Consider the following 72,089-nt stretch of genomic DNA (forward strand, 5'->3'; position numbering starts at 1 on the left):
CGTAAAAGCTTACACATAACTAGCACGTATCAAGCATATAAGTAAACAGTGGGTTACTGGGCCGGCCTAAGAAATTAAACAGTCAACAGCAACACATAATCCAGTCAACAGTAGCCCAAGTTAAACACAGAATGGCCCAATAACCAAAATGGACAGCCCACTCGCAACCAGCTGGTCTCGAGTCGCAACCAGGTGGTCTCGGCTTGTCATGCTGTGGTTGCGAGTCGCAACCGTGGTCTCGAGTCATCACGTTTTGGTTGCGAGTCGCAATCGGCGTGGTCTCGAGTCGCAATCTCGAGGTTTCGACTTGTCATGCTATGGTTGCGAGTCGCAACTGCGTGGTTTCGAGTCGGAATGCTGTCGTTGCGAGTCGTAATCTGTCACTTTCATGTACACGTGATGATGCAGATGCATCAGTCCATTTTGTACCAAGAATTCAGGCCCATTTTAGGAAACTACCAATAAGGTTTCACTAACACTTTGCCAAAGCTGAATACTAGTAAAGATAGATCAAACTTTGCCATTTTTACATCTTCAAGTCATATTCAAACAAGTTCATCCTATCTTCATATTTTTCTAGGGTTTTCACCATAACAAATCACACATTTATGAACCAAAATTTACATATTTACAACAAGATCATGATGCAAAATAAGAAATCATGCATTATATATCCGAAATCTCATATTTAACAACATCATTTTTGCAAGAACAATGAAGCATTCACTTTATAATCTTGAACATAGTTTTGGTTGGTATGAACATTCCTACACTACCATTTCTAAACATGTAACCACATAGTGTCAAACTTTTACAAATCAACCTAAAAGTCATACCAAAAACTACTAACCAAACATTTCTAGTTCATTTATCCCACATAAATCTTATACACAAAAGATAACACAAAAGATAGCACTAACCGGTTATGAAAGGAGGGGCCGAAAACAAAGAAAAGAGAACCGAGAAGATGGAATGTCCGAGTGATAGTCTTGACCGAGTTTCTTGTCCGGGATCTTTGCTTGAACCGAAAATAGGAAGAGATTGGGGTGTGTTGTTGAGGGTTTCTAGTTGAGAGAGTTTGAGGAGTGTTTGTGTGTGTAAAAATGGAAGAAGTGGGGAAAGGTGGGATATATACAAGGGGATGTTTCGGGTTGGGCTTGGGGTTTCGGCCCAAGCCGGTTTCGGCTCAACGGCCCACTCGAGACCGAGTGGCCCACTCGCAACCGCCCGGTTGCGAGTCAGGGTCTCGGGTCGTGGTTCCGGCTCTCATACATATATAAATATATAATACATACATACATCACATATCATGCAAAGATCACGTTTCCATTTAATGTTTCCATTTAATAATATTTATATGCACACAAAATATTACAAGGTGATCGTTCGGAAAAACCTCGAGTGTCACAATAATTGGATGAGTGAGAATCAGAGTTAAAATTTCCACCAGCTCTTATGTCAATAAAGTGATCATAACTCTGATCCTTACTACTGCCAGACTCTTCCTGACCCAAAAGAGCTGTGTTACCAAATGAATAGTCATCTGCAACTTTCCCAGACTCTTGTAACTTCTTTTTCTGGTTCAACTCCCTTTCATAGGTCAGGAGTCTACCATGAAGCTGGGTTAGGGTCAGATCTTTGAACCCAACAGAATTCCTGGTTACAAAAGCAATTGTGTCCCATTTATCAGGAAGTGACCTAAGAAACCTGCTATTTTGGGCTGCATTAGTAAATTCAACCTTAACAAGTTTTAGTTCACTCATGAGACAGCTAAAACGCTCAAACTGTTGTGTTAATGATTCACCCTTAATGTGACAAAATGTTTCATACTGTTGGTTTAAAATTTCCCTGTTATTTTCAAGTACTTCTTCAGTCCCCCCAAACTGTTCCTTAAGTGCATCCCATAACTCTTTGGCACTGTTACAGTGTAACAGCCCAGCATAGATCTGTAACATCCTAGTTATTATTTTAAAGATCTTGGTATTATTTACGAAAATAAACATGTAGTTAATGTTAAGTATCCTTAGAAAATACGAGTTAATTAAAACTTTCACTATTTCCAAGTACACCGCCTAATGTGACCAAAATTCGTCGTTTAAAAATATCGATTTACAATGTGCGGAAGCGTGAATCTTTATAGTGTTCGGTTCTTCGATGATGCTTGATCGTCTTCCGGCATCCAAATGTACCTACATTTCATAAACATGAAATGCTTTAGTCATACAGGACTTAAAACGCGTCTAAACGAGTTCGAGAAATAATTGATAACAAAAACAAAGTTTTCAACCTGACCTCCACCGTAAATTACGGTGGCACCGTAATTTACGGTGGCCACTGGTACTACAGGCCCCTACCGTAAACCAGGAGGGATCCACCGTAGCATTTTTCAACTCCACCGTAAATTACTGTGGACACCGTAATTTACGGTGGCCCCTGCATCAGCAGGTCTGCAGCTTAGTTCAGCTATGCCAGTTTTTACGGAAACGGCCATAACTTCTTCGTTATTGATCCGTTTTACCCGATTCCTTTTCCTACGCGTCCGTAATTTAGTCCTCCATCTTATGAGGTTAAAATCCGACATTCGACTTAAAAATTTTAAGACTTCTAAGTCTTCGGCTTATTTTCCCCTTTTTGCCAATTTTGACCCATTTGGGATTTCACCATCAAACATGTTTATTTGGCCCTTATATCACATATACTTCTTCAACTTAATGTTGCCTATCATATTAGATTTTAATCGCCGGTTTAATTACTCAAATTAAACCCATTTTTACTCGGATTCTTATTTTGACCCGTTACGGGTATTTAAGCATTTTCAAGCCTAAAAACGCTTTCGAATGCTTCTATATTTATTCTAAGTATTTAACAAATCATAGAACTCGTTTCCAAACAACTTTTAAAGGTTGTTTGCTCGAATTAGCCAACAAGGGCGTTTTGGTCGATTATGTTCTTTTTACTACGAAAGACTCTCTTTCCCATTTATTCGACCAAAATAGCATTTTAAACTACGACATGAATATGCATACCTGGCCCGGATCAACAAGTAGACCCGATTTATAAATACCTTGCTTTTTAAATCACTAAATAAGAGCGATACGAGTATCCATTGGATTTCTATTCCTGTAAGCATATAACTCGACAAAAGATCATTAGTCGATATTGTCAAAAGGTGATGTCTACACCTTTTGACCCGTTTGGCCGGATTGACCGCTTGTCTTTTCGAGATGATATTTATTATCATCTCAAGTACATGACCCGCTCCGTTTAACACGGTACGGTCATTTTTACTTATAAACCTTTTATTACCACTTTCGTCATAATGTGATCGAGTTATCAATTTACTTCCTTTTTAACCATTATTATGGTTTCTTTCATCTTTGATTATCTAGTTCCGTACGCCTACACGACGGAACATCGTATTTTAATTGTTTAGTTATTCCATTCGTTATTTATATGCTAAGAGAATATTACACAATCTAAGACTAGTGTAAGCTATACTTACCTTGCACCCGAGTTATGCTTTTTCCTTCATTCTTGATTCGTTTGACCCGCTTCCTTCCCCAAGCCTTTCACCTAGCTCGTTGAGCGTCAAACTATTTTCAACATTTACAAGGTGGTTAGATTAGTCATTGACAATCACGACTATTCCACCTTACTTATTTTCTTTGTCGAAACTATTATTCGACTTCATCACTAGTTAGTTTGACTTTCTAAAGTCAACTACCTTTAATCATATAATATGCACGATCAAGGCAAATCAACATTATGATTGGAACCCGTTTTATCCCATGTCTCATGTAATTAGTCAAACTTGCCAATTACACGTTTTAATTGAATTTCAACACTTTACTTCTCATTTAGGCATTTCATCAAACACCTAATAGGCATACTTCTACACATTTGCTAACTAGTTCACAACTAGTTATTTTTACCAAGATTAACATCAAAATTCAAACTTTCATGTCTAGTGTTCATGAACTACACTTAGTACTAGTATCATAACATCAATATTCATCAATTTAACACTCTAATTCAAGTGTTCATCTTCTTGTCATAAAACCCACTTAGCACACATATGGGTAATCATCAAATTTCTATTTTTCAACACTAGTTTATCAAATTATTAACTAGGGTTGTTCCTAAACATGGATTTCATCACAATAACACTCGTAGATTCAACATTCATTCCAGAATTTTGATTATGATTGTTCATCATAATTTCAAAGTATCACTAAATCATAAGATTCAACATACCTTGTGATCCCCACGACTTGGTGATCATTAATATGTGTTCATGCATCCGATTTGGACCAGATTTGACCTTCAATTTGATGGATTTGTTGAAGTTAGGGTTTGAGCTCCCTAAAGCTCTCCCTGGTCGATCCTCACACACGCACACATACTCTTGTGTGTGTGTTTGTGTTTTATTTTTAAGTTTATATATCATTTTCAAGTTACCCGGTTTTGGTCCCTCGTGTTTGGTTAGTTATTAATTAGGTTACAACCTAAATTACCTTCAATGATATTCCCACTTATTAACTAGGTTTTACATTTCTAGTTAACTTAGCGGGTTCGGGAATATTTATGACTAAGTTTATTTTAGGTCCCGTTAACTCGGGCCTTTTATCCATTTTGTTTCCTTAAAAGCTTTTATTCACCTTTTAGTTAATATTAGGATTATTTATTTAAGTCCTAATATTCACCGGGTTAAATTTTACCATTAACGGTATTTTACCAAGTCATTAATATTAATGTGGTTTGATTACCAAACCCGTTTTTGGGGTGTTACAAGTCTACCCCCCTTAAAGAGGTTTCGTCCCCGAAACCTTTTCTTATATAATTTATCGAGTTTAACTCCATGCATTTGCTCTCGATAATCAATTAAGCATTTCTCATACTTTAACCACTTGTTAGTATTACCAGAAAGGTATGGTAATATTCTTTTGGTTATTAATCATCTACGTATCTTGCATGACATAGTGCGACTTGAAACAACGTAATCTCGTTATTTCTAATAGTTTAGTTAAATTAGCGATTCCCATCGCTTTCATATATTCTCGAATTCTTTATGAATCCGTTACTTTGGCCTATTTAAAGTTCTTTAGTGAAATCATTCACTTTTAACAACAATTTCTTTTGTTTTCAAATTTATTTATTCGGTTTAGTTATACCGATCCCACCGTTTTCGAGCAAACCAAATTTCTTGACTTGAATTGTTGACCTTAACTGGTCTCACCTACTAGACTTATTTGTCCAGTTCCTTTTTACCGCTTGCTTGGTCATATTGTGATTCTACTTCACATTACATTCCTTGACCGTGATTGTGTTACATCATGTTTAATTTATATCAACCTTTCATTTTTGAGAATATCACCTTTCGAATATATCATCTTGCGCCTATCAGTGTCAAGACTTGTATCTTTCATGCTTACTATTTAAATTCCTATCAGAATTTATGTTTGCAAGAACATTATTTCTTACTAAAACCGAAGTCTTAGTTTTAGGATCTTTTCTTTATCTTGTGTCAATCATCCATACCGGGATATCGACAATCCGTAATTTAATCCTTTACAGTCTTAGTTCTTATGCGGGGATTCTTAACTGATTTCCTTGCTTTATTCCATCAAACCCGTAGGTTTATCACTTAGCCTTATGGGCTATTTTATTTTATTTATTTATTTATTTATTTTGATTAGACATTCACCTCTTTAAGGCGAAGTCCTTATAACTTCTTTCCAATCATGACCCGTGGGTCGTTTTGGCCCCGTAGACCTTTTGCTCTAATTAATACCTCGTAGGTTATGATGATCCCGTAGATCATCTTTTATTCGAGTCTTCCTTCAAATGTGTATACATTTATATGCGCATACGGCGTTAAGGCACCATGTTTTTGCTTAACATCATTTATTATTGTTTTGATATTATCTTTGACCTTGACCGTAGTCGAAGGCTACATTCGTTTCTTTTCGGGCACATTTTCCGACTTTATGATTTCTCACGTCATTTATGCATCGGTTTATCTTATACTCACCATTATCCAGTTTACATACATTCGTGTTTGATTATGTCCCATTGCCGGGCTCATTATTCTCTTGCATTTAACACTACCTTTATCTGGCTAGTGCTCATTTGTGCCATTCGGCGTTATATTGTATTCAACATGTTTGACCTATTAATGTGAAATCCATCACTTATAAACAATCAACTTTATTCTTTAGTCGACCCATTCGACTTCGAATAGTTGAACATATTTACTCACAATTTCTTTATACGAGATTTTATAGTCATAACTCGTAATCCACGTTACTTTGATCTTTCAACCCGCGTTCACGTCTCTTGGTTTACGCATGTGTTAAATTCTTACCCATCCACCGGGTGTTTTACCGAAATTGTTATTATTGCAACCCTCCCAGTATGCATTAAGACCTCGCTTCGGTTTTTATATTCTGACTTTATCTTTAAGTTCGACGTTTTACAAAAATGACCCGTTAAGGAACATATTTGCATTTTCCGGGTTCGAGTGTAAGTACACCCCCTCCCAATGCATATCTAACTCATCTTACATGTTTACATTCTCCGGGTTCGAGTGTAAGTATCACTCCCTCCCAATATTTGTCTAAATCGTTTTACATGCTTGATGTTTTCTGGGTTCGAGTGTAAGTACACTCCCTCCCAATACTTGCCTAAATCATTTTACATGCTTGATGTTTTCTGGGTTCGAGTGTAAGTACACTCCTTCCCAATACTTGTCTAAATCATTTTACACGCTTGATGTTTTCTGGGTTCGAGTGTAAGTACACTCCCTCCCAATACTTGTCTAAATCATTTTACATGCTTGATGTTTTCTGGGTTCGAGTGTAAGTACACTCCTTCCCAATACTTGTCTAAATCATTTTACACGCTTGATGTTTTCTGGGTTCGAGTGTAAGTACACTCCCTCCCAATACTTGTCTAAATCATTTTACATGCTTGTTTGTCCCTTCACCCGGGCTCATTATCCTAATGTAATACGCTCCCATCACTTGGTTGTGCGTTTACATTATTATCAAATATTTTGCTTATCTGATTCATTTGGGTACTTTTTAATTAGTCCCATTCACCCTGCCCTTACTACATCGGATGTAAACGTGTCCGCCATAAGAAGTTCATGGTATCATATGCCGCTACTTACTTGGCCAGAGTAAGCGATTAACACATGACACGCATGGCCTTTTTATAGTTTTCACATCACGCCCTATGTAAGTAATACCTCTATCTGTTTTTCTTGGAAACAATATCCCGGATAGGTTTTCTATTCAGGTCTTTCCAAGTTTTCAATCTACATATGCAACTTTCAATCTCTACATATCTGTTGCATATTACTATTTATGCAATGATTTAAAACGTGCACCTGATAATGCTTGCCCTAACGGGCTTCTCTTGCCATTAGCCTTGTTCGCGGTCGTTACACGATTTAGTCCTTGATGGGCATGTTCCTCTTGTCATGCCTCGGACAGTTCCTCTATCACATCTTGCATTTGTTTAACCTTTGCCATCTTTAAATGTAAGTGTCCTTCAATCAAAACATTCACAAAGTTAGTAATGTCAACTTTACTAAATGCCCGTATCATAGTACAAGGCTTTTGTACTATATGTGTCAACGCACGAAATGTTGTTAACCATATCTATCATTTAATTTGGGGTAACGTGTATTTCACGATAACTCTATGTGTTGTTTACAACACTTTAATACGCTAAACGATTAACATACATACACTTACCGGATTTGCGATCAAGCCTCGAACCGAACACACCTTACTCTTTAACCATGAGCTCTGATTACCAACTTGTAACATCCTAGTTATTATTTTAAAGATCTTCGTATTATTTACGAAAATAAACATGTAGTTAACGTTAAGTATCCTTAGAAAATACGAGTTAATTAAAACTTTCACAATTTCCAAGTACACCGCCTAATGTGACCAAAATTCGTCGTTTAAAAATATCGATTTACAATGTGCGGAAGCGTGAATCTTTATAGTGTTCGGTTCTTCGATGATGCTTGATCGTCTTCCGGCATCCAAATGTACCTACATTTCATAAACATGAAATGCTTTAGTCATACAGGACTTAAAACGCGTCTAAACGAGTTCGAGAAATAATTGATAACAAAAACAAAGTTTTCAACCTGACCTCCACCGTAAATTACGGTGGCACCGTAATTTACGGTGGCCACTGGTACTACAGGCCCCTACCGTAAACCAGGAGGGATCCACCGTAGCATTTTTCAACTCCACCGTAAATTACTGTGGACACCGTAATTTACGGTGGCCCCTGCATCAGCAGGTCTGCAGCTTAGTTCAGCTATGCCAGTTTTTACGGAAACGGCCATAACTTCTTCGTTATTGATCCGTTTTACCCGATTCCTTTTCCTACGCGTCCGTAATTTAGTCCTCCATCTTATGAGGTTAAAATCCGACATTCGACTTAAAAATTTTAAGACTTCTAAGTCTTCGGCTTATTTTCCCCTTTTTGCCAATTTTGACCCATTTGGGATTTCACCATCAAACATGTTTATTTGGCCCTTATATCACATATACTTCTTCAACTTAATGTTGCCTATCATATTAGATTTTAATCGCCGGTTTAATTACTCAAATTAAACCCATTTTTACTCGGATTCTTATTTTGACCCGTTACGGGTATTTAAGCATTTTCAAGCCTAAAAACGCTTTCGAATGCTTCTATATTTATTCTAAGTATTTAACAAATCATAGAACTCGTTTCCAAACAACTTTTAAAGGTTGTTTGCTCGAATTAGCCAACAAGGGCGTTTTGGTCGATTATGTTCTTTTTACTACGAAAGACTCTCTTTCCCATTTATTCGACCAAAATAGCATTTTAAACTACGACATGAATATGCATACCTGGCCCGGATCAACAAGTAGACCCGATTTATAAATACCTTGCTTTTTAAATCACTAAATAAGAGCGATACGAGTATCCATTGGATTTCTATTCCTGTAAGCATATAACTCGACAAAAGATCATTAGTCGATATTGTCAAAAGGTGATGTCTACACCTTTTGACCCGTTTGGCCGGATTGACCGCTTGTCTTTTCGAGATGATATTTATTATCATCTCAAGTACATGACCCGCTCCGTTTAACACGGTACGGTCATTTTTACTTATAAACCTTTTATTACCACTTTCGTCATAATGTGATCGAGTTATCAATTTACTTCCTTTTTAACCATTATTATGGTTTCTTTCATCTTTGATTATCTAGTTCCGTACGCCTACACGACGGAACATCGTATTTTAATTGTTTAGTTATTCCATTCGTTATTTATATGCTAAGAGAATATTACACAATCTAAGACTAGTGTAAGCTATACTTACCTTGCACCCGAGTTATGCTTTTTCCTTCATTCTTGATTCGTTTGACCCGCTTCCTTCCCCAAGCCTTTCACCTAGCTCGTTGAGCGTCAAACTATTTTCAACATTTACAAGGTGGTTAGATTAGTCATTGACAATCACGACTATTCCACCTTACTTATTTTCTTTGTCGAAACTATTATTCGACTTCATCACTAGTTAGTTTGACTTTCTAAAGTCAACTACCTTTAATCATATAATATGCACGATCAAGGCAAATCAACATTATGATTGGAACCCGTTTTATCCCATGTCTCATGTAATTAGTCAAACTTGCCAATTACACGTTTTAATTGAATTTCAACACTTTACTTCTCATTTAGGCATTTCATCAAACACCTAATAGGCATACTTCTACACATTTGCTAACTAGTTCACAACTAGTTATTTTTACCAAGATTAACATCAAAATTCAAACTTTCATGTCTAGTGTTCATGAACTACACTTAGTACTAGTATCATAACATCAATATTCATCAATTTAACACTCTAATTCAAGTGTTCATCTTCTTGTCATAAAACCCACTTAGCACACATATGGGTAATCATCAAATTTCTATTTTTCAACACTAGTTTATCAAATTATTAACTAGGGTTGTTCCTAAACATGGATTTCATCACAATAACACTCGTAGATTCAACATTCATTCCAGAATTTTGATTATGATTGTTCATCATAATTTCAAAGTATCACTAAATCATAAGATTCAACATACCTTGTGATCCCCACGACTTGGTGATCATTAATATGTGTTCATGCATCCGATTTGGACCAGATTTGACCTTCAATTTGATGGATTTGTTGAAGTTAGGGTTTGAGCTCCCTAAAGCTCTCCCTGGTCGATCCTCACACACGCACACATACTCTTGTGTGTGTGTTTGTGTTTTATTTTTAAGTTTATATATCATTTTCAAGTTACCCGGTTTTGGTCCCTCGTGTTTGGTTAGTTATTAATTAGGTTACAACCTAAATTACCTTCAATGATATTCCCACTTATTAACTAGGTTTTACATTTCTAGTTAACTTAGCGGGTTCGGGAATATTTATGACTAAGTTTATTTTAGGTCCCGTTAACTCGGGCCTTTTATCCATTTTGTTTCCTTAAAAGCTTTTATTCACCTTTTAGTTAATATTAGGATTATTTATTTAAGTCCTAATATTCACCGGGTTAAATTTTACCACTAACGGTATTTTACCAAGTCATTAATATTAATGTGGTTTGATTACCAAACCCGTTTTTGGGGTGTTACAAGTCTACCCCCCTTAAAGAGGTTTCGTCCCCGAAACCTTTTCTTATATAATTTATCGAGTTTAACTCCATGCATTTGCTCTCGATAATCAATTAAGCATTTCTCATACTTTAACCACTTGTTAGTATTACCAGAAAGGTATGGTAATATTCTTTTGGTTATTAATCATCTACGTATCTTGCATGACATAGTGCGACTTGAAACAACGTAATCTCGTTATTTCTAATAGTTTAGTTAAATTAGCGATTCCCATCGCTTTCATATATTCTCGAATTCTTTATGAATCCGTTACTTTGGCCTATTTAAAGTTCTTTAGTGAAATCATTCACTTTTAACAACAATTTCTTTTGTTTTCAAATTTATTTATTCGGTTTAGTTATACCGATCCCACCGTTTTCGAGCAAACCAAATTTCTTGACTTGAATTGTTGACCTTAACTGGTCTCACCTACTAGACTTATTTGTCCAGTTCCTTTTTACCGCTTGCTTGGTCATATTGTGATTCTACTTCACATTACATTCCTTGACCGTGATTGTGTTACATCATGTTTAATTTATATCAACCTTTCATTTTTGAGAATATCACCTTTCGAATATATCATCTTGCGCCTATCAGTGTCAAGACTTGTATCTTTCATGCTTACTATTTAAATTCCTATCAGAATTTATGTTTGCAAGAACATTATTTCTTACTAAAACCGAAGTCTTAGTTTTAGGATCTTTTCTTTATCTTGTGTCAATCATCCATACCGGGATATCGACAATCCGTAATTTAATCCTTTACAGTCTTAGTTCTTATGCGGGGATTCTTAACTGATTTCCTTGCTTTATTCCATCAAACCCGTAGGTTTATCACTTAGCCTTATGGGCTATTTTATTTTATTTATTTATTTATTTATTTTGATTAGACATTCACCTCTTTAAGGCGAAGTCCTTATAACTTCTTTCCAATCATGACCCGTGGGTCGTTTTGGCCCCGTAGACCTTTTGCTCTAATTAATACCTCGTAGGTTATGATGATCCCGTAGATCATCTTTTATTCGAGTCTTCCTTGAAATGTGTATACATTTATATGCGCATACGGCGTTAAGGCACCATGTTTTTGCTTAACATCATTTATTATTGTTTTGATAATATCTTTGACCTTGACCGTAGTCGAAGGCTACATTCGTTTCTTTTCGGGCACATTTTCCGACTTTATGATTTCTCACGTCATTTATGCATCGGTTTATCTTATACTCACCATTATCCAGTTTACATACATTCGTGTTTGATTATGTCCCATTGACGGGCTCATTATTCTCTTGCATTTAACACTACCTTTATCTGGCTAGTGCTCATTTGTGCCATTCGGCGTTATATTGTATTCAACATGTTTGACCTATTAATGTGAAATCCATCACTTATAAACAATCAACTTTATTCTTTAGTCGACCCATTCGACTTCGAATAGTTGAACATATTTACTCACAATTTCTTTATACGAGATTTTATAGTCATAACTCGTAATCCACGTTACTTTGATCTTTCAACCCGCGTTCACGTCTCTTGGTTTACGCATGTGTTAAATTCTTACCCATCCACCGGGTGTTTTACCGAAATTGTTATTATTGCAACCCTCCCGGTATGCATTAAGACCTCGCTTCGGTTTTTATATTCTGACTTTATCTTTAAGTTCGACGTTTTACAAAAATGACCCGTTAAGGAACATATTTGCATTTTCCGGGTTCGAGTGTAAGTACACCCCCTCCCAATGCATATCTAACTCATCTTACATGTTTACATTCTCCGGGTTCGAGTGTAAGTATCACTCCCTCCCAATATTTGTCTAAATCGTTTTACATGCTTGATGTTTTCTGGGTTCGAGTGTAAGTACACTCCCTCCCAATACTTGTCTAAATCATTTTACATGCTTGATGTTTTCTGGGTTCGAGTGTAAGTACACTCCTTCCCAATACTTGTCTAAATCATTTTACACGCTTGATGTTTTCTGGGTTCGAGTGTAAGTACACTCCCTCCCAATACTTGTCTAAATCATTTTACATGCTTGATGTTTTCTGGGTTCGAGTGTAAGTACACTCCTTCCCAATACTTGTCTAAATCATTTTACACGCTAGATGTTTTCTGGGTTCGAGTGTAAGTACACTCCCTCCCAATACTTGTCTAAATCATTTTACATGCTTGTTTGTCCCTTCACCCGGGCTCATTATCCTAATGTAATACGCTCCCATCACTTGGTTGTGCGTTTACATTATTATCAAATATTTTGCTTATCTGATTCATTTGGGTACTTTTTAATTAGTCCCATTCACCCTGCCCTTACTACATCGGATGTAAACGTGTCCGCCATAAGAAGTTCATGGTATCATATGCCGCTACTTACTTGGCCAGAGTAAGCGATTAACACATGACACGCATGGCCTTTTTATAGTTTTCACATCACGCCCTATGTAAGTAATACCTCTATCTGTTTTTCTTGGAAACAATATCCCGGATAGGTTTTCTATTCAGGTCTTTCCAAGTTTTCAATCTACATATGCAACTTTCAATCTCTACATATCTGTTGGTAGTGCGGATGCAACTATGCTGAATGCCTTGGCATCTAGTTCAAGTTTTTGAAAATCCTGATCAGTGTAGTTCTCTAATTTCTTAGGAACAAAAACCTTTAGATCCTCAGCACTCGGCACCATTGGAACATGTGGTCCATAGATAACCGATTTCCAACATCCGGTGTTCTGTTGAGCTAGGATGTGACCCATCCTTCGCTCTAAGATGTTGTATTCATTTCACTTCAACATAAGTGGTTTAAAAAGTGAACCGATGTTATTATTAACATCCTGTGATTGGGACGTCATCTTGGTTGTTTTACAGGTACTGATTAATCAACTTTGCTCGTGATTAAACCTTACTCTGTTTTTCAACAAAATGAACAATAAAAAGTATCAACTATTTTGAGCTGAACTTTTACGTCAAAATGATTGTTAGATCAAATTTGACTGTCCGAGCTCTGATACCAATTGTTAGGATCTGAGTTTGATTCGATTGTGTTTGTTTAACTAAAATGAAGATGAATGATAAACAATTGCAGTGGAAATGTGTAAATAAACTTTCAACACAATCAAAGAGAGAATTGTTTTAAGCAAACATGTTTATCATTGAACCAAATGATTATATTTATTACAATCTTCAATTACAAATGCATGCATGCATACAATCTCCCCCTCAACCTGAGCTCACAGATGGTTTGTTCATACAGAATGACTTGGAGAAGAAGAGAGCTAATAGAACAGTACAGGGTACTGTTCTATTTATAGTACAAAACAAACCACTGTTGCATCTTTGCTGACGTCACCATGAAAGTGACATCTAACCTCCTAACAACTTACAACCACTGACATATTACAAGTACTACTTACAAACTACTGATTACAAAACAATACAAGTAATATACTAAACTACTGCTTCTCCTTCCACTGTTGTGACTCCAGCGGTACTTTGTATCTTCAGCAGTGCTTGACCCATGTCAGTAGATTGAGCATCAGTGCTTAGTCTTCAACAGTCTTTAGGTCTTCATCAGTTGTTGAAGGTCAGCAGTTGTTGTAGAAGAACAGTAGATGTAGATCATCAGTTGTTAGGCCACTTTCAAAGGGAAAGAACTGTTGCATACAACTGCTTATTGTGAATCCACTGATCTGATCTAGTTTTGGCTTTATCAACTGTTCCTTTAGTAGGGTTCAATCCCAACAACATATTTTTTTATTTATTGAAAATAAATATAATTTTATATTAATTTTCTAAAAATAATTCTAATAGCAAACTAATACAACGAAATAGAATATAAACAGTTAATAAGTTGCGCCGCTAAAAATTTTTATAGAAAAAATAACGTGTCGAGTGGGCTGTTAATATATGGTGCTCCATTATGACACTAATTATTTTTTAGTTTTGATTTCAAATTTGCAGATATATATTCTAGTTTTGCCTCTCCGTATAATGCTAACTAATTTTTAGTTTTGATTTCAGTTTTGTATTTTTAACATTAAATAAAATCGGTTTATATATTTATATTACATTTTGAAGATGAAGATTTACATTAAATCCGTAGTGTTAAGTAACATGTAACCATGTTTATATATTTTCATTTCTTCCGTAATCACTGTGTCGGTATTATAATAAATCTAAACAATACCGACCGAATTTCCACAACAACGTGCCTACTAGTTAATTAATGATCAAAAAAATATTCAGAAAAGATTAATAAAAAATAACATTTCACTGATTATCATAGAGATCATTATTTATATTTATATTTATATAAATTACGATATGATGTTACATATAATAACATCTTTTCCCTTAAGTACATAAAGTTTGACACTGGTCAGCACTCGGCACACAAAAACCATGTGGTTTTAGGCAACAAAAGCAAACTTTGGAACTTCCACAACCCCCGAACTTGGGCACACAAATACCATTCATATTGTTGCCACGATCTAGATTGCTTGTAAATGCTTGTTGATTTACTTTATGAAAATTAAAATTTGCTGATGCAAGATCCACTTTTCTGTAGTCGGCGTCATTGTTGTTCCCATCAATACCTAAGTAACAAATTAATCACTTCAAATTAATGATGTATATAGAATATATAAGAGTGAGTTTATATATATAGAAAATGGTATATATTTCATAAAGGATTGTATACACCATATAAAATTATAGACCATCATCTTGTACATTGTAATTTTACAAAACCCAATTCAAAGTTTGGCTGTTAATGAGATCTTAACTTGTTCAAGAGATCGATATGATTTTAACTTTGTAAGAGTTTTGACACAAAGAACATATTTACACTAAAAAGTGTACATTGTACTTCTAGAGAATTAAGAGATTGATCAACTTACATATGATAAAGAGGCTAAAAACAATGAGCAACACGAAAGTTTGGCTAATAGTGAGCATTTTAACTTGTTCAAGAGATTGATGTGATTCTAATGTTGTAAGAGTTTGAGGCAAAGAACATATTTATACTTAAAAGTAGTGGGATCTGCATGCTGATATAAAAACTAAATATATTTTAAAATAAAATCAATTTAAATGTAGTTTTGGACTTTTGTAATAAGTGAATAATTGTTTCTGTTGGCTTGAATTCATTATAATATATGATTTCATATTAGAAAAAATATCATATTCTATTGAGTAAGTTATCTAGATAATTTTGTAAAAAGCTAGAGGGGATAGGTTTTCTTAAAAATTTATATATTTAAAACACTAACATATTGAGGCTTGACACTTGTTTAGGATCCAACCACACAATTGATCAATAACAATTCATAATTTGAAGTAACTAAAGAGTTTAAGGGACGTTAAACTAATAATCCGATATCCTCTCCCTGATCTACTGATTGAGAGGGATTAACTGATATAAAAACTAAGGTAGCGTTGTAACGCCCTGCGTTTTCAAACATCCTACATTTAGAAACCTTACGTGAAATTCTATCTTTGGAAATCTTGTGTTCTTATAACCATTCTTTCATCATAATCGTTGTAAAATACGGAACTTGCTTCGTAAATAAAACTTGTACATTACACTTTTTACCTAGTTAAATCATGTTTTATTTCATATTTCACCTTGTTACAAGTTAGGGGAAACATTGTTGCATATTATTACACAACTTAATTAACAAAATTACTCATTATAATGTTTTAAAAAAATAAAAAAAATAAAGAAATATGGCAGCCCAATTCAGCAAAATTCAGCCCCATATAGTTGGGTTTTGTGGGCTAGTTTCAAGGTGTAACCCCTTCTAAACACTTCCAAAGCCCAACCCATTAAAACCCTAATCCTTACCCCTATAAATACCACTTATAACCAGCCTCCCTACCACTTTTGCAACCCTAAAAACTCACAAAACATCCACCAAACCGTAGCTGAAAGCAAGGGTTCGAGTAGATTGACACCCCTTCACGAAAATGAGCATAACTCACTCAATTCTTATCCGATTCACTCGATTCTTTTTCCTACTTGCTTGTATAATCATGGGGTTCGATTCCTAGACTTCTCCTTGGAGAAATCAGACCTGGAAATGCCCCGAAATAGTCCATAAACTTTCTGTTTGTTTTTATGTTCATCAAAAACTTGTTTAAACCTATGCAACTTGTGTCCAACACATCTCATACCTATGTCCTAAATGCTTACAACTTATCCCATGGTTGGTTAAGCTTAAAAACAAGGTTGAGACATTTAAAATCAGAGGATTAAACCTCATAAACTTGGTGTTTTGTTTAGGGTTTTTAACCCACAAGTCATGTCAAACTTTGTCTTTGATACATGAGTGATTATGGATCAACTTGGGTTGTCCAAACATACAATCCTCACATGATTTGATGATTTCTCTTAGTTAGTGTGTATATTTCTTATTCTTTATTGTATGTTCATGACCCTCCTTGGTTGTTTTTTTTTACATCAAGTGTAGTGGTGAACACATAGAGGTGCCTAAATGGAAGACTTGATCTTCCTACCTCCTACATGACTTCTATGACATTTAGAGGTACCAAAATGAAGATTTTAATCTTCTACCTCATGCTTGAACTATTGGACATATATTATATAACCTAAATATATTATTCGAATAATCGAATCTTTGATGATGAACTAGTGTTCATATGTCGGGGTACTAGATTACATCATCCTAGACTATGATAACTTGTCACGATTCTAATGGAACCTTGTTCCATGAAAACATCTAAACTCCTCGAGTTTCCTAGTGTCAAGAACAAGCATCATATGTACTAAATGATTATTTTCCATGTTATTCTCATATCTTATTTTTATGTTGTTTTAAACACCGAATCTCGACTCTAAACATACTTGAACTTTAACCCTTATACATTCGGACTCTAAATCTCTACTCGTCAACAATTGGATAATCGGAAAACATATGCAAACTTTGTGAGTATACTCGTATTCCCCTTTTTTTTACTTTTATCACTTTTGGGGTGTAACATGTTTATCTATTGAAACTTACACATGAACTTTTGTCTAAACACATGAACATTCCTATAACATGCTTGTATATGTGATGGCTTGATACTTTAAATTTGGGTGATTCTTATGTGTAGAACTTATCATTAACTTCGTACGAGCCAAACCTTGACATATGTAGCGCTATAGGATTAACGACCCGCCTCTACTGAAACTTTGGTTATGTCATGAGCAAGTTACGTTTTCTTGGTTTGATATGTTAGACACATGCCATATTTAATGTTTATCTTGAATCGCATGCTTGCTATGAGGGATTGTTCACACTTTTATCTTATGCTATGTATGTAGCAAACTTGTATACTCGCCTTTGCTTTTGCATTGAATAGTATTTTTAAACATGTTACAGGTTGATGATGATGAAATGAAAGAGGTAGCACGATGCCTAGATACACACTTTAGACGTTAGATTTAAATATGTTGTATCGAATTTTGGTTATGTTGGTTTGTTATTTTGATTAAACTTGTCGTTATTTGGGATCTTGTATTGATGACTACTTGAAGTTTGGAAATGAAATTTGGATTATTAAATTATTGTCACAAATAGCGTTATGATGTCTCGAGCAATCTTCACACTTCGTCTCATCCCGATGTTTCCGCCATTGGTTGGGGTGTGACAGATTGGTATCAGAGCCATAACTATAGGGAATTAGGAAAAGTAGGAATGCTTTCACCTAGTCTATAGTTTTAGAGCCTTATTCGTATGCTTTGCTTGGACTACTACATGATACCTTATTTGTTACTTATTTATGCTCTTTTAAACATGTATGTTACTCATGTGTAATATTTGACATGTTATTCGTACGCATTAAAGCTTGTTCTATTATGTGTTAACACTTGTTTTATCATTTCATTATTTAAGTACCATTCTTGATATGCTTTCTTATGTGTTTATACTTGCTTGTGTATTTCCTTCAACACACACTTCCCTCATGCATTTTACTCGATTATGCTAAATCCGACAACACTCATATTGTACAAATGAGACGAATTCACCAAAATAGGCGTGAAACCCACAATTTAGTGAACGACTCTCAATCTATCTATCCTTCTTTTTACACGAGATATCGCCATTGAGCTAGGAGTGAAATCCACATCTAAATGGCAAATCTCAAATTTCAAATTCTAGTGGACCCTCGTCAACATGTCGAAATTTAAATTTTGACCCGACGAGTACCAACCACACTTAGGATACGAAATCGTCAAGATAGGGGTGAAACCCGCACCTTGTCGACTAGTTCCACTCCTTGATTTTTTCATAAATCCCGCCAAGTCTCGAAATTTCGATTGATTTGGGACATGTAGTAACCGGAAGGGTAAATACCGTTAACCGACTTGTCGGCGAGAGTATTTTACCTATTAGGCCAAAGCATGCTCCTCAAATTCAAAAGACTTTTCGACCACTTTGGTTAGTCAAAGTTCCATTTGGAACACTCCAAACTTTGGTCAAACATGTGTTTCTATTGTTCATTTTATACGATGCAATCTTTCAACCTCGAGTTTACCTTTGATTTCTCTTTTCACACGCACAACATATCGAACCTTTTCGATACACTTATATACGCATGATTTTCATATAATTTAAATTCATATTCCTTGTAACAACTAGTGGAGATGTATCATCGAGATTGGAGTGATTTCCTTACCTTGACGATTGACTCCACCCCTCTTCCCTTAAAACGACTTCACCAACGAGTTAGGGGTGATTCCCTTACTTAGGTGACCGTTACCCAAAACTTCTCTTTCAAAATATTTTATTATGCAAACCCGATCATGTTTTATACCTAAATCATTTATCATTATTCAAAATACCTACTTATACCGATTTCAAAATACATTGTTTATCAAACGTACTTTATATTCTACCATCCATTTTCACTCAAATCATATACACGAGATTCTTAATCATGTCTTTACCGTTTTACTACATGAATTTCCAAACCTTACGAAATGCTACCTATCAATTTAATCGGTCTAATGAATCTCTTGCCCATGAACTTCACATCTGATTTATTAACTGAAACACGTTCACATTATATCATCATACTAGAGACTTCCACTCTTAATCGAAATCAAACTAACCTTTCTCAATTACTTATAAGACCTCATAGATGTTATATGATCGTTTTACCAAATACTCTTTCCAACATCAATAAATCCTTTGTTAAAATTATTTTTAAACAATCACTAAGTTCTTTTACTAAATTTCTTTTCTAAGGGTCGACGTTTTCACAAGAACTTTCAAAGTTCAAAATTTCATGTTTTGATGCAAATGAAACAAACCCGTTATTTAAAAAAAAAAAAAAAAAAAAACCTTCTCTACAACGCTTAACTCGTCATCCAAATTTCAAAACACGTGGGCTAGAGACTTCATGGGGACCGACAATTTTCAACATACGTGAACTCCTTTTTTTTAACAAAAGTAGCATTTCAATCATTACAAAATACGTTAAGCATGACCACTGAGTACTTTATGTTCCTTTACATATACAAACTATATTCTACCTTTCAAACCAAGCTCAATCTAATTTTGATTCGACAAACTCAACGTTTTGTTTAAACAACTATACATGCACATCATCATACACATTTTAGTCGATATCTCGCGATAACATCATTTATATCGTTCGTATCTACATACTTAACTTTTTTTTTCTCCGCAATGTCTCAACGTACACCATGTACGCAATATTTATTTTTCATACCTACACCTATGTTCATACGTTTTATGCTTGTACTCATACACATACTACTTATACGTTTTACGCTTCTGCTTGTACACATACTACTTACACGTTTTATGTTTATGCTCATACATACATGCGTATTCATACTTAAACTTATGCTCATACTTTCATCCTTACTCATGATTCGTACATTCGTACCTATACGCGAGCGTAATCCGAGGGATTCGCTTACGTGGGTCCCATACATGCTTAAACATAAACATGCTTACATACAACATTCTTCTACGTACACATTCTTATTTTCAAATTCATGTATACCTTGATTCATACATAACTAGTACAAGCTATGTGGATCATGCGACAATCAGTATAATCGCGGGTGCACACGGGATTATAGTGATAGGCGTATGAGAACCATAGAGTGTACTACTGTGTATGGTAAGACACGGAACGTAACATGACCCCAAGTAACGAAACGGACGTAATGTGGTTAAAACATGGTGGATACGCCGCTGGTACTTCCTATATATAAGTGTTTTCACCATGTTACCAAACTTTCGTAAAACGTGCCATGAGAAATTCAGTGTGTTGCAGACCTTTTGGACCTAATACAACTTCACGCAACTCACAAACGCATTATATCCGATTATTCATGACGAGACTTCATCCTTAACACACTACGTTCATCTATCCAACACTTATGCTATTCACATACTTGTACTCTTTAAGAGTCATTCGTTCATTCTATACTCGTATTATTTTATACAAAACTCGTTCGCAATCCAGCTTGTTTAAACATTTGAGTCCTAACTTACCTCGTTACCTATAAAATAGCCTCCCTATTCTTGATTCTTGTGAAACTATACTTAGTATACCTCTATTGCTTTATTTAAAGTAACAAACCTTTTCGTTCCTCTCAATAAACAGGTTTTACGAAAGTATGATTTTTTTATACTATCCTTAAAAACTTCCCCTTGCAAATCTACCTTGACGTTCTCCAAAATTTGGTACTTTTCAAAACTTTCAAACTTCCCAAGTTTCAATTCTTAATGATCACCTTTATGCCAAAAACTCTTTCAAGCCTTCCTCTTGAATAAATTTCGGGACGAAATTTCCTAAAGGAGGGGAGACTGTAACGCCCTGCGTTTTCAAACATCCTACATTTAGAAACCTTACGTGAAATTCTATCTTTGGAAATCTTGTGTTCTTATAACCATTCTTTCATCATAATCGTTGTAAAATACGGAACTTGCTTCGTAAATAAAACTTGTACATTACACTTTTTACCTAGTTAAATCATGTTTTATTTCATATTTCACCTTGTTACAAGTTAGGGGAAACATTGTTGCATATTATTACACAACTTAATTAACAAAATTACTCATTATAATGTTTTAAAAAAATAAAAAAAATAAAGAAATATGGCAGCCCAATTCAGCAAAATTCAGCCCCATATAGTTGGGTTTTGTAGGCTAGTTTCAAGGTGTAACCCCTTCTAAACACTTCCAAAGCCCAACCCATTGAAACCCTAATCCTTCCCCCTATAAATACCACTTATAACCAGCCTCCCTACCACTTTTGCAACCCTAAAAACTCACAAAACATCCACCAAACCGTAGCTGAAAGCAAGGGTTCGAGTAGATTGACACCCCTTCACGAAAATGAGCATAACTCACTCAATTCTTATCCGATTCACTCGATTCTTTTTCCTACTTGCTTGTATAATCATGGGGTTCGATTCCTAGACTTCTCCTTGGAGAAATCAGACCTGGAAATGCCCCGAAATAGTCCATAAACTTTCTGTTTGTTTTTATGTTCATCAAAAACTTGTTTAAACCTATGCAACTTGTGTCCACCACTGATGCCCACCGTTGTCACAAGCCCCCACCGCCGACATCAACCACCGCCACTGCCACCACCCACCACCACCGTCGTCGCTGCTGCCACCCACCGCCACTGCCACCACCCACGGCCATCTCCGCTGCCACCAACCACCATCGACGCCCACCGTCGCTGCCATCACCCACCACCCACCGCCCACTGTCGCCACCAACCGCCATTGACACCCACTGCCGCAGCCACCAACCAATCGCCACCACCCGCAATTCGCCACCACCCACAACTCGCCACCACCGCCACCAACCACGCCGCCTCCACCCACTCACCGTTGTTGCCACACACCGCCGTCACCAACCAGCACCGTTGTCGACATCCACCCATCACCGCCACCCATTTTTGGTGCCACCACCGCCACCTGTCACCACCACTCACCGCTGATTTTATTTCTTCGTCTTTTTTTGTCTGCCAAACACTACATGGTAATAATATATTCAATTCCTAAATGGTAACCAAACAAGCCATGGAATGGTAATGATCCATTGCATTTTCTTGTCCATTCCATTACCCGTCTATTCCATTCACTCGTCTATTTATTACCCCATACCAAACAGACATATGTTTCAAAATAAAATTAATTTATTGATATATTAGACTTTTGTAATAAGTGCAATTAATAGTTTTTGTTGTCTTGGATTCATTATAATATATGATTAGGTATTAGAAAATATATGTATTTTATAGAGTAAGTTATCCGGATAATCCTCTAAAGTGAGGGAGTGGGTGAATAGGTTTTCTTATAAATTTGCATATTTAAAACACTAAAAATTTGAGGCTTGATACTTTTTTGGGATCTAATCACACAATTAATTAGTAAGAGTCTAATAGCAAGTAAGTAAACAGTTGAAGAAAAGGAATAACAAAACAAATTTATAGAGGTTCCAATGATGTTAACTAATCCCCCTACATCATCTCCCCGATCCTCTGATCGAGAGTTGTTCCACTAGTCGTTTCCCGGAATGGTAGGAATCATCGATACACCATTGTCTCACTATGCAAAAGTAGTGAACACCTTATACAAATGCCTCTTTCTTTCAAAGGAAGCGATCACTGTCTTTGTAGGATCGAATTCGGACCCAATTGAGTCTATCAGAAGAACTATTCCTGATTAGAACGGCGGAAACAGACAAATCAGGTTCAATTCACCGAGTATTCACTTTCAACTGTTGATTCTATTGATCTGGATGACGTTTACAATCGACTCAACACTTCGGCAGCACTTCGTGGCTCACCGGAAGACAATCACCCCTAACAACTATGTGATTTCGCTCCTAATGACCACCTATTTACAGTTGTTCTAATTCCGCTCGAACATGCACGAGCAGAATCACCACCTTTCATTATGAGCGAAATCAGGACCTAAACCACTCTCGGGCGGAATCAGAATATAGGGGTTTCGCTCCAAATGACATGATGTCATTTGGAGCGGAATCACTTCCTAAAAACAATATCTGGAATTATGTGCCCTGTTCTAGCCTATTCTACTCTAGACTCGATACAAGACGTAGATGACAGACAGGTGCACCAACAAACTACCCCTCGGATGTTGACGGAGTCTTCAGTGTCGAGTCTTCGCATCTTCAGTCTTTATCAGTCTCTTGGCTTTTCTTCGAAGTATTTGACCATGTAAGCATCCTCAATCTCTATATCTTCTCTTTCATCTTCAACAAACTCCTTATCTTGGATGTTGACGTCTTCAAATTCATCAGCAACAACATGCACTCCCCCTCAAATGTTGATTCTTGAATCTTGCTTAGGATCGACAAACCTAGCTCTAATTCAACCTGCATAAAACTCTACCACAAACATAAGTTTAATGATAAAACATTTAAGCATTCATACACCACTTGTAGATCTTATCACAAACTGATCTATCAATTAGTTTCTGATGAACCACTTGTAAATTTTTAACTTTAAATCTTTCACACTCACAACTCCCAAACCATTTCATCAAGTTTAGCACTTGGAATTTTGAAAATCAGCTTTTCAACTCCAATTGTCGAAAATCTTTTTGAATTTTTCAAAAAAAATTATGCTGAAACACACTAAAATATTTTTGGATTTTGTAATAAGAGAAATGTAATGCAGTAAAGAAATATTTACATGCAATATTTTTGTGAGTTTGTGTAAGAGGATCATATCAGTTAATGAGACAAATCACCAACACCGTTAAGCTTCATTTCATTTTACGTTCTAAACAATTCACCTAGATTGTCAGTATGTTTGTCCTCTTAAATTTTCACACGAACTTCAACTGTTTCGAGATACGCTATTAGTGTCTTAATTACTTAAGCTTATTCGTGTGTCCCACCACTTGAATATACTCCTGTATCCAGATCCCAATATTCAGTCTTACAGGTGAGTATACCTAGATGATATCTGTAAGGGGTTAGATGCGAAACCGTGAGAGCTCAGGTCAGAACTTCCATTCAGCAGAGAGATGACGGTTCGACTTTAGGTGTGTCCCCTTTAGAGGATTTTTTGTTTCAACAGCAATGACTATCAATTTTATTGTTTCATCAATTTGCTGAGGGCGGCGCTGTATTTCAAGCATTTGTGGAAAGTATTATCCGGGGACTAGGTCAGTATTTCCATACAACAGAAGTCCCGGAATAATACCCCAGATATCACTGAGCATAAAGACCTAGTATCTCAGAATAAGGGACCTTTCTGTTGGTGCATATTCTGTGACAACAGCTTAGATTTGGTATTTGGATATTTTGTAGTTAGTTATATGATAAACAGTTAGCGGGTTTAGCTTTGTATTAGTGAGATAATTGAGTTTGGGCTAAACTAAACCCAGATTGGGTGATGGGGGGCGAATTGGGCCTGTCCAATTCACAGTCCAAGAGTGTTTAACCTAGCCCAGTTGTAACCTTGTGTTATATAAACAAGGTTAGACATTAGGGTTTAGGTTAATCAGCCAAAACAGAGTTTGAGAGGAATTAGAATTCGTGAGAGCTAGCCTTGGACGAATTTGAGTGTGTGGTCAGGGTTTTGATTGATTGTAATTCAGTTGGATAGATAATCAATAAAAACCCGGTTTGAAAGTGAATGTTTCTGCTCCTACACGTTTTCTGCTTATTCTGATCAAGAGGATTCCGCACTCTTGATTAGATTGACAATTCTGTGAAGATCCATAAGACTCAAGGGGACCTACAATTGGTATCAGAGCGTTAGGCTCTTGAAGGCTCGGTTCAGAATTGTTGCTGCATAAACAGGAAGAATTTTCGAAATCTTGAAACCTGAAAAATTTAGGTTTCGAAATTTTTGGCTGATTTGATAAAAATTTCCGATTTTTTTTGGCTGTTTTGATATTCTGGTTTGTTTGTTTGGTGTTTTGCAGGTTTTCTGGAAAGATTTTGTTGATTCTGGAGATTATTGTTGGCTGAAAGACTTGAAGATTCGAAGACTGTTCTTCGTGTTCTTCGTGTTTTTTAGATCAGTTCTTGATAATTTTCGAAATTATTGTGCTGATTTGGTGTTTGGATTTTGCAGATTCGTGTTAGAGAATCAGAAAAATCTTCAGAATTTCAATCAGATCAAGTTTCCAAATTTAACTGGCGAATTTGATTAATTTTGCTGACTGACCAGCGAAATTAACACACTAGCGAATTTGCAGCATCAGCAAATTTAACAAATTCGCAGACTGATCAGCGAATTTGAGACCCTATATCTCGGTGACCGGCGAACTTAAATCCAATGGCGATTTTGGTAACCGTGTAATTTTCCACAGCGAAATTACAACGGTTTTCAGCGACTTTACAGGTCGTCGTAATAGCGAATTTGACCAGCGAAAATAACCAGCGAAGTTGATCAGCGAAATTGACTAGTGAAGTTAATCAGCGAAATTGAACAAACATCAGGACCAGCGAAATTAAGTGATTACCCAGCGAAATTATTAACAAATTTAAAAAGGTGGAAGATTCTAACGGTGTAATTTGGTAACCACTGTTTTCGGAATTCGGTTTTTGACATTATATATCATTGGATTTGTCTTTTTGAGATGATTCTAACGGTGTAATTTGGTAACCACTGTTTTCGGAGATATTTTGTACGGTTTTCTCAGTCTGCAACGTTTAAAATGTCGAACATGACCAACTTGAATGCTCCTAAGATGATGAAGGTGGAGAATTATCTTACATGGAAGGACAGCTTCAAATCCTTCATTGAAACTCAGGATGCACGCATGTGTATATGTATTGAAGATGGGTACATAAACCCAGTACATAATTTTGAGGGCAGACCACGTAGAACAGACTATGTGAACATAAATGAGCTGATAAGAAAGTGTATGAAGCTGAAAAGAGAGCTTTGGCTGCTATAAAGACATCCTTACCTGATAGCATCAAGCATACCTTTAATAAGTACACTAATTCAAAGGATATGTGGGATGCATTACAAAGGCGATATCAGGGAAATGAGAGTGCTGCTCAGGCATTCATGGCAGAGATAGTGCCAGTTGATGAGGCTAAAACTACTGTGAGTGATGCTGAGTCTGAAGCGAAAAATGTTGAAGCAAAAGTAGATGCTGAAGTAGAGAAAGAGAGTGAAGCTGAACAGGTTGTTGCTGATCAAACTACAGAAGTTCATGAGAAAGAGGTACAATCTAATTCTGTGTGTTTGAGGTGTCGTGAACTACAGGGTGAGGTTGACAGGTTGTCAACACAAAACCAAAGTCTGGTGAGCGAGATGTCTAGCATAAAAGAGTCAAACTTTTTTGCTAAAAGAAATGAATCTCTATACTTGAAGAAGATAAAAGGTTATGAAAGTGAAATCGAAGCTTTAACATGCAAATTAAACGAAAAACTTCAAGTAATAGACTTAGCTCACGAAATGATGGCTGAGAAAACAAAAGAGATTTCTGAAAAATTCAAAGAGTTGTCAGATGCACAACTTAAAATTGTTGAACTTGAACAGAAATTAAGCCAATTCAGAGATTCGTCTTTTTTTATGAAACACATGATGGGCGGGTTAAAGAAGAGTAATGACAAGACCACTATGAGCTTCCAGGGCTTTAATGAAGTCCCACCTCCTCTTAGTCATGACTATTCCTTCCTTCCTGCCAGATGAAGATGAGCTAGCAGACTTTATGGCAACTACACCAAGTAGTTTTGCATCAAGTCAAGGTGAAGGGTCTGAGAGTGATGATGTTAAGAAGAACAATAACAGGGAACATTTGAAAAAGAAAAATTCACCTCCTAAGAGCAAAAATCAAACTTTTGTTAAAAAGATTAATTTTGTTCAAGGTAGTGATATGAAAAATGAAACCGCTGTTATTGAAAAAGAATCAAATGTAGAGTTTGCAAAAAATAAGAACAAAGAAATATCAGAATCCAAGCAAACTGAACAAAATTCTTCCAAGGCATCATCATTATCTGATAAGGGATCTACCTCAGAGACTCCAGCTAAGAAGTCTTTGAAAAGGAGATCGTGCTTCAGGTGTCACATCAAAGGACATGTAGCTAGCTGCTGTCCTAACAAAAAGAATGAAGCACAAGTGAATGAGAGGAAGAGAGAGAAGTCACCAGAGAAGGAAGGTGATAGTGAGGAGAAAGGATCAAATTCTCCAAAGAAATCTGCTCCTAAGCAACCACAGAATGTTGCTGTTGGTGTAGATACTGGAATAGGAACTCCACAAGTTCCACGTTTTCAAAGAAATCAACCAAGATTTCAGCCTAGATCTCCACCAGGCAGATATCAGAGACCTAGAAGCAGTTCACCAAGAATGAACAATTTTAATTCAAATAATTTTAGAAGTCAATGTCAATATCAAAATCGATACCAGAATAATGGTGGTCGAACTTTTTATAACAATGGCTTTAGAAATTACAACAATAATGCTTCTTGGAATTAAAATCAAAATTTCCAAAGGTCAAATTGTCCAAATGTATTTAGGAACCCTCAGGACCAAAGACCTAGTGGAAATCAAAATCAAATTCCAACAGGTCTGAGATCCAAGACTCCAATTAGGAGTAATGGATATTGGATGGATGTTCCAGTAGTTGGTGAATTTGGACGACCCAAGACCATTAAGGCTTGGGTCCCCCAATCTAACTAATTTTTAAGTTAGTGTGTGCAGGAGCTGCTAAGGAGGATTATCAACTTATGTTGATAGTGGCTGCTCTAGGCACAGGACGGGGGATGTGAGATTGTTAATATATATGTATATTAAATGAATTAAAATTGAAGTTTAAAGTGCTGAGTCGACACATAAGATAACCTGGCAGATCTTTATACTAAAGCATTTGACAGGGCTCGCTTTGAACATTTAGTCGAACTCAACGGGATGAGGAATCCTGAATAACTGGTTTTTCATAAGAATTTTGTAAATAGTTTACTGCTTTTCTTAAAAATCAAAAATAAAAAAAAATTGAAAAATAAAAAACATAAAAAAAATATAGAAAAATAAAAAATGAGTTATCACTGTGTGAAAAAGGAGAAATGATAGTACATCAGCAAGTTAGACTGTCACACTGAAATTGAACATAAATTGCTTAAGTGTGATAGCAGCTTCATTATATGATGTACCAGTAGGCGAAAAGCATGAACTAATCAACTTACCAATGTGATATAAACTTAAATGAACTGAATATGAGTGGGGAACACATCAGTGGTGTATGGTTTAAAGACCTTAATTCTTGCGTTGATAGATTGCCAAAATCTGAAGTTTTGGGTCTTTATACTGTTATTTCATCTAGGGATATCTTGGCTGTCTTTCTGTTCAGAACTAAAATTGTACATGACCCCAGGAAAGAAAGTCACTTGGAATTAGCTCATTTCTATTTGAATGTCTGTATGTTGTCCCGATACACACAATTTTGATCTGATTCTGAAATCTTCTCTGAAAAAAGTCGTGTACCTCCTCTGCTGCATCCAGATATATGCTGACCTGGAGGTGCTAGGCAACGACATCTTCTGCTGCATCCAGATACATGCTGACCTAACTGTACGTTGTCGCGCTATAGATCTAATACACCCAAAAGAGGCCCTCAAGTGCCCAAAAGAAACCCAAAAACCTATATCAAACTGAGAAAAACTCATTTGATCTGTATATTATACCATCTCTGCTAAAGATCTATTCTGTTCTCTTCTCAACCTATTCCCAGTTAAGATTTCAGAAATTTGGATTGGACTTGTGAAATATGTGGTAGGGAAGATACTTGCATGATAGAGTGTGTTGTTTTTATTTCCAGGATTTGATTAGTATTTATTTGGGTGTTCATTGTTAAGCAATCAAAACATGATAAAACAGAATATATGCAGACCTAGACACCGTCAAGATATCTTAAAGGATGACTTCAGTATACTCACGTACTATGATGAATCTTTGTGCATACCTTGATCGCGGGGGTATATCCTGTTGTGGGACACACTCGTATTTCAGTAAATAAAATTACCTTAACGTATCATATGGTAATGGTACTTGAAATGGTCATGCATTTTGTTTAAGTGGACAAACATACTGGTAATCGTCTTGAATTGCTTTTCACTAAAACATTAAATAAAGAATAATCTAATTGTGTGAAATAGTTTGATTATGCTGATATGATCTTCTTACCAGTGATTCTCACAAAAATAGAGTGTTTATTGCTTTTTGTTATTTATTTTTCAGAAAATACAAAAATACAAAAATAGTGTCTTTTTCTGTTTAAAATTCTTAACGTACGGAAAACTGTTATTCTTGGAGGAATTGTTACTGATAGGGGGAGACGGTGTTAGAAAGTGAGTTCAAAATTTTCAATCAGGCAGGTTCTTGTGTGTTGAACAAAAAGTTTTACGTGTTGGTGATGAATTTGAAAATGCTTAATCTGTAATACAGTTTAACTATCTCTTGAAAAATAATAATTTATTTAACTTTGTTGAAAAATTCTTATGGTTTCTCGAGATGTTTGTTTTATAGTATACAGATTGAAGCAGTTTGTTTCTGAGAAGTTGCTATGAAGTGTGAAGATGTGAGTTTGATTGGATGCATGGTAGAACCTCCTTTCTATATTGCAGAAAAGATTGAAGAGTTTGAAGATTGCTGTGCAAATGCTGAACTGGAGTTTACTTAAACGCTAACGTGTTGAAGATTTGGTGATTGGATGCATCAGCTTAGGGGGAGTCTGTTGCTGACAGAAGCTATTGAAGCTGAAGCTATCCAAAGACCAAAGACAGTGCAAGACTACATGAAGATTGCAAGAAGACTGAAGACAAAGTTTTTATGAAGCTATTGTCAAGGGGGAGTTTGTTGGTGCATATTCTGTGACAACAGCTTAGATTTGGTCTTTGGATATCTTGTAGTTAGTTATATGATAAACAGTTAGCGGGTTTAGCTTTGTATTAGTGAGATAATTGAGTTTGGGCTAAACTAAACCCAGATTGGCGAATTGGGCCTGTCCAATTCGCAGTCCAAGAGTGTTTAACCTAGCCCAGTTGTAACCTTGTGTTATATAAACAAGGTTAGACATTAGGGTTTAGGTTAATCAGCCAAAACAGAGTTTGAGAGGAATTAGAATTCGTGAGAGCTAGCCTTGGACGAATTTGAGTGTGTGGTTAGGGTTTTGATTGATTGTAATTCAGTTGGATGGATAATCAATAAAAACCCGGTTTGAAAGTGAATTGTTGTTTCTGCTCCTACACGTTTTCTGCTTATTCTGATCAAGAGGATTCCGCACTCTTGTTTAGATTGACAATTCTGTGAAGATCCATAAGACTCAAGGGGACCTACACTTTCAAACAAGATTTCAGGGGTTACCTATATATCCAAGAAGTTGTTACCCACAGAATAAGCAAGTTTGAATTTTTAGGTTTATATCTCGTCACAATCTACTAAATGTGCAAAAACCTACTGGCATATCCACAGTGAGATTGTTTATCGCATTTTAACTTTCCATTTCTTTAGCATGTTGTGACAGTCCACTGATGTACTATCATTTCCTCTTTTCACAACAAAACTCATTTTGATTTTTATCATGTTTTTGTCTTTTTCAAATTTTCTAATGTTTTTGGATTTTCTGAAATGTGAAATTTTCTACTCCCCCTAAAATGCAAACACATTAAGAAAAACTAAAACAAACTATACAGAAACATGACAACCGATATCAAATCGCCTCATTTCGCCATTCACTTGGCATAAACAATTAGAACTCCCCCTATCAACAAACTATTTTCCCATTTAGATTTCAAAACACTTAAGTTTGTTTTAATCAAAATGGTTTTTCCGAAAAATAAGTTTAGTTGATTTTACCACTTGTAGGTATACTATTTGTAAATTTGGGGATGTGGTTCATCATATTGTCTTTCAACCACTAGTAAGAAAATGCAAGTACAAATTAATGTCCTTGATTTACCATATGCAAGTATGCACAATCAAATCTCTTAACCACTTGTAAGTAAAACACAAACAAACCTTTTTACCGTTTGTACGATGACATTACCGAATAAATCTTCTCAAGAAAGATGCCGATTCATGATCCACGATTACAAACTTGGGATCTCCGGCAAGTCAGGTTTTTCTATTCGAAGAAAATATCCACCCAAGCCTGACCAGCCTTGGGTGTCACCGAGTCACCATCACTCGGTTTCTTACCTCCTCTCTTCTTCTCATAGAATTCTTTAACCCCTTTGACTTTTCGGTCAATCATCTTACCAAATATATGTTTTACCTTGGGGTTAAAGACTTTCTCAGCATCAAAATCCTGTTTGTCAGAATAAAATTGGTTAGAAATTTCAACTTTACCAATTTTCTTCTTATAATTTTCAGCCCGAAGTGATGGAAAATTGTCATCATCCACAGTCGGAACTGATTTTTCATCTTTCAAAATAGCTTCACTTTTTATATCAACATGTGGCTCATCTGACTTTGTGGAGTCAGATTCATCGCCAGAAGATAGCTTCTCTAATTTTGACCTATCAGAATCATCGCTAGAGCTTTCAACAGACTTCTTAACAACCCATTTTTGGTTGTCAGATTTAGCTCAATTCTTGTAAAACTTGTTTGAACATTCACCAATTTCAAATTTTGAATTTTTGAATAGTTTAGTTCGATCAATTGGTGGTTCAAACTCAACCACTTTGTTCTTCAGTTTAGAAACTCCCTGTTTGGTTTGAATTGCTTGCAAACAGTTCACTGCAAGATGACCAATTCTACCACATTTGAAACAGGTTTGAGTTTTCTTTCTTTGATAAACATTCTTCATCTCTTCTTGCTTCTTGGCAAGGAACTCTTTGTTCGACTGCCTCCAAAAACCTTTCTTTTCTTCTTCATCAGCTGACGCACCTGAAACAAATGTCATTTTTGATTTAAAATCACGAACATATTTTTCATTTTTCTGTTTTTCTGTTGGAGTAAACCCTAAACCTTTCTTTTTGAAATTACCGTTATGGTTTGGTTTCTTTTGAAAACCTGAACCAGAACCGTAACCTTTTTTCTTGTTTAATCTCTGTTGAACTCTTGAGGTGTATTTTTTAGGATTTTCATTAAGATGTAAATCTTTTATTTCAGAAATATTAATTTCTGTTAGTTTGAAAACCTTTTTAATCAGTTCAGTTTTAACACCTCTTATTGGAAATTCCTCATCAGAATATAATTTGTGAGAATCATTTAAAGTATAAGCAACTTTAAACGTTTCATCATCCAAATTAGATTTTGATAACAGGAATTCTTTGTCATAAACTATTTTGTCCTGTTTTTCTGTTTGACTCGGAATGCTGGACTCAGATTTTGACTCTGAACTAGACTCCGACTTTGACTCCTCTGTCTCATCATTATCTAACACATGATCCACAACTTTCTTCATCAATTGAGACTGTTGATCAGTGTCAGACGATGTATACACGACATCAATGTTTTCTGGCAAATTGACTGACGACTCCGACTCCCACTGTAAATTTATAGCCTTTTTGACTCTTTCATCATTTGGGTTTCTAGGCAGATATCCATTTTCCAGCGGGGGTGGACACTTGTTGTAACTGACACTTTGTTTCTTACCAGAATCTTTCTTGTCAGTCTTTTTCTTTGTATCCTTCTTCTTTTCAACTTTCTTCTCAGGAGCCTTTCCTTCAGCATCTTTTCCAGCATCTTTTTCTTCAGTTACTTCATCTTCTTCCCATGCCTTCATACCTTCAATAGTAGGATAGATCCTGTCAATGACATAAGAAGTACATGAGTAACTTTTCAACAAACGATTCACTCTTTCAGTTTCATTTCTTTGTAACTCAAGCTTTTGTTCCAAAGCAGCACACTTCTCAATGTAATTGTTCACCACTTTCTGTTTAATCATGAACGCTCCCTGAAGTGTCTTCATTGCAGTTGCTTGCTCTTCACTAGTATCATTGTACATGTTCATCGCTTTGTTGAGCACATCATAAGATTCCTTTAATCTGTTTATATTGTGAATCAAAGAACTATTTTGTTTCTTCATTGCTTCACAATTTTCACAAGTTACTGAACACTTCTTTGCAACAGCTTCTTCATTAATCTCGAACTTTGGAACTTCTTTCACTTTTCTTCTCACCACCGGTACTGTCTCATCATCACTACTCACCGGTGTCTTTAATTTTTTCTTTTTCTTCTTTGCCTTCTCATCTTCACTATCACTCTCTGCCAACATTTTCAAATGATCTCTCATTTGTTTAGCATAGTACTCAGTGCTATCATCATCACTTTCTTCTTCTATTCTGGCAATAAAAGCTTTGTGAACTGTAGCGTTGTCAGGTATATAATCATCCCAAGTAAAATTCTCCTAGCTAAACCCCTCGGGTAGCTTTTCATCATCTTGATCGATCACACAAGCTTTTCCATCAGCTGATACATATTTATCCCAGTTGAATGGTTTCTTTTCATTTTGATTAACCACAGAAGCTCTCTTTCCAGAATCTTCAATCACATTTATTCCATGTGCAGTTTGAGCTTGATGTTGATGGTGTTGAGATGGTTGTTGAGCAACTTGATGGTAGATGACTTTTCGGTAGTAATCATTGTTGTTGTTGAAAGGATTCTGAGCTCCACTTGCTTCGTGGTTGGTGCACTCCCTCTTGAAGTGACCTTTCTCCCTACAACGAAAACAAGTGACTTTAGATTTGTCAAAACCCAAAGTAGAAACATTAGCCTCACGAAGATCATCTCTCTCCGTGATCTGCTTGAATTTCTCAGCTCTTCTTAACACGCTGGCCAAACACCATTTTATGTCCATCAACTCAATCTCTTCAGCATCTATCTGGTCGTAATCCTCCTTTGTTAGCATTGGATTCCCGATACGACCTGCAACAAAACTACTGTAAGATTCTAAATCCATTCCCAATAAAGACATTTGATTTTTAGCAACTTCATATGAATAATCTTGATCATTCTCAAGATTTAATACAATATTGCACTGAATTTTTCTTCCATTCTTTGTTGCTGAAATACTCGGATCAAATGAGGGAAATGATGAGAAACTTGTGTTGCTGCTTGATCCTTTTGATGAACTTCCGGTTGAATTCTTGGCATTATAAGCAGTTTCCACTTTTGGAGATAAATTTGTAGATTTCTCATTCACCCCTGCTTGTAGTACAATCCAATATCCTGTTCACCATCGAAATCTTTCATTTGAACAATCTTTATTTGCTCCATCTCTTGAGCTTCCAGCTTTTCAATGAATTTGCTCAAGGTTAACGTGCTAAATCCTTTCTTGTTCCTGAGCATCATCAAGTATGTGCCCTAAGTCTCATGAGGTAACGCATCTGCAAGTTTCTCTATCAGTTCTTCATTGTCTTTGTTGATACTGACTCTCCTCATGTTTACTAACAAATTACAGTATCTCTCTATAATCTGCTTTGTACTCTCATTTTTCAATCCACGAAACAAATCAAATTCCTTCTTCAAGAGTGATTTCTTGTTTTTGATCATTTCCTGACTACCAACAAACTTTGATCTAAGAGCTTTCCAGATAGAATAAGAACTTCCGTTATGTTGCAATAAGACCATAATATCTTCTTTCACAGCTTGTTGTAGCAGACTTAACATCATTTTCTCATTTTTGTATTTCTTTTTGTCATCTACACTCATATCCTTGATTGCAACTTCCTCTTCATCGTCATTTAATGGTCTCACAAATTTCGTCTCAACACACTCCCACGCGTCTAGGTAATTAGCTGGTAGCCAGTTCTCGAAACGACCTTCCCAACCCTTATATTCTTCAATGTTCATGAGCTTGGGCGGTTTTTGCATTGTTCCCGTTTCGTTTTCTAGCATAGTGTTCTGTGCAATAGTGATCGGGGTAACCGGTGTTGCCAATGCATTGTAAAAATCTTCGTCCATTTTTCAGATTTAAAAAATTTCACAAAACAGCCTTGGTTCAAGCGAAATCAACAATTTAAGTGGGATCACTATTTGGAGCGGAATCACAATGTAATTAGGAGCGGAATCACAATGTGATCAGGAGCGGAATCACGAAGTAACTTTGGAGCGGGATCTGTAGTTCGAGCGAAATCAGATGTTTGGAGCGGAATCAAGAACTATCATGGAGCGGAATCACGATGACGTCATGTTTTACTCGAAAATTTTCAAGCGAAATCACAATTATGTCAAGTTTTAATTCGAATTTGCTGTTGAAACTTTCAAGGCTTTGTTAGATACTAATTCCGAGCAACATGTCCAAAAATCAGATCAATTCGACAACTTTTTCCCGGTCAATTTGCAAAGGATAGTGTAGAAGGTGTAGAAAAACAGAATTTTCGGCTGAATTGGCAAGAGCTCTTCCTCCTTAGCTCTGATACCACATGTAGGATCGAATTCGGACCCAATTGAGTCTATCAGAAGAACTATTCCTGATTAGAACAGCGGAAACAGACAAATCAGGTTCAATTCACCGAGTATTCACTTTCAACTGTTGATTCTATTGATCTGGATGACATTTACAATCGTCTCAACACTTCGGCAGCACTTCGTGGCTCACTGGAAGACAGTCACCCCTAACAACTATGTGATTTCGCTCCTAATGACCACCTATTTATAGTTGTTCTAATTCCGCTCGAACATGCACGAGCGGAATCACCACCTTTCATTATGAGCGAAATCAGGACCTAAACCACTCTCGGGCGGAATCAGAATATAGGGGTTTCGCTCCAAATGACAAGATGTCATTTGGAGCGGAATCACTTCCTAAAAACAATATCTTGAATTCCGTGCCCTGTTCTAGCCTATTCTACTCTAGACTCGATACAAGACGTAGACGACAGACGGATGCACCAACAGTCTTTGTCTCACTAATATCAAGTGGTTGTGATCGCCAATATCTCTAATAAGTAAACAACCTTAGTGATGCCCCTTACAAAGATCTCACAAAGACAAGATATAATGCACACAATACGATGCTTGATACAATAATCAATGAATGCTTAGTTGTAGAACAACTCTTTATTTTTGCTCTTGCTCTTGATTATCTTTTTGAATTGATGTTTAAATTACAAGTGATAAGATTGATATAAGTAGAAAGATATTAGAAAGAGTTTAGAGCAAAAGGAGTGAGTTTAGATGAAGTGAGACGTCCTACTTATAAGCACAACACAAAAAACAAAGACCCGGTTTAACGATCGTTGCTATCGACCGCATAATATTGTTCATGGTTTGTTTGTTGTTTTGTGTTGTGAATTGTCTTGCCTTCGCTTTTTGTGTTCCTTTGTATATTTACTTACGGATTTCACCCCTACACACTAAATTCCACTTTTTAAACCCATGTTAACACATTTTAATTGGAATTTTGAGTCTCAAGAGGATACCATTTCACCACTCGAGGTAAAAAATAAGTTTTAATATGAAATGGTGATTTTACTTTTGATATTTTGTAAAAGGCTAAGATGTTTTCCCAAATTGTTTGTCTATAAACCACATAAGGCATTTTTATGTCTTCTGTGTGAATGAATCTTCAATCCTTACTTCAATTAGTAAGATTCATCCACTAACTATATTTAAAATACAAATTAAATCCAATTTCTATAATTTTGAAAATATTGTTTGTGTTATAAAAATTGTTATGATGGTTTATAAAATATCTTTGAGGAAACATTATGTATATATAAAAAGTAATTTTTTATAAGTTAGTTGTAATCATATGAAAACCATTTTGGCATACCATTTTTGATTCCCAAGTGATTCATTTGTCGGTTCAACTTTGGTCTTCACTTAGAGATGTCGGTTTTCATATGCTGATCTTTGTAAGCTCCCGAATCATCATCTTTGACTTGTATCCACTTTTAACTTCATTCAATTGATTTCATTTGCCATTGATTGTCATTAATCTTCAATCAATTGATTTATATGGATCCTAATCTTCAACCTTTAAATAGTTCTATTCAATTCATCATTGTTGTTCTTGTTTGATCTACAATTACTAACTAATTTCATCTTAATTTTACTTCCAACTCTTCATATAAATTCTTGATGTAAACATTAAGTGTATTGAGGCATGTATGTGTGTATATGCACATTGTTTATCGACAACCTAATAACACAACACAAGTTCCTAATTTTAGTTATATCAAAACTAGGGATCATTAATGTTTTGTGATTTATCACAATTAGCATTAAATACATTGTTATCCCAACAATTCCTCTAATTAAATTTTATTAGAAGTATGTTCCTTTCTAAAATTTTTAGTATGACACTTTTACCTTTCCATTTATAAAAACAAACACATACACACACATATATAGGGTGTGGTTCTAGAGTAAACACTAGTGTACTTGTGAACTGAGTGAACAAATCCTGACCATTGATTTACATTATCAAATCGTAAAATACACTAGTGTATTTTCATCATCAAATCCTGATCAAATCATGGCCATTGATTTACATTTGTGTATTGATAATCAAGGGCTAGGATTAGTTCACACAGTTCACTATCAAGGGGGTTGTTCACAAATGAACCTAACCCTATATATATAGGCTGAGGTATGTGATGGACTGGATAGTTGAGGAGTTGCAGGATCTTCGACAACGTGAAGGGTTACCTCCACGACCCTTCATTCCGGCTGCAGCATGGTATCAGCAATATCAGGATCCGATGCCATAGTATTTTATCTTCTGTGGTGTATTTAATATTTAGTTATATTATATCTTTTGTTATGTATGTACAAACTTATGATGTATATATCAAACTTAGAAAAATATATCATATTCAGTCGTACTGAAACAATATAGTATTTTAATTTAAACGGTATAGTTTGGAAACAGTGTAATATACTCGAACCGCACCCGGGTATTTCAAACTGATTAACGTTATAAAAATTTAAAATTGGTATGATATTTTAATTTAAACGGTATAGTATGGAAACACGGTAGAATATATTTGAACCGTACCCGAGTAATTTAATAAAATTAACGATAGAAAAATCTTAAATGGTATAATATTCAAACCGCACCGAGACTTGGTATAATAATTTAATTTAGACGGAATAGTATTGAACGGTATAATATATTCGAACCGTATCCGGGTATTTCAAAATATTTAACGGTTTTAATTTAAATGGTATAGTCTTCAAACGGTATAATATATTTGAACCGTATACGAGTATTTAAAAATAATTAACTGTATGATATTTAAACGTTATTAGCATTCGAACCGCACTAGACGTGGTATAATAATTTAATTAAATGATAACAATATAATATATTCGAACCGTATATATGTTTTCAAGAAAATTTAACGGTATATAGTATTAATGATATAACATTAACGGTTATATATTTTAAGCGATTTAACGTTGGAACTGGGTGAGAATTTATACCACAAATACACTTGGATCCGACTTATCTTTCATGTACCCTTTTGATGATTTCTGCACTTTAGGAATTTTAAGAGATTATCTTAGTTATAGTAGTATGCCCCTCTTTTGGAGGCGACGTTACCCTCAACCTAGTGGTTTGAGTCAGCAAGGATACAATCTCATTAGGTCGGAATATTGAAAGATAATTAAGTAAGTTATTAATGCAAAATGTGGTGGACCTCCCTTACAAGGCGGCGATCACCGTCAACCCGTTGGTCTGAGTCAGCATGGATACAGTCCTCACAGGGTTGGTTTAAAGTTTTAATAGTAGTTTTTGAATAAGGGGTGCAAGTGTTTTCTAACTCTCAGCTGGGCCAGTCATTCCCGGCCAATCCATGGAGTAGTACTAAACTTGCACCAGTTTCTCGCAGGATCTATACACTGAACGAGACATAGAATTACCCAATCCACCGTTCTAACCCCCTTACAGGCAATTAACATGCTTTATATAGACCGTAAAGACATGAACATGTTGAGTAAACGACATATGAAGAATGGGTGAATAAATTCGCCTTCAATATAAAAAACTAATTATTAATTAATACATACCCAATTAAAAGTAGCCAAAGATTGGAAATCATAAAAGAAATACATAAAAGATATGTCTTCACCAAGTGATGTAAGAATTTAGCCAAGCATGGCCTTTGTTTGACAAAGATTCTTACGGTCAATCTTGGATCCCGAGACTACACACACACTCTAAAGATGGAAAAATGGATGACGGTGGTGGATAATGGTGTTGTAATGGTGGCAAGTGAGAGAGAAGTGGTTTGCCAAGGGATAAGTTGAAGTGAAACCAAGCATCCCTATTTATAGCTAAAAATAGAACACCCACTACAAGAAAAATGACCATTTGGGACTAAATTATGAGGGACTGATCTATCAGTCTCGGATACGTAGTATCTGGGACTAATTTATTAGTTACTAATTGTATTAGAGACTGGATATTTTGTGACTGATTTCCGTGACTGATAATCAGTCCCTAATACTTGGATCGCTTATCTGAGACTGAATTTTAGTCACAAATATGTTTGTCTAAAAATAATTTTTGGAGGGAAACTTATTGGTTACTAAAATTCATTCCAAAATAACTGCCCCCATTAATAAAAATGGTGCCATTTTATGGGTCACTAATATACTGACACCTAGGGACTAAATTATGAGGGACTAATCTATCAGTCTCGGATACATAGTATCTGGGACTAATTTATTAGTTACTAATTGTATTAGATGTTGATTTTTTTGTGACTGCTGTCCGTGACTAATAATCAGTCCTTAATACTTGGACCATTTATCTGAGACTGAATTTTAGTCCGTGTCCATCAGTCTCTCTCTTCTACATTAACTGCAGTGTTAGACTTGTACTAACATAGCCCCGTGTGTCAACGGCACGGTCCGTGGCCAATGTACTTGTTGTACTTCATCAGATTCTGGAAATCCAAGAGTTGACCACACCCCGTGTTGGTTTAGCACGGCCCCGTGTTGAGCTGGAAATTTGTCTTTTGTTGTTGTCTTTTTCTGCTGCAGTGAATTCCCACCGAGCATGGCCCGTGCTAGATGAGCACGGCCCCGTGCCAGAGCTTCTGCCTTTGTTATTTCATGGGTTTGGATGTGGATAGGGCTCAGCATGTTGGTCAATTCTTCTTTATAGCATTTATGTTGGTTTTTGCTGTCTTTTTGCTTCTTTTGTTCTTTTAAGCTCATTTAACCCTGTTTATTCAAAAGGAACAAAAACACAAGCTTTTTCCAACATTAGTACTAGAAAAGGGTTGATTTTAGGCGTCATTTGATGTAATTTATATGTTGTATTTTGAACACATCAGTGCTTAAGTAGAAACTTGAAGGTTTCAGTTATATTCCTGGTGAATCTGCAGAAGCACTAATTGGCCGGTTTGTTGAACTACTCTCTGAAATGAAGAATGCAGCAATGGTGGTGTCTACTTTTAGGGGAAACAAAAAGCTTCTAGATGCTTTAAAAGGTATCCAGATCAGCCAAAGAGTAGCTGGTTTAGAGATGTTAATCAAATTGTGTTATAACCAACTGTTACAAAATGAAGCAGGATGAGTTGATTTCACTCATCAAATCATATGATAAGGCTGACAAGCAGAAGGCTCAAGGCAACACGCCAACACATCTGCTGCAGTTTGCTCATCTACTCCTGCTGCTCCATTGTCTGCTAATTCATCGCCGAATTCAGAATCAGGTTGCTGTGCAAGCACTCAGGATCAATCTTTCATGGCTCAAATTCATGATTTCACTCCTACTCCCACTAAGGTATGTGTTGATGATATTTGCTATACTACTGCCTATAGAGAGAAGGTAAGTGGGTACAAAAAAAAAAAAAAGAGGCCAACTCTTTAATCATGCAATTACAGTTATCCAAATCTGATTTATATCATATCAAAAAGAAAATCAATGGATACAAGGATATGTTGGAGGCACAAAAACGTGATATCTGACAGTTGCATAAAGATTTGAGCCAAGAGAAATGTAGGCATCTCCATTTTAAAGAGATTTCTAAAAAATTAACTGCTGAACTTGATTCTTTAAAATCAACTTTTGAAGACACAAATTTTAATTTTCAAAAATTCGATGTTTCTAGTGAAAAAGTTGAAAACATGATGAATAAGCAGTTACAGTTCAGTAAGAAAGAAAGTAAGAATAAGGGTTTGGGATTTGTGTGCATTCTTCCACCATATAATCATTCCTATACCTCTATTCATATGACTAAAGAGGAGATTGCAAACATTCCTGACATGGTCTATGGGCGGGCTAGTGATGTCAAGGTTGAACCAGCAAAGACCACACAAATTAAAATCTCAAAGCCTAAAAGGAAGGAAACAAAGAAAACCGAACCAGCATCTGCACCAGTTTTTGTTAAATCAGAGAATATCTCTAAGCAAACAGAGACATTGAGTTTTGAGAAAACATGCAGTTGTTGATAAATATTTTCAGGTTTTAAATCCTAATGAACAAAGAGTTTTTGAAAACGAATCTGAAAGTCAATTTTCTAATGAAGAATCGGCAAATGAACCAACTGAGCCAGCTGCACCATTTAACTCCAAATGTAAATCACCTGAAGCAAATGATTCTGAGAAATTGGAATCAGTTGATTCTAGTGAATCCAGCTGTGAGTCTTCTGGAGTAGCTAAATCAACAACAGAGGATTCAGCAGAGCTACTACAAAAGGAATGTAAATCAATCTCTGAGTTTAAATGTGTGAACGATACTGATGCTTCTACTTCGTGTGTAGATGAAGTAAAGGTAGAGGATTGAGTTGAGGGGGATGATATTGTTTGCCAAGAAACCACCGATGTTTGTTTAAAAACATTCAATTTGTCTGTTCATGCTCATCCATATGTGAAAAAGGTTGTTTCTGAGCTAGCTTTTAGAGGCCCTTCAAATAAACATGTGTCTCCAAAACCAATAGTTTCAAATAAAATTGCAAAATCTAACACCGCTTTTAGAGAGAAAAACAGTAAGTGTACTAACTGTTGTAGACAGGGACATATGAAGCTGGGTAGAAAGTTTGAAAAGTCTGCAAACAAATCATTCAACAGATTTTATAACTCAAATTCATCATCAGTTGGGTCGAATGGATCGGGATATGCTCCTTATGTAAAGAAGTAAACATGCTACAATTGTGGCATACCCGGTCACATTGCACGAAATTGCACACATCGTCCTTATGTGCCATATTATACATAGAATCAGAGGGTTACACCAAGTGATAGATCTTATTCAAAGCCAATGAAGGTTGAAAAGCCTAAGGCAATGATGAATAAGCATCCCAAGGTTAAACCTATTAGAATTGCAAACTTGGCCTCCTTCATTCATCTCTCAATAATATATATACATCAGATCATATCTCCTATTCTAATCAAGAGATATGCACAATCTCATAAACATATTTACATTCCATATTTATCTATATTTTGTTACATCCCTGCAGTCGAAGCAAGAGGTGGCCGAATGTTGAGACTGGATCTAAAATCATCAAATAGAACGTGAGGCAAGCCTTTAGTGAAGATGTCTGCAATTTGAAATCTGGAAGGGACATGTAACACACGAACCTGTCCATGCTGAACGAGCTCACGAACAAAGTGGATATCCAATTGAATATGTTTAGTGCGTTGATGTTGAACCGGATTACCCCAGAGATACACAACACTGATATTGTCACAAAAAACAATGCTAGCCTTGAGCAGAGGTCTGTGAAGATCCAATAATAGATTCTGAAGCCAAGATAATTCAACAACAACATTTGCAACACCCTGATACTCTGCCTCGGCACTAGAACGAGAGACTACAGCTTGACGCTTGGAAGACCACGACATCAAATTAGAGCCAAGGTAGACACAGTACCCGGACATAGATCTACGTGTGTCTGGACACCCGGCCCAGTCGGCATCCGTGTATGCACGAAGTGACACATCAGCAGAGGAGCCCAAAGTGAGACCAAAAGAGGAGGTGCCCTTTAAGTATCAAATGATGCGTTTAAGTGCGTTCCAGTGATCAATGCGAGGAGAGTGCATATGCATGCACACCTGCTGAACCGCATAACTGATGTCAGGTCTAGTGAATGTTAAATACTGAAGCGCACCTGCCAAACTACGGTACTAAGTTGGATTGTCGTACTCTGGACTAGACGTGGCACTAAGCTTCGGGTTGCAATCAACTGGCGTGGCAACCGGGTTACACAAAGTCATGCCAACCCGTTCGATAATGTCATGTGTATATTGCTGCTGAGATAAAAACATGGACTGACCAGTGCGAGTAACTTGGACACCTAAAAATGACTGAGTGGGCGAAGATATTTCATGGCAAACTCATTACCCAAACGACACATAAGATGATCCCGAAGACGATCAGTCGAGGTGGTAAGAATAATGTCATCGACGTAGATGAGTAAATAAGCCGCATCAGTGCCATGATGATAGACAAAGAGAGAGTTATCACATCGACTTTGCCGAAACCCAATGGAGAGAAGAAAATCGGTAAATCGTTGGTACCATACACGAGGCGCCTGTTTTAATCCTTATAGAGATTTCGTGAGAAGACATACATGATCTGGAAATTGTCGACTCCGAAAACCCATTGGCTGATACATATAAACAGTCTCATGCAAATTACCATGTAGAAACGCATTTGTAACATCCAACTGATCTATCTTCCAAGATTGAGACAACACTAGAGATAAAACCGTACGGATAGTAGCCGGTTTGACAACCGGACTAAACGTATCTCCACAATCCACTCCAATCTGTTGGTTACTACCGTCACAAACTAGACGTGCTTTGTACCGTTCTAATGTACCATCCGACCTGTACTTATGACGAAACAACCACAAGCTGCGTAGCACATTCATGTTGGGTTGGCGAGGGACAAGTTCCCACGTCTTATTTTTAATAAGGGCATTAAACTCAACGGTAATGGCATTATACCATTCTGGCACGGACAAAGCATCTTTTGGTGTTTTGGGTAAGGATGCGACGGAAGTAGTTAAAAGGTTAAGGAAACACCGTGGTTTGGAGATACCATCCATGGCTCGAGTATGTCACACCTCGAAATTATCAGAGCTGGCGTGACTGGACTGGTATCTTCATTGCACAGCGGAAGCAGTTAAAGCTAAGACTTCTAGAAAACGAACGCCCACTAAGTACTCGACTCTTCATGGTTCTCATATTCCAACCGTGCCTTAACTTTGAAATGCAACTTGAGAAAGAAACATGCGAAAAATCAACATAAAATTGAGCGAGTTCATAGTTTCTTTGTAAAAGATTTGAAATAAATCTTTTTGAATAACCGGTTTTTGAAATATTGTTGAGAAAACGAATTTAAAATCATTTTCTTGTCAAGTTATATGTAAACTCTGTATTTGTAACGCATTATATTCGCAAAAACCTTGCTTTTGTAAACTCTTGTGTTTGTAAAACTTGTATAACCGTCAATGTCCACCCCGACATTGACAACATGCATCTGTGCTTTGAATTTATATAGAACATAGTATGTAATTTGTAAAGACGTATTGAAACTGAGTTCTGTATATGTAAGGAATACGAGATCGCTAATGGTTCGCAAGGCCACTAACATATGTAACGACATAGGAAGCATCCAAACCATAGGCCTTTTTAGTAGTCGATTCAAGACTGAGACACAAAAGCACTACTTGGTACTAGTTATCACCAAGAGTGTGGCTGCCTGAAACCCATTAGATCTAACCTTTTGTTCTGCGGTCTTAGTATGTACACGATTAATGGTGCTTATGTTGCCCTATTCGTGACATGATCTATTGTGTCATTCCTTAGTTTAATGTACCTCTTTGTACTTGTATTTTCCCATAGTTTAGAAAACTAGGATTCGTGTGTATGCACATTTCGAAAAATACGCTTGTTTGAAAAACCGGTATAAAACATAAGTTTTTCGTAAACCATTTGTGTCAGTTAAAACTTGCTTGTAAAATGGTTTAGAAATATGTAATTCTTGTATGCTTTGCAAAAAGTGCATGTCTTTCCACCCCGAAAACATTTAGAAAAAAATGTAAAACCGTAAAAGGTGGGGTTATGAACTCACCTGAATATTCCTGTGCAAAGCTAGCTATATACGACTTCGTGACGTCGTTTCCAAGATGAGTCTTTCTAGCGTTTATTCTACAATATTCCTAACACGGAATATCTTATAAGTTTCTAAATAGACGCAGTAACTAAGCTACGTGTCACCGAGCTCTACCGAATCGTTGACCGAACGATTCGACGGTAAATCGTTAACTTAAAAGAAGCGAAGAAGTTATACTTGTTAGCTCGTTTTGAGAAGTCGTATGTTGATATATAGTACGCCGTTTAGGCGTTTAAAATAAATATAAAAAGTTATATTTATTTTATAGAATTATAATCGAGTTGTTGGATGTTTGAAATAAATAGATAAGTTATATCTATTTTTATAAAAGAAATACGAGTCGTTTGATATTTAAAATAAATATATAAGCTATATTTATTTTAATGAAAGAATCGTCGACTTGTCGTGTTTGAAAATAAAAATATAATTATATTTATTTTTATAAGAGAATCGATTTGTTTGTGTCGGATATGTAACTATATTTATTTATAAAAAGGATCGTCTTGTTTGATTGTTGAAATAAATATACACTATATTTATTTTTATGAAAAGAAGTCGTATTATTCGACACTTGAAACAACATAATTTGTTATACTTGTTTTATAAACTAGCAAGTTTGGTTAACTTGAAATACAGCTTTGGTCGAAAAGTTATGAATATGTTTTGTAAGTTATATTGCGTTGCCGAAAATAATATGCATTTACATCTTGTTTTTCAAAAGTCGCTTAAAGCCGATTGTTTTGTTTTATAATAAAACTCGTTTTATTTTACGGATTTTCTCGAAAAACGGGCAGAGTTTCCTCTGTTTTTGGACGGCCCCGACAACACAAGTTGTCGTTAAAATTTTCAAAACACATTAGTCAATCACCGTATATCAATTTTCTAATCAATATATATAACATTTCATTAAATCTAACGCAACTTATAAATCAATTTGGATCGGTCAAAGCTCGTTGTCATGAAACAATAAAATTAGGAAAATAACGAAATAAATCGCCGTAAAATTTTTACCAATCTTCGCGTGTCGATACGTTGACTGAGTTGACCCACTGAGTTGACTCGGTTGACCGAGTTGGACTGAGTCTAGCTGAGATACACTGAGTTGAACCAAAAATGTGAATCGCGTCGAAACATAAATATGAAACATTGTAACCCGAGCTCGGACCAAAAATATATGGATTTTCTTGTGAATCCAAACCAACAGCAACCTCGTCTCTGTTACTAGACCCGAGTCTTAACCCGAGTAGAAGCCGCAATCAGGACAGACCGAACTGAGACCAAGTTACTCGTTCCTCGAGACCCGTGCCAAAAATGAAACGAACAGAAATTGGGTTGAACGAGCCTGACCCGAACATGAATCTGAACCAAACCATCGCCATCGCTTGCGTGGTTCTGCCGGACCACCTCCATCATCGAAGCTCCGACGTCGACCATCGCTGGAATCCCTCCGACCATGCCGTCTCTCTCACTGTTTCTTTTGTTTCTCGCCGCCGTACGCCGTGACACCACCACCATTACCGTCAAAACACCACCACCACCACCACTGATATCGGTGGTTCTGGATCATCGTCGTGACGGCTCCGTCGTCCAACGTCGCCGCCGGTCAGTCATGAAATAGGGAGAACCGAGAGGGTTGGGTGAAGAGGTGTTGTAGGTAGGTATTGCCAGCAACGCCGGTGTCGGTTCCATCGTGGGTCAGAGCATCGAGAGAAGGGGAGGGGTGTGAGAGTGATGATGTTTGGCTGTGACTGTAATCGAGAGAGAAAGGAGGGAAGCTGAGGGGTGTTGTTTGTTTGATTTATTTAGAGAAGATGAAGTCCTGCCTGCTTCTGCTTGTGTGAGTTCTAATTTATAGAGGATAAGGATCTTATAGGGATCTTATTGAGATCTTGTAACATCTTGTGTGTTCCAATCTTTTGAGACAACAATCTTTTGTAAGATTTAGTATAGATTTTGTATAGATTTACTATAGATTTTTTGTAGATTTACTATATTGTATGCAGGTTTAGGCTTGTGGGTTTGGGCTTGGGCCCAGGACCCACAAGCCCATCTCATGTGTAAGTGGCCCGTAATTTCTACGAGACCCGATATCGCGACCCATACTCCATAAGCATAAAATATTCGTGTAACATCAATATTTGTCGGAGTTGTCAGTAATTCGTACGGTTTCAGTTCGTTGTCGCGTAATATTCAGCAGGTTTCCCGTAAATCACCATACGCGCACTGTACAGTCGAATAAACGTTCCTGGGCACTCCAAAGGCCTAATTAAGTTAATTTGTGCTGTAAACACTATTTATTATCGCGTTAATCACCTGTAAATTACGTAATTAAGGGCGTAAACTACCGGTTGTCACAGAGTACGCATAGTACAGGTAGAAGTAGAACGAGGATGTGGAATCGATGTGTGGGAAGGTTGTGAAGTGACATCATTTTGGGTCGAGGAGAGGTCGGGAATTATTTGGGATGATTGGGTCGATGAAACGGATTGAGTGGGATCGGGTTGGGTAATGGGAGTGGTAACGAGAGGGGAATGGACTGGAGAAGGATGGCTGGGAAGTGGGCTGTGGAGAGTATTTGAAGGAGATGGGCCGTGAGGTATGGGCTTTTGAGGTAGGATAGTAGGTGGGCTGGTGGGTGTGGACTATTGTGGACTATCGAGTGGAGTAGAGGAAGCATGTAGGGTTGGTGATGAGGAAGTATTGGACCACAACAGATGGTGTGTAGAGGTATCAAGAAATTCATAAGACCTTAGTTCCGATGACGGACGATTTGCATACGGAAAAGTTGTTTCATCAAAAATAACGTGACGACTAATAATGATCTTATGAGTGGCTAAGTCAAGACACTTGTAGCCACGGGGGTGGGTGGATACCCGATAAAAACACAAGGCATTGATCGAAAATCCAATTTGTGGATAGTTGTGGAGGGTATGAGGGGGAGGCATAGGTACCCAAAAATTCGGAGATGATCATAGGATGGATGAGTGAGATATAAGCGTTGAGTGGGGGAGTTATAATTTAGAAGTTTGCTAGGTAGGATGTTTAGAAGGTATGTGGCAACTTCCAAGGCATGATGCCAATAGGTATTAGGAAGAGACGCTTGAGCTAAGATTGTGCGAATGAGATTGTTAATGGTGCGTATTTTCTGTTCCGCTTTGCCGTTTTGAGAAGAAGTATGAGGACATGAGAAACGAAATTGCATGCCATTCTAATTACAAAATTATTGAAACGAAGAGTTTGCGTACTCTAGTCCGTTATCACATTGAAATTGTTTAATTTTGAGATTAAATTAAGTGGTAATTAGTTTAGCAAAGGTAGAGAATGTAGGAAAAACTTGAGATTTATTAGCAAGTGGGTAGGTCCATAAAAAATTACTATAATCATCAAGAAACAAAATGTAGTATCGATGACCTCCACAACTAAGAATGGGGAGGTCCAAAGATCACTGTGAACAATATCAAATGGCATAAAAGTAGAATTAGAAAAATCAACAAAAGGTAGTCTAACTTGTTTCCCAAAAACACACGAGTGACAAAATTTAGGTTTCACAGTACTACAATGAATAAATTAAGATTGTTTTAAAGACTGAAGTAAATTTGATCCTGGGTGACCGAGACGTTGATGCGATATGTCTTGAGAGATGGTTGCAAAGGTGGATGGTGTGGTGAACTTGGTAATATGTGTTGGATCAAGTGTGTAGAGATCCCCCGGACTATTGCATCGTAGGATAGGGGTCCGGGTCTTGAGGTCCTTCACAATAAAACCAAACGGGTCAAATTCAATAGAAACATGATTGTCAGTTGTAAAACGGCGAACATAAATCAAGTTTTTAATTAGTGAGGGAGCATATAGAACTTGATTTAATTTAAACGGTGGGAAGGGTTGTTTAAGAGTTTGATTGCCATGTCCAATAATCGGAATAGTTTTGCCATTACCCACAAGAATATTTTTAAAAATTCCATCATTAAAAAAAGAGGAGAAATTGTCAGGAAGGGGAGTCATATTCGAAGTCTCACTTGTGTCCATAGTGTAGACGGGCTGATCAAATTCAGTCGGAGCATAGCTTGCCGCATACGATTGTGCTGGACGCGGACCTAGGATGCCGACATTGTTGGGTGTTGCTCGCTGAGGAACAGTGGGATAGGGGCATGGTGGAACAGTGGACCAGGGAGCCCAAGGATAGGTGGGAGTTGGGCCGGACCAAGTGTTGAAACCAAAGGGCTACGACGGGTACCCAGGCTGAACCGTGGGCTGTTGTGAGGTGTTGCCGCGTCCCCGACCCGCTGAGCCACCACGTCCACGTCCACGTCCACGGTCACGACCTCGGCCTCTTCCACACATGGTTTGATCACGATTCGAATCTGAGCGAGCATCATATCGTCCCGAAGTAGACCGATAGTCATGGTTGTCGGACGATGGCGGAGCACGGGAGTCTGAAGATGCCACGAGGGCAGTACCAGTGGCCTGAGCCACGTGGCGGACCTGATTTGCTTTGCGTGTTTCAGCCATGCATAGTCTCGACCGGGTCTCATAAAAGTCCGGTAAAGGACTGGTTTGTTGAATAATAGTAGTCGTGCTCTCGTATGGTTTCGTAAGCCCCATGAGGAGCTGCAAGACTAACTGTTCTTCAGTGATAGGAGAACCAACATTAGTGAGTTGGTCATAGATCACCTTGAGCGCCTGGCAGTAAGCCGTCATGGAGGGAAATTGTTCAAGACGAGTGTTGGCGAACTTGTTATTAAGGTCGATGGTACGCGTGGCCTTATTATCATGAAAAATATTTGCCAACGCCGTCCAAGCAGCATATGCGTTGGTGTTAGGCTTCAAAATAGTATGCAGGAGCTCAGTGGAAATCATCCCGTAAATCCATTGTAATACAATGGAATCAAGTCGTTCCCACGACGGAGAAGAGGTAGTCTTGTCTTTGGCTTGATCTTTATCGGAGGAAGAAGTCGTCTCAGTGGATTTCTTCGGCTGAAGATGATCATAGACGTCATAAGAGATGCAATGGATTTTAGATAATTCCGACCAAGCTGTATAATGGTCGTTTTCAATGTCGAGGGTAATGGGGATTAGGGCTTTGATATTTGTGACAGTGACCATAGGATGAATAGGAGAAGACATGACGTGAATGATGAAGGAGGGAGACGAGCAGAAGTTGCGCAGGAGGGAGAGGGCCGATGAGAGGAGGATCGGTTAGGGTTTAATGGTTTGATACCATATTAGAATTGCAAACTTTGCCTCCTTCATTCATCTCTCAATAATATATATACATCAGATCATATCTCCTATTCTAATCAAGAGATATACACAATCTCATAAACATATTTACATTCCATATTTATCTATATTCTGTTAAAACCATCTGATGGAGATTGGAATGCTGCGAAAGCTAAAAGAAAACAAGCTTTGAAATCTAAACAAGTTTTGAAAATCAATAAGGTTGAAAAGCAAACTGTTTTGCCAAAGGCACCTAAGAAATTAGAAAAGCCTAAACAAATTTGGAAAGCAAAACATAAAGTAGTGATATCACCAGTCCTTGAAACAAAAGGGGACATGTGCTTACGGGAAGTATCTTATTTTGATGCTTCAAGAAATCCCAGGACCACGATGGCCTGGGTACCGTGTCAAACACGATCCTCAACTAAAACTGTTAACAATTTTGCTTGTCTTGCAGCGGAGTTTCGATCTGGAAGGTACGGTTGAAGTTTTCAAAAACATTGGCTTTGAATCAAGATTGATACAATTTAGTTGTATTTTATATTCGTTTATTTAGTTTTTGTAACCGGTATTATACTAGTCAAACTTCCTACAAATAACGAGAGTCTCGTTATTATTTATTATTTATTTTGTAATATATTTTAATAAAAAATAACCTACTTCCTATAATCATATTTTAACCTTATATTGTAAAAACAAACCATGTTCCATTGTGCTAGGACAGTTCCATTGTGCTAGGACAATGACAGGAAGACGTGGGCAACATTACATCACCACCGCCAACAAGCATACCACAAAATCTTGAAGAGATTCCAAAATACAAAGCATAAACGTAATCCTATTCCAATCTAAAATGTAGTTATATATTAGAGGCATAAACATTAATTTGAAGAGATTCAAACACACAATGCATAAAAAAAAAAAAAAAAAAAAAAAAAAAAAAAAAAAACACGAAATGTCAAATCCATAAATATGCAACTTCAAAAGAGCAAATCCATATATATAAATATGCAACTTAGAAAGAGCAAATCCATAAAGAAAAAAGAAAGATAATGAAGAAGTCTTGACTTTTAAAGAGAATGCTAAAATGTGCACACCAAAAACAACTTTAAAACTTTGTAAATTGAAAAAGGGATCGTTTCTTTTTGTGTTTCAAAGGTAGGTTCTTACATGTTCCCACAATTCAGCCAAAATTATTAAATATCATATTTATTGTAGATATATATCACCAAAAAAGGAGAGGGTTGACTGGTTTGCAGCTTCATTGACCATGAGAAAGTCAAAGTCAAAGCATCCATCCAGGGACTATTCCATTAACATTCTGTCCACTCGTAGATGCTGTTATCTGGCTTGAATTTATTGTGTTATACCTGAAAATTTTGGATTCTAAAGATCAATAACAAGAACTTCCACCTTTTAAAAAACAGATAAACCACTTCTCTCATAAACTGATGGGAAAATTGTAATTTTAGCATCAAACAAGACTACCAGAAAGTTAGAACATGTAGCTAACTACACATCAACCAAACATGTTTGTCAAATTAACTAACAATTGGCGATAAATACCTTAAAAGATCGATATCATTTTTCATAAAAACAAAATTTTAACAACTTTTTACACCTTAATATCACATAACTTTGCACTTTGAAAGGATTTAAAACCACACTACTTGTGTGTGTGTGTGTGTGGGGGGGGGGGGGGGGTCATGAGTAGGCATTTTCATAAATGGGTACAACAAAGTTACCGGGTGAGGCATCTCTTTATTAAAAAATGTTGTGCCCTCAGTGACACGCTTTTTAAATGGAGATGCCTCCTAGAACTCCGACATGTCCATTCATAAAACATCTAAAAATACACCATGTCAACACTTGTTATCTAAAATACCCATTTTTTTAAACGAAACGTCTTCATATAAATGGTAGGCGTTTTCATAAATTACTCGGTGAGGCATCTCCTTATTAAATGTGGTCTCCATGACATGCTTTTTAAATGAAGATGTTGCCTTTAACAACTACGACATGCCCATTTATGAAAACATCTAAAAAAAATACCTTTTGTCAACACTTCTTTTCTAAAATACCCATTATTTAAGAACAAAAGATCGTTATATAAACGGATATATATATATATACACACACAAAAACATGTATATAAAGTAGTAATATTAGTCTCAAGGATTACCCAATTTGCAAATTCGAGTTGAGAGGCTGGAAGAAGCCTTGGTCATGTTGAGGATGTTGTTCTTGGTTCTGATGGTGTTGGCCAAATGAGTTACCATTTTCACCTCCTGCCCATGATGGTCCTGCTTGGTTTTCTGCATAATATTCTTCTAGCTGCAACAACACCAATTTTATTCAATATTCTTTCATTAGTTTGTATTAGATGTCATAAAAAGTGGATGTTCTTACTTTGTTCTGCAAAGTTTTGTTCGCTTCGAGCCACATTCGTTCCTGCAAGTTTCAAGGATTAATTATTTCATTTGTCATAAGTTATGCAATTAAAGAGTTTTACGATTCGAATCAGCTTAAATATAGAACTATGATCATACCTTAACTTGAAGATCAGAAAGCCGATCCAGCATTGATTGAGTCTGTATATTAGGCAAAAGATTGTACATATGTAGATGAATATAAAAAACAATTAACCAATTAATTAATTATGGGTTAAATTAAATAAGATCTGAATTAAGACACATAGGAGCTTTCAATCATTTATCTAAGTTTTGACTGCTTAATTAAAATTAATCAGATTTATAGTTTATTGACATAATGTATAATCAGGGCCGGCTCGTTAACCTTTTCAAAGGCCTAAAGCGGATTTTGAAATTGTACACTTTTTGTAAGAAAAAATATTATTTTTATTGAGGATCCTAACACGTGGAAATATGTGACACATTTTTTTGGTATATGATTTATAAAAAAACACACAATCACATATTAGAGTTTCAGTGGAAAGAAGACTACTCCAGGTATACAGATTCTTTGTTCTCCTTGTAAAGCCTTATAAAAGACACGCAATCTCATATAGGGGTGTTAATTGAATCGAATGTTGAATTTTCAACCTACTGAATTGAATTTTTTGAATAATTATTTTTTTGCTTGAATTCGTATTCGATTCGAATTTGATTAAGAACCAGCCAATTCTATTCGAATTCGTATTTGAATTAAAATCTCAATTCGAATTCGATTCTAACTCGATTAAAAATTCAAATTCGAATCGAATTCAAATAAATTCGTTTTGATTTAAATTCAGCTAAAATATGTAATAAATTCGTTTAAGTTATGGGCTTTGTAATGGGATTGATAATGGGCTATTTTAATCCTTAGGGTCTGGTTGGTATAAGGTGATGCAATGAACGAGAGAATGGAATGAACAAAGTAATGGAATGGACAACGGAATGAAATGGATCATTCCATTCCACTGTGATGTTTGATTACCCATATGTAAATAGAATGAATCATTACTTTATACAGTTTGATACAAAAAAAAAGATGAAGTAATGAAACACAAATTATTAAAAGCGACAAAAATATAATTGGCTCAATAATAATAATAATAATAATAATAATAATAATAATAATAATAATAATAATAATAATAATAATAATAATAATGGTAAAAATTAATAATAATAATATTAATATTAATATTAATATAATATAATAATATTATAATAATACTAAGATGTTTCTTTCCATTCTTTGAAGGAATAAAAAATCACCGCCTTACTAAGGAATGAAAATTCTTATATTTGAAAGATGTTACATTTCTTGTGGAATGCTCCATTCTATTACCAATAGCAACCAAACATGGTTTTTCTCATTCCATCACAATGATCCATTTCATTCCGCCTTCACTTCATTCATACCAAGTGTTACCTTAGAATAATTTTAGAGATTAATTTTTACTATAGCCCAATAAAAGTTATATATATTATATATAAAAATAATAAATAAATATGTATAATTTTAATTTGAATTTCGAATCGAATTTGAAATTATAAATTCGTACTCGATTTACTAGACTCGAAATGAATCGAATTAGAATACGAATTCATGATAATCGAAATGAATTCTTAATAATTGAATTTCGAAATCGAAACGAATTCTGAATACCCCTAATCTCACATATTAGAGTTCAAGTGAGTTTTAGTGAAAAGAAGACCCGTCTAGACATACTTATTTTTTGTTCTCCTTGTAATAAAAGCCTGAAAATTAAACAAAGTTAAATCCCAAATTAGAAGGGCTTTAATATGGGTTCTAAACTAAGGGGATACTTAATTATCCCCACACCGCCCCCTCTAATCTCACACTACCACTCTATTAAAATTCATTAGAAAGACACCATAAAAATACCCTTATGGACCGGATTTGCCTCAAAGTGGAGTCAAGTTGGCGCTCAAGTTGCTCTAGTTCTTTTAGATTCAACGGGCCTAGATCTTCCCCGAAAAGTTGCCTGTAATACATCCAAGTTTCAACACATACCAATCTATTTAACATTTTCAATATCTTTTTTGCACACACTATTTACCTTTGATATTGTTGTAGAGACTCATATTTAGCTTTCAGTTTCATGTATTCCTTGTAGCTGTTTTGCTACACGATCAAGAGAGTAAACCGGTTAAGAATGCAATAAAATAATCAATCTCTCAACACGATATATTAATCAAAATGGTACATTATACAATTATTTTTATATAATTACCATAGTTACAAAATATGATTCAATTATGTTTAATTTATATCTCTTTTTACTATACTTATATAAATAGTTTATCAAAAATTCAATACCAATTATTCTATACAGTATACCTCGGCATCATTGGTGGATCGGTTGACTTCCATTGAACTATAGGTGCAATTCTGATACCTTTCGATCATCTTGAGCATGCTGAGACATGACATAAGTAACAATCAAAACAAATTAAAAGTTCAACAATAGATAAAACAGTGATCAATGAATATATGACTGATTTCTGAATCCAAAAAGCATGCTACATTTGAAATAAGAAAGTACAAATATAATCTTCGATTAAAATCAATCTGTCATCCAAAAGTGTCCTGAATGTTAGGGTTCCAACTTCCAAAGAACAATAAACAAATATTTCTTTCACCAGCTATGATATTACTGTACATAGAGCTCCATTGCCCATAAAGCTTTAATTTTGCAAAACAAATAAACACAATGATCAACAGTTTACCCTGATGGATCATGCTCTATATCTCTTGTTTGCACGAGTGTTAGTTTCTTTCTTTTTAATGTAACTTTGACCCTTTCAACAAAAAAGTACAAACTTGAACCAGAAGAAAACCTCAAGATATGTCAAGATCAAAACTTATAAATGTTGGTGTTCCAAAAACAAGAAGATAATATGTTTTGAATTTTTGATCCACAAAACTTGCTTAAAAAAACTTACTTTTATGTCAATAAAACCAAAAATTTCAGTAATCCTCACTTTCTTGTTCCAAAAACAAGAAGATAATATGTCTTGATGCACAAAACTTGCTTAAAAAACTTATCTTTATCTCAATAAAGACCAAATATTTCAGTAATCCTCACTTTGTTAATTTTATTTCATTTCAATTAATAATCTTTCTTTCTTAAACTTACTTCTTTAAATTCACAAACACAAGATCTAGTTAATCCCCACATCACTAAACCTAATTTCAACCTTAACAAAAAAAAAATTATATTAAAATTAGCAAATCACACTAAACCACAACAATCTAAACACATAATCATCAAACAACACATGACACATCTCAGATCTACAACACACACACAAAACACATAGTAAAGAAGTAAAGATGCATACTTTGAGGTACTACAGAACTCATAAAGCTTTCCTCTGTTAGAGAAGATGATCAAAGCCACCTCAGCATCACACAACACAGAGAGTTCATAAGCTTTCTTCAGAAGCCCATTTCTTCTTTTAGCAAAAGTCACCTGCCTGTTTATCTTATTCTCAATCCTCTTCAGTTCAACCCTTCCCCTCCCCATAATTCTTCACAATTTTAACAAAATACTAAACCCCAGATGAACCAAATTAATGGATAATTAAATAGCTTTTTTCCAAAACAAAAAAAAAATATTATTTATAAATAAAGTTGCAACAAGTAGATCACACAAGAACTCTTGAAACTTTTTCACCCAAAACACACACAAACAAAGATGGGTTTTGTTTTAATCTAGGATACTCTCTTTTTTAGGGTTTTCAAGATTTATTTTCTTGCAAAACTCATACCCAGATATGATTTTTAGGGTTGGTGTTGTTTCCATCTTCAAAGCTTCATGCTTTTTAACCTATTTGAGGAACACAAGCAAGCATCAAGTCATGGGGAGGATGCCCACTCGCAGTTAAGCGCGTGTTACTCAAGGTTATGTGAGTATCTAATAAGGTGAGCGCGTGAGGGTGAGTTCGTGCAGTCAATGTGAATTATTAGTTTTTAACATCAACGTATGTCACCAACCTTAATAAGGTATCACACGTGTCGGTTCATGAGAGGTTGAGATCATAGGGTTTTGTTAATATTTTAGTCTTTTAGTTTGTTTCGTCCGTACAGATTTTTTGTTAAATATAATATAGTTAGCAACTTAAAATGTTTATAAACGTGTTTGGATGTTTTTGTTAAAATTTAATTACTCAAAATGACTTTAACAGAAATGGTTATGTTTTAATGCTTGTAAGTTTAAATTGTTAAAATTAACTTTGTTATACAAATAAACTTTTAGAAAGTTATATAAAAACAACGGTGGACAAAAAAGTAATGTTGGGTGGATGGAACGGAACCAAGGTGCGGTCATAGAGGTGTCACTAGAATTCGTTAGCTTTTTTTCTACATTTGAGTTTTATTAAGGAAAATATGAGTTCTACTAATTAGTTATAAAGCCTTCCTACCAACACACCTTCATTCAGCCACTATATATGAGATTAGATTTTGTTTGGATATATGGTGTTTATAAATTGTGAATTTTAATTTCACATAATCAACAAAACCATCTGACTATATTAATCTCTACTAGATAATAATGTTTAATACACCAATTCAGGAGTAAATCTAATAAATCTGAGAAAACCCCCCAATAAATCTAACGATCTCCAAGCCTTATCTTAACCCAAAGATGTCATTAGACTATAATGTCATAGATGTAAATATTGGATTACTAGCACAAATAAAGACACTATGATATAAACATGAGATGTTTTAAACATGGTCATTTCACATATTTAAAAGAAAAGGCTTTTTTTCAAACGCTTATGGTTTCTTCTTTTATCTAAAGATCTCAGCCATTATATATATATATATATAGAGAGAGAGAGAGACAGAGAGAGAGAGAGATTGGTTAAAATAAGAACCACTACGAGTTGTAAGAACCGTGAGAACTTTTTGATCCCACGCGAGTTGGGCCAAAATTTTCTTTGCACAAACATAGATGAAAACATTATAAACACATCTGTAAAAAAAGTAAAAAATTTGTCGAGTCGTTAGTTTTGACTGATGCAATCTTTATTACGACCTGATAAAAAAAATAGTTATCTTTAATAAAATTTTACACCAGCGCGTAAAAAAAACTTGCATCAGTCAAAACTAACGTCTCGACAATTTTTTTTCACTTTTTTTACAGATGTGTTTATAATGTTTTCATCTATGTTTGTGCAAAAAAATTTTTGACCCAACTCACGCGGGATCAGAAAGTTCTCATAACTTGTGGTGGTTTTCATTTGAATTGAATATATATATATATATATATATATATATATATATATATATATATAGGTAGAAGATCCTGTACAAAGTCCTACTTTTATGAGAAGGGTGAGAAATAATGTGGTGATGACAAGTGTCCTATATCTAAATTAATTCAAAAGAGTGAATTAGTAATTTTCTATTTTTTCAATTAATTGATTAAAAGATAACTGTCCAAAATAACCGTCACCCTTTATTATAGGAATTCGAATTTAGGAATTAATCTACGAATTTGTGTAGTGTTATATAATTCTGTAGTGCAACAACCATTCAGAACTGTATAGTGTTATATTTTTTATATAGTGTTATATAGTGTTACTTGGTGTTATATGGTGTTATAATATGGTTTTTGGTGTTATATAATTATGTAGTGTTATATAATTCTGCAGCGCAACCATCAAAAAACACTATATAACACCATAAATTATTAATTCTGTAGTGCAACTACCATTCAGAACTGTATAGTGATATATTTTTTATATAGTGTTACATGGTGTTATATAGTGTTCTTTGGTTATATAGTGTTAGATGATGGATGCATAGTGTTATATAATGTTATATTTTTCTGGTAGCATGTCTATGATGGATGTATAGTGTTATATATTGTTATATAGTGTTATATGATAGATGTATAGTGTTATATGATAGATGTATAGTGTTATATGATGGATGTATAGTGTTATACGTTTCTTGCAACAGTTACATATTTTTGTATTTTTAGAATTGAGGATCGATATAATTTAGCAATTAAATTTGAATAGCTAGTTTTTAGGAGATTAATGGGGGTTTTGGTTGTGTAGGATATGGTTACCATATTTAAAACATTAGAAAAGACACTATTGCCCTTCAATTTTACATAAGGTCCTTCTAATTTAAACACAATTTACATTTTTATACCCTATTGATTTCAACCATTAGATCAAATATCCAATGATTTAAAACACTTCTTACCCTTCTCACATTTTAGACACTTTTTACCATATCCCTACTATATATATATATATATATATATATATATATATAGAGAGAGAGAGAGAGAGAGAAACGGGATCAGGAGAAAACGCCCAAAAGTGTGAGAACGTTGAGAACACATCCTGGCCAAACACGTGGCGTGGGATATGATCAGGGGGTGAGGGTTTTTTTTGTCTTTTCAATATTCTTTTATTTTCCCAATGCGCTATAACATTTTCTGGTGTTTAAGATTATTTTGGCGTTAATTGTATTTATTAAACTTTATGGCGTTAAATTAATTTTTTTTGTGTCACATAGATAATTTATTGGCGTTATAGCGTTTTCTAGTCAATTTTTTGGCGTTTTGTGGCGTTGTATAATAATTCACTACGAGTCATTAATATTTTCATAACATTACAATAAGACCAAATGTTTTTAATGGCGTTTAGTGAATTTTTTTGGCGTTTAACACATTTGACAAGGTGCTTTGCCAGCACCCGTTCTCACATTTTTCATACTACTAGCGTTTTGGTGTTTGTAGTTTTTGGCGTTTTATATAATAATGTATTTTATTTGTAAAGAAGTAGATTTCAAAACAACAGATAATTTGATAACAAAACAATATAAAATGAAAAAGAAAAAAAATTAAAAATGGTAATCTAATTTCTCTTCCGAATCTTCACTGTCATCAGGCTCTTTCTTCTTGAATTTGTTTTTGGCGTTTTGAACCTTTGAATATCTTAGCTAGATGTCAACTTTCCTACATAAATACCGTCTTTTTGAGACGAAACTGCTTAGTGGCATCCTGTTTTTTGGTGTGATTCTTATTTGGTGGCATGTCATTGAAGATCAACTCTTGCTTGATGCTATTTATAATAAAGGAGTCCAAAATAGCATTTTACACTTGTGTTGATCCCTTTATTCCATGCCAATATTCATCAAGAACAAAGCTCACATGATAGCATATCACTGTCATCAGTCTCTTTTTCTTGAATATTTGTCCATATCATTCAGCAAAAGATTTTTGAGATAACCCCCTTATAAGAAGAATCCATTCAGTGAAAGCTTTGCCATCTGTGGTTATTTTAACTAACATTTTTTGGCGTTTTAAAGTGAGTGGTTTCTAGAGAATATGGCGTTTGTTTTTCTAGGTGTGATCAATTCATTGTGTATAGACACCTCTCTTATAGGAGTTTTTTGGCGCGTAGTTTAGGCGGGATTTTTTTATTGTAAAAAATATTAGTAATAAAGTAACCGTCATTTCAGTTACTGTTTTGTATTTACTGTTTTGATCAGCTTTATCAGGTTATAGATGATAGACGTCTCATCTTCTAAGTTTGGCGTTTTTTTTAAATGGCGTTATGTAGACCAAGATGACAAAATACAATAACGGAGAAAATAAAATATTAAGCAGGAAAAATATTTTTTGCTATTTCTAGCGTTTTGTAAGCAACAACCTTTTTTAATATTTTTTTGGCGTTTTGCAAATAAATAGAGAAATATATCATTTAATTATCTTAAATAAAAGAAGATTACACTGAAGAAAAAAACAAGAAACAAAAAATAAAACTCTTCGTCAGAAGGTACTTTATCCGAAAAGTATCCATTACTTGCGTCATCTTCTTCCTCGGAGTCTCCGTCTAGATCTTCATCCATGTCATTACCTTCACCTTCATCGACTTCTTGTTCCTGAAGATTTTGAAGCCTCCACTTGAACATGTCTTGCATTAACTCCAATTTTGAGTCCATTTTTGTGTTCAAACAAGTGGCGTTATGCAATTCTTCCATGAAACCAAGCCCCTGCTTTGTCATGATGTTTTCAAGCCAGTAGACTTCCTGCTCTCCGATGTCGTGTTTAACGGTCACCATGTCTGTTTCATCATCAAAATGCCATGATGTCATGACAGGGTCCGGCTTTACATCTGCTTTGATTGGTCCAAATTTCCTTGTTAATGCTTTCATAAGCATATGTGTTTCATTGCATTCGTTGTCCAGAGCGATGCCAAGGGATATGATACCCCTCTCTACCTCTTCTTCCATCTTCAAAATTGTCTTGATCGTCCTAACATACACCCTCCTACTGTTGTCAAAACGCAGGACGAATCGCCTGATTGCCAGAGTGTATCTCCACCAAACGATTGTTGCCATTTTTGGCGTTTTGGTTAAATTGGCGTCTTTGGTTAAAGATGTTTTTGTAGAAATGGATAGATTGAAGTGATTATGGAAGCGATGTTTTACGTCGTTTATATAATGATGTTTTTGGCGCGTAATTTAGGAGAGAATTTCTTCTAATAAATGTTAATAACTGAAATTCAGTTACTGTGTTGTTTCCTCTTCCTGTAATATCCAACGCGTTTAATCACTAATTTTTGGCGTTTTGTTTTTAATGACGTTTTATTTTTTTTGAATGGCGTGTTATCATTTGTTGGTGTTTTGAATTTGAGCGGTAAAAGACCCTTTTACCCTAAATGAAGCGCGTCCCACATAATAAAATTGATGTTATTTACGAAAACGCCACCGCGCAATCTAGTCCATGGATTGTTTTGATCTGACGATCCATAAGCGTTCTCACCGTTCTCACGCTTTCCACCGTTTTCTCTAAATCATGCCCCTATATATATATAGGATAAGGTTCATGCGAGAACCACCTTTATTACGAGAACCGCGAGAACCAATGTGAACACAACCTAAAATAGCTAAAAAAAACCTACCCCCCCCCAAAAAAAAAAAAAACCTAACCCCCCCTCCAAGCTAAAATGCTAAAAACTAAACCGCAAAAAACTTAAAAAATCTATTTTTTTTTAAATATTTTTATGTTAAAATGGCTACTTTTAGTAGCCAAAAATTTTTTTTTTTTAAATTAAAATTTTTTTTTGCTACTAAAAGTAGTGATTTTTTTATAAAAAATATAAAAAAAAAATTGTGTGTTTTTTAGCTATTTTTAGGCATATTTGGTTGTGTTCACATTGGTTCTCGCGGTTCTCGCAATAAAGGGTGGTTCCTAACGGATCTTTGTCCTTTATTGCGAGAACCAATGTGAACCAATGTGAACACAACCAAAAACACCTAAAAAAATCTAAAAAGCACCCAAATTTTATTTACTATTTTTTTTTGGAAAAATCGCTATATTTCGTCAATAATAAAAAAAATTAAAAAAAAATTTCAAAAAAAAATTGAGTAACAGTTATCCATGCACATGTGCATATGTATCATTTCTTTGACAAATTCCGTAATTCATTACAAATATTAGACAATTGCACTTTCATTTACACTACCATATGTAATACACTACTTTTTATATTACCAATATTAGAAATGCACATGTGCATCTATATGTATCAACATAAAATATGGTGTTTTGGTACACTACTTTGAATACACTTTCTCTTTCATCTATCATACCATCCATAATATACTACCATTACCTCCTACCATCCATAATACAATACCATTACATCCTGCCATCCATAATACAATACCATTACTAATATTTTCACTTTATTACATGTATATAAACACCATTTATACCATCTAAACAACATATTACATCATAAAGTAACAACTATAACCAAACCATCAACCACTAGATATAACTAACCAAAAAACATGTATATGGGCCTACTTCTCCATTCAAAATCACAAACTTTTTGTACAAAAACACGTTATATCATGGTTACACATAATGATGCACATGTGCATTTTGAATATTGGTAATGTAAAAAGTAGTGTATTACGGATGGTATTGTAAATAAAAATGCAATTGTCTATTACTGATAATGTATTACGGAATTTGTCGAAGTAATGATACATATGCACATGTGCATGGATAACTGTTACTCGAGAAAAAAAAGGATTTTTTTTTGTAACGAAATATAGCGATTTTAAAAATATATATTAAAAAAATTTGAGTGCTTTTTTTTTATTTTTTTTTTAGATTTTATTTTGTGTTCACATTGGTTCTCGCGGTTCTCACAATAAAGGTGGTTCTCAAATGAACCTTACCATATATATATATATATATATATATATATATATATATATATATATATATATATATATATATAGAGAGAGAGAGAGAGAGAGAGAGAAAGTGTATTGTACAATCTGGGTTAACGTATGCTGAGAAAATATAACATGCGTGATTAGTTTTATAACATGCGTGATTAGGTTTTTTACCCCATGCGTGATTTCTGATTTTGTACATGCGTGAATATGGGTTTCAACATACGTGATTATGGTTTTCAACATGCGTGATTAGAGTTTTTGAGTTTTATAACATTCGTAATTTCCCAGCATACACATCGTACGTTAAGGAACATTGTACGTTAACCAATCCCTATATATATATATATATATATATATATATATATATATATATATATATATATACAGGTACGGGATCCTGGCTTAACACGTGGCACGCGATATAATGAAGGGTGGATGGGCTTTTTTTGTCCTTTTATATTCTTTTTTAATGCGTCTCACAACACCGCTTCATTTTTTTGGCGTGTCAGATTTTTTTGGCGTTTAGTTAGATTCAATAACTACCTGGCGTTTTATTTTTTTTAGATCACGTGCATAGTAAATATTTTGGCATTTGTAGTGTCCCCAAATTAAAATCAATTAGTAATTATAACTTCTTTTCGTCCATGGCGTTCCCAAATTCATTAAGCGTTTTCGTATATTTCAACAGTTCATATATGTTATAAAGGTAAATTTCTTGGCGTTCATGGCGTTTTTAAATTCATTAGTAATTTAAAAGAGTACAACTAAAACGAAATCAAACAAAAACTAATAGTCTTCTGTAGATGGTATTACATCAGAGATGTAACCATCGCTTTGTTCATCACTCTCATCAGACTCATCATTATCATATTGTGCATTGGCGTATAATGCCATAATCTCATCTCGTCTTTGTTGCATCCTATACTTACATATCATCGCAACGCTAGATCTTGCATCATTCGAAGGTGCTAAATCACAGAGCTGTTCAAGAAGATGTAGTCTATCTGTGTTCAGCACTTCGTCCATTGTCAATGAATAATCCACCCCGTTATCAAGAGGGATACCAAGCGATAAGATACCCCTCTTTACCTCTTCTTCCATTTTCAAAATTGCTTTGATTGTTTTAACAAACACCCTTCTTCTGTTGTCAAAACGTATGACGAATCTGATTCTCAGGATGTATCTCCATGAAACAATGGTTGCCATTTTTGGCTTTTTGGTTAAATTTGACGTTTTGGTAAAAAGATGTTTTAGAATGATTGATGGAAGTGATTATGGAAAGGATGTTAACGTCATTTATATAATGATGTTTTTGGCGTGTAATTTAGGAGGGAATTTCTTCTAATAAATGTTAATAATTGATTTTCAGTTACTGTTTGTCTCTTCTACATGTAAGTCTGCAACACATTTTATTATTAAGCTTTGACGTCTTGTATTATTGGTGTTTTATTCGTTTTGAATGGCGTGTTCTCATTTTAGTTTGGCGTTTTGAATTTGAGCAGTAAAAGACCTTTTTACCCTTAATGAAGCGCGTCCACGTAATAAAATTGATGTTATTTACAAAAACGTCACCGCGCCAATCTAGTCCATATATTGTTTTGATCGGATGATACATAAGCGTTAAATCCTGACCCTATATATATATTTAACAAAAGACGATGAATAGTAACTTTATTTTCATAATAATATAAAGCTTGTTACTATTTTTTATTTAATATATTATAATAGCTTATTATTATATTTATTTTAATAACATATTTTTATTTTTTAAAACCATATATTTTCTTTACCATTTTTTAACAATTCCTTTTTTCTGTTTTTAGAACATATATTAATTTATCAAATAATTTGACACTTATTTAATAATTTATGTTTATAATTTTTTTCTAAAAACTTAAGTACGTAGTTGTGTTTGATTTTTCGCTCGACATTCCGTTTTAAGTTTTGTTAAAAACGAAATTGTACTCAAAATAAAGTATTTATTTGATATCATAAAACGCTACAATGATAAACTAAACCGTTCTAATGGTTTGACTTTCTAAACAACATACTTTATTTTCAAATAACATTTGTTTTACATTATCATTTGTTCGGTCTCGCTGCAACACTGGATTTAAAAAACTAGTGTTTATATTACAAAAGATTAAAATATTATTTTATTAACATATCATTTTTTCAAATAAGGCTTATCTTCGTACTTTCATTATTTTGTTAGTTTATTATTTCTTTATATTATTTTTTTCAACGATTTTTCAAAACCAATTCTTTATTTGAAACTACTTTAGTTAGTTGTGCACAAAGTCATAACAAATCAGCCACTTGAAAGTCGCCTTTGAAATCAACTTCAAAGTATTAATAAATGTTGTTTATTAGTTATGTGACTTATATCAAGTTTTAAACATGTTTTTACTTACAAATTCAACTATAACTTTCAACACATTTACACCTACAAAAATTTGTAGTTTGCTTAAAAAAAAATTGAATGGCAAACTAACTTACCAGATATAAATACTATCAAACTAGCATCTTGCAGGAGTTAGACACCCTGCCTCATGTTAAAGAGAAAGACCCCTTACCACTACATTATATCTCTTAGAAACTGTTTGTGACAATCAGCTATTTTAAATTCTGCTTGTAGTAATATAACCCGTGTTTAAATGAATACAAGAGTTATTTGGACTGATTTGATGTTAATTAATGTTCATTCAAGTTCTAACAAGTTTAAATTTAATATGTGGTTATGTTTGTTGAATCTGATAGAAAGCTTATCGTGTAACGAATAAAACTACGAAACGAACGATGGTGACGACTCGGTCAATGTTAAAATTGTAAAATTTTTTCAGTATAATTGAAATAGTATTTTTAAACATATAGTATAATTGAAATAGTATTTCTAAACATATAGTATAATTGAAATATTATTTCTAAACATATATGAGTGAAAAATTTACATATAATAAAAATAGAATGGAATGAACAGTGAATTAACTATTATAATAATCTACATATTTTTAGTGATTTTATTAGATCATCCGGTATGGTTCCAAAGGGACCATCCGCCACTTGGGATAGGTCTAAAGGGGATGGACCTAGGAGGTGGGGGATAAACCTCTTTATATATATATATATATATATATATATATGTAGAGGTGTGTGTGGGAGAGTGGGTCGTCGCAGGCGTCGGAATTTGGACCGAGGAGACGGAGCAGGGGGGTGAGACGGAGCAGGGGGTGGGGCGACAGGCCGGTGAGCAAGGACGGGCCGGGGGGACGAGCCCCATACCCATCGGCCTTATCTTCTTTATTTTTAGTTGGATAAGCTTGTGTCAACCGGTATTGATATCGAAAATACCGGTACAGTTATCGGTACATGAAGGTAAAAATCGACACCAGTCTGGTACAGAAAACGCCAAAATAGAATGGAATGAACAGTGAATTAACTATTATAATAATCTACATATTTTTAATGATTTTATTAGATCATCCGGTATGGTTCCAAAGGGACCATCCGCCACGTGGGATAGGTCTAAAGGGGATGGACCTAGGAGGTGGGGGATAAACCTCTTTATATATATATATATATATATATATATATATGTGTGTGTGTGTGTGTGTGTGTGTGTGTGTATGTATGTAGAGGTGTGTGTGGGAGAGTGGGTCGTTGCAGGCGTCGGAATTTGGACCGAGGAGACGGAGCAGGGGGGTGAGACGGAGCAGGGGGTGGGGCGACAGGCCGGTGAGCAAGGACGGGCCGGGGGGACGAGCCCCATACCCATCGGCCTTATCTTCTTTATTTTTTAGTTGGATAAGCTTGTGTCAACCGGTATTGATATCGAAAATACCGGTACAGTTATCGGTACATGAAGGTAAAAATCGACACCAGTCTGGTACAGAAAACGCCAAAAGTCGGTATCGATTTGATTTTGAAAATCTTTTAGTTCGGAAATTCGGTATTGCTACCCGGTACCATTTGCTCATCCCTGATCACGGGCACCGTACGAACAACAACGGTATCGTGCAACTTTTTTTTGTTGATTTTCTTCAACTTTTAATGATTTCTTTTTTTCATTTCAGGGGTAGGGATGAGCTTGGTGTCAACCAATATCGAATCAGTACTGGTGCCGAAAATGCCAGTTACGGTACTGGTATATGAAGGTAAAAGTCGTACCGAATTGGTACTTAAGATCTTTCGGTTCGGGAAATTCGGTATCGGTACCCAGTATCATTTGCTCATCTCTGACCACAGGTTTCATACGAACAACATCATTCCATATAAATTTTTTGGTTGATTTTTTATTGGTTATCTTTTAGTGTTTTTTTTCTATATTTTCTTTTTATTCTTGTCAGCGGTTCCGTGCGCAACGCGCTTGTAGTGATTTCAAAACATTGGTGCTGGTACCGAAAATACCAGTTACGACAGTTACGGTACCGGTATATGAAGGTATAAACCAGTAGCGAACCGGTACAGGGAACACCAAAAGTTGTACCGAATTGGTACTTAAGATCTTTCAGTTCGGGAAATTCGGTACTGGTACCCAGTATCATTAGCTCATTTTTGACCACAGGTTTCATACGAACAACATCATTATCATACAACTTTTTCGGTTGATTTTCTTTTGGTTATCTTTTATTGTTTTCTTTCTATATTTTCTTTTTATTCTTGTGAGCGGTTCCGTGCGCAACACGTTTGTGGTGATTTCAAAACACATGTAAACACAGACTAAACAACAAAAAACATTCGCCGCAACGCGGCGATAGTAAAAAACTAGTTTAATTAAAACGCCTAAAAACCTAAGTTTGTGGTTTGATCGTGTATCGTCCGATACCACGTGTATCTTATATAATTAAACGTTCTTATTAATCGTCTTAATTTATAAATTAGTAAAAATAATATTAAACGTCTTATTTCGTGTATAAACCTCCAAGTATTTTACCCGTTTATTAGATAAGGATGTGAGTTGGCTACAAAGTCCATTTTCCTACAAAGTTGAGGAAGTGTTATAAGGGTGGCATGTGACTAGGGATTTCGTACTAAAGGGTATAATGATAATTCAATAATTATTTTATGTCTGGAAGATGTATTTAGTAAACAATAAAATGTTTTTTTTTTTTTGGAAATCATATATCTCTTAACAATTCAAAATCATTAGTTACGAAGAACGCGTAAATCTATTATAATTCATTCGATTTTTTTTTTTTTTGCTTCTTTCAATTGAATGTTATAGATCAAAAATGGTGATGTCCAATGTAACTGTTGATTATGTTGTACAAGTTATAGGTTCATTCACATTGTGTTATAGCTTTCGTTCTTGCATGCATATAAACGAATTCTACATGAACAATTTCATCACGATGTGTTCTACCAGTTACAATCCTTCATTAACAATTTCTTGACGGGGTTTTTTACAAGTTACAGGTTAATTCACAATGTGTTATAGCAGATTATGTTTTAAGAATGAGATATATTTTGTAATTATTGACGTTGTGTTTTATCAAGTATTGGTTTTATCACGATCTGTTATACCAGTTATAATTCATGAATGACATGTCTTTTATATTTTTTTGATATTATGTATTATAATTTTTGGGGTTCTTCACGATGTGTTATATTGTATAACACACCATACATCAAACACATCATAATTGGTCACCTTTGAACACACTAATGGTGCATCTACTGTCAAACCTATATTGTTTTCATTTAAACAACAATTTATATCCACTATATTAAAACACATACTCAGTTTCCCAAACAACCAGAAAACAAAAAGGAATGCAAACAAACAAATGTACAAAAAAACACAGTAGTTTGAACACTCCGATGATGTTTATTTGCGATTAAAACACAATCAACAACTGAATATGTAACTTATGCTTGTATTGTAGGCCGAATTTCTTATCTTTATCCATGTTTTTATGGTTGATTTGGTATATTTGGGTGTTTCGGATGAGAGAACGTAGATAAAGAGAGAGAAAAACTCGCGAGAAAGGAGGTGAGTTTTATGGCATGTAAGTTATTTCCTTATTTAAAGCAAGTTAAATGACACATTTACTCCCTAATTAATCAAACCAGCCTATTTTTAAGACACACATATTAACAGAATGCCATAGATGATCTCAACCATCAAACATACTCATCCAATGGTCAAAATTACTTCTTACACTTTGTAAGAAAAAAAACCTTTTAGAGGAACCCCATCCTATTAGATAATACCCACTATTATATATACACACACACATACATACACACACTTAAATTAAATAAAAAATGAATAAGCATGACTCCCTCTATGTGGCGGCCCCTACTCATCCTAACAAATACCCATCCTAGCCTATTTAATCATTTCCTAATTCCATTTATCCATACATATGCAAACTATCAACACAACACTCAAGGTAACACCCTCTCACCTCCCTTTTTTTCCCTTTCGGTCGAAACCACCCACCACCATCACTATTTTTGAAATTTCAAGCTTTCTTGAAGATCCAAGTGAGAACCAAGCAAGTTCCAAACTAATCTTGTAGGTTAAGGTTGTTTTATAAGGAGTTTCTTGTGATTTGAAGCACCCACATCCAAGAAACCTCACTAACATTCATCTTGTTCATCTTGAGGTATAAACCCATTACCTATTTCTATCCTTGATTCTAGTTTGATGATGCAATGTAAGATTGTTTATGAATGCTTGGATTCTTCACACATTTTGAACAAAATTGTCGCAGCCCCCGACCCCACCGTGGGAGCGGGAGCTCGCGAGCCAGTCAGATGGTATCGGTGTTTATTAAATTTGCAGCGGAATAAATCATAAGGATCGTAGTTAGGAAATAATTTTAGAGTCACCAAACTGTTGATATTAAACAAATGGGCTAAACCCATACTCCATTCAAACATTTTAATAGGGATAAACTCTAATTGCTGAAAAACATAAAATTTCTTCTTTTATTCAGGTAATCATAGCCACTTTATTTAAGTTGTAGGTTAATGATTCCAGACCGAACCCGTGATTAGTGTGTGATTATGTTCAAGACGGGAGAGATTAGAGACGTATAAACAACTTCCTTGTATAAATCGGTAGCATAACACTACAAAACCGGCTCGATTAGTAGCTAGCCGAACCATATACCAAAGGAGCATACATCCGGGAAGAGACCAAGTGGTGATCTCTCCCCCAAAGTCTAAAACCTTCCTTCTAACTCTCTCACTGCAAATGAACCAAATGGGTGGTATTTATAGCCACACCCACTTCACTTGCACACACACACGGTCAAACAAATAACCCTCTAGTTTGACCACTTCAAACGAGCGGGTCAATACACGTTCGCTTGACCGTTTCACTAACTATTACATAATCAGCATAAAATAAAACTAATCTATTCGAACGACATCGGACACAAAAACTGCACCAACAAATTCCCCCTTGTCCGTTGCTGTCGAATGCTGAAAATGCAACTGCAATCGATCTTCAGTCAAGTATTTATTGATGTCATCTTCTTTGTGTTAACAAATTCCCCCTTGACCGATGATCTAGGTAAGTAGTATCTTGACTTGAGTCTTCATAGCAATACCAAACCCTTGAAGCTTCTCGTATAATATTTCCCTCTCAAAGTACGTGTATTTGTGTTGGGTGTTGTGCAATCTCCTCACAAGGCTAAATTAACCGATCTTCCGCTGATCTTCCAATACTCCAACCAGTATTTGATAAGGGTTCCATTCTTTAAAAACTGCATCAAGTCTTGATCTTGTCATAGGAACTCCATTTCATTCAAGCATACTACATTGGTAGAGTTTTCTGGTGAACTGTCTTCTATAAACCATCTTTGTGGAATCGACCAAGTAATGCACTTTGATCATCAGCATCAACACTCAGGAAGTCAGCTAGACCGAGTATATCACTTACAAGCTCAACCGGCATGCTTAGTTGAACTACATCCAGATCTCATTGTCTCGCCTTTGTGAAGTTGACCAAGTAATGCACTACGGATCTTCAGCATCAGTACTCAGGATGTCAGCTTGACCAAGTATATCGTTTGCGAACTCAACGATTTGAATTACACCCAGATCCCTGTAAAATCTCATAAAGATTCCCCAGGTCTTCAGTGAACAACGCTTTAAAACTACTGTAGACTTTAGATACCTGTATGTTTCCATGCAAAACCCTTCACGCTGGCTGGAGAATTAATTAAAGTCCTCAAATATGTATCTGTGCAAAACATTCCACGCAGAACCTTTGGTATCACCAGAAAAACACAAACTCCACCACCTATGATTGCGTTAAGAAATTTACTGAAGAAATTCCAAAACATATGAAAATTTCTATCCCCCCATTTCTTTGGTAAAGTATCTAAATCTTGACAAATTCCCTCCACTGAGCAGAACTGTCGTCAACTTCACTGAACAGATTCTCTCCACTGAGCAGAATCTTTCAAACGTTCTCGGTTTTTCTAAAAATCACGAAAGCGACTTTCTTCT

General features: G+C 35.4%; 2 protein-coding genes and 1 long non-coding RNA gene across 3 annotated transcripts; all 3 read right to left on the reverse strand.

The window, feature by feature from the left end:
* Window positions 1-23,097: 23,097 nt before the first annotated feature.
* LOC110879188 lies at window positions 23,098-47,586 on the reverse strand. Its single transcript, XR_002558543.2, has 3 exons — window positions 46,710-47,586; window positions 45,657-45,744; window positions 23,098-24,074 (listed from the first exon to the last, which is right to left on the reverse strand). It is a non-coding gene; the product is annotated as an uncharacterized LOC110879188 (long non-coding RNA).
* A 2,333-nt stretch (window positions 47,587-49,919) lies between these two features.
* Window positions 49,920-50,822, reverse strand: LOC110876591. Its single transcript, XM_022124759.1, has one exon. The coding sequence runs from the start codon at window positions 50,820-50,822 to the stop codon at window positions 49,920-49,922; it is 903 nt and encodes a 300-aa protein (XP_021980451.1).
* A 1,197-nt stretch (window positions 50,823-52,019) lies between these two features.
* Window positions 52,020-57,195, reverse strand: LOC110879187 (agamous-like MADS-box protein MADS2). The gene is made up of 8 exons (XM_022127608.2): window positions 56,735-57,195; window positions 55,731-55,809; window positions 55,450-55,514; window positions 55,275-55,374; window positions 53,468-53,509; window positions 53,328-53,369; window positions 53,101-53,252; window positions 52,020-52,288 (listed from the first exon to the last, which is right to left on the reverse strand). The coding sequence occupies exons 1-8, from the start codon at window positions 56,917-56,919 to the stop codon at window positions 52,204-52,206; spliced, it is 750 nt and encodes a 249-aa protein (XP_021983300.1). The 5' UTR covers window positions 56,920-57,195; the 3' UTR covers window positions 52,020-52,203.
* Window positions 57,196-72,089: the final 14,894 nt, after the last annotated feature.

Source organism: Helianthus annuus, chromosome 9, assembly GCF_002127325.2.
Source record: "Helianthus annuus cultivar XRQ/B chromosome 9, HanXRQr2.0-SUNRISE, whole genome shotgun sequence".
Lineage (NCBI taxonomy): Eukaryota > Viridiplantae > Streptophyta > Magnoliopsida > Asterales > Asteraceae > Helianthus > Helianthus annuus.

Coding starts and splice junctions, on each gene's coding strand:
- LOC110879187 (XM_022127608.2), bottom strand. CDS start 56,919: ATGGGGAGGGGAAGGGTTGAACTGAAGAGGATTGAGAATAAGATAAAC. Junction 55,515..55,730: donor GATCCACCAATGATGCCGAG/GTATACTGTATA, acceptor TTGATCGTGTAG/CAAAACAGCTACAAGGAATA. Junction 53,510..55,274: donor GGCAAATCCGGTCCATAAGG/GTATTTTTATGG, acceptor CCTAATATACAG/ACTCAATCAATGCTGGATCG.
- LOC110876591 (XM_022124759.1), bottom strand. CDS start 50,822: ATGTCTTCTCCTATTCATCCTATGGTCACTGTCACAAATATCAAAGCC.